This window comes from Rattus norvegicus, chromosome 12, assembly GCF_021556685.1.
Source record: "Rattus norvegicus strain SHRSP/BbbUtx chromosome 12, alternate assembly SHRSP_T2T, whole genome shotgun sequence".
NCBI classification, from domain to species: Eukaryota; Metazoa; Chordata; class Mammalia; order Rodentia; family Muridae; genus Rattus; species Rattus norvegicus.
In genome coordinates this window covers 23,417,842-23,489,930 of record NC_141545.1, presented here as the reverse complement: position 1 = coordinate 23,489,930, position 72,089 = coordinate 23,417,842, and the positions used below count along the sequence as shown (strand labels likewise).

The window sequence follows — 72,089 nt, the reverse complement described above, 5'->3', positions numbered from 1 at the left end:
AGTGGAGCAACTATCGAGACAATTGCTGATGCAGATTGCTGTCCTTAACAACACTAGATTGGAACCTATCACGTTTGGAGATTTCACTTCATGGATTACCAATGCTTTCTCCTTTTTTAAAGGATGGGCTGGCATGTTTGCCTGGGGGGGGGCATTGTCCTTTTGGGATGCGGAGTATGTCTATGGCTCTTCTGCTGTTTACAACGAGAACATACCAGACACAAAGCGATTGTTTACCAGGCTATGGTCGCCATTGAAAGTGGTGCTTCTCCCAACATATGGCTGGCCTCTTTGAAAAATTAAGAGTTTGCCCTAGATCATATTTTGTCACTGTCATGTGAAGTCATTGTATCTAGAGACGGGCAACTTTCCTCGGGCTTGGACCAACCTAAGTCATGGGGCCCGGTGGCGATAGGGTAACCCTATGACGGGTAAGGCTGAGTGCCAAGAGGAACGACCTAAGACAGGAGCAATGACAATATTGATGGGACACCCTGATCTAGACCAGTCATAGACAGAGGTGGCTACACCCCGTTTGAACATACGGGCTGGTCAAATGCTCCTTTGCCCAGTTTCTCCCCCAATAAAAACACATGTATATCCCAGAACGGTGTGTTAGAGCATAAGTTCATTTATTGCCATTGGGGTGCAGTCCTAACTGCAAGAGTGGCTCGCCATAGCCGAGCTGGGCACTCTGTGAGACATGTCTGATTTCTCTCAGACCACTACCTCCATCTAATGGCTTCTTTTTTTATAATACAAAAAAGGAGGAGTTGTAGGGAGCGGCACATATAGATAAAAGATGGCGCTGACATAGCGCATGTCCTTGGCATTTCTCTGGCAGCTTCAAGCTGGAGTGATATTCATGCTAATGAGGTATTTCATGCTCCACCAATCCCTAGAGGACAAGTATATAGCCATAGCCTGTTTTGTATATAAGGCTGGTGCCTTTGTTCCTCGGGGTCCCCCGTATCAACAATGAGGTGTTCCTGCAATAAAGGCTGTTGAGAAGAATCCAACGGTGTTGAGTCTTCCTTGCTGGACGAGGTGGGCATTACAGAAAAAGACAACAGTTTCAACAAATGGTGCTGGTTGAACTGGAGGTCAGCATTTAGAAGAATACAAATTGATCCATTTTTATTATCCTGTACAAAGCTCAAGTCCAAGTGGATCAAGGACTTCCACATAAACAGATACCCTCAAATTAAGAGAAGAAAAATGAGGAAGAGCCTTAAACACATGGTCACTGGGGAAAATTTCCTGAAGAAAACACCTAGTGGCTTGTGCTCTAAGATCAATTATTGACAAAAGGGATCTGGTAAAATTGCAAAGCTTCTGTAAGGCAAAGGGCACTGTCATTTGGTCAAAACAGCAACCAACAGATTGGGAAAAGATCTTTACCATTCCTACATCCAATAGAGGGCTAATATCCAATATACACAAAGAAGTCGAGAAGTTAGACTCTAGAGAATCAATAACCCCATTAAAAATGGGGTACAGATAGCTCCCTGCTCCCAAACTCTGTGGGAGAGAGGGCTAACCGCCCAGACAGGTGGGCACTACTAGCACTGCAGGGCAGGAGAGACCGCCAGTACTGCCCATCCTTGCCCACAACCCTAGCCTAAGAGGAAACTGTATAGGGCCTCTGGGAACAGAAAGATCCGGGCACTCAAGCTGCAGGTCCCCTGCGGTCCAGACATAGCCCCGATCTGAAGGGACCCAAATCCTGTAGGAGGGGCAGATGCGCCTGGGAAGCCAGAAGAGACTACACTCTGCCCACATTTCTGACTCTAGAGGAAAATGCCTAGTGCCACCTGGGACCCCTGTGTACAGGGACCCGAGAAAAGATGGGGCAGGCCCTTCTGGTTGCTGCCCTCATGGAGAGCTGAAACGCAGCCCCTAAGGAGCAACTTCAGGCCTGGGACCAGAGGTAAGACCAACTTTTCTGCTCCAAGTGACCTGCCTGGTGGACTCAGGACAAATGTCCACAGGAACACCTGAAGACCAGTAGACAGGAACGACTACATGCCTGAAAGCAGAACACTCTATTCCCATAACTGGCTGAAAGAGAACAGGAAAACAGGTCTAAGCACTCCTGACACACAGGCCTAGAGGATGGTCTAGCCATTGTCAGAAATAACAGAACATGGTAACATCAGAGACAAGATGATGGCAAGAGGCAAGCAGAGGAACCCAAGCAACAGAAACCAAGACTACATGGCATCATCAAGCCAAATTCCCCCACCAAAGCAAACTCTGAATATCCAAACACACCAGAAAAGCAATATCTAGATTTTAAATCACATTTGATCATGATGATGGAGGACTTCAAGAAAGACATAAAGAACTTCCTTAGAGAAATGCAAGAAAACACAAATAAACAAGCAGAAGCCTATAGAGAGGAAATGCAAAAAGCCCTGAAAGAATTACAGGAAAAAATAATCAAACAGGTGAAGGAGTTAAAAATGGAAATAGAAGCAATAAAGAAACACAAAGGGAGACAACCCTGGATATAGAAAACCAAAGGAAGAGATAAGGAGCTGTAGATACAAACATCACCAACAGAATGAAAGATATAGAAGAGAGAATCTCAGGAGTAGAAGATTACATAGAAATCATTGACACAACTGTCAAAGATAATGTAAAATGGAAAAAGCTACTGGCCCAAAACATACAGGAAATCCAGGACACAATGAGAAAATCAAACCTAAGGATAATAGGTATAGAAGAGAGTGAAGATTCCCAGCCCAAAGGACCAGTAAATATCTTCAACAAAATCATAGAAGAAAACTTCCCTAACCTAAAGAAAGAGATGCCCATAAGCATACAAGAAGCCTACAGAACTCCAAATAGATTGGACCAGAAAAGAAACTCCTCCAGTCACATAATAGTCATAACAGAAAATGCACAAAACAAAGAAAAAATATTAAAAGCAGTAAGGGAAAAAGGTCAAGTAACATATAAAGGCAGACCTATCAGAATCACACCAGACTTCTCACCAGAGACTATGAAAGCCAGAAGATCCTTTACAAATGTCATACAGACTCTAAGAGAACACAAATGCCAGCCCAGGTTACTGTATCCAGCAAAATTCTCAATTAACATAGATAGAGAAACCAAGATATTCCATGACAAAACCAAATTTGCACAATACCTTTCTACAAATCCAGCCCTAGAAAGGATAATAAATGGTAAAGCCCAACACAAGGAGGCAAGCTACATCCTAGAAAAAGCAAGAAACTAATTGTTTTGCAACAAAACAAAGAGAAGACAAAGCACACAAACATAATCTCATATCCAAACACGAATATAACAGGAAGCAACAATCACTATTCCTTAATATCTCTCAACATCAATGGACTCAATTCCCCAATAAAAAGACACAGATTAACAAACTGGATACGCAATGAGGATCCAACATTCTGTTTCCTACAGGAAACACACCTCAGAGACAAAGACAGACACTACCTCAGAGTAAAAGGCTGGAAAACAACTTTCCAAGCAAATGGTCTGAAGAAGCAAGCTGGAGTAGTCATTCTAATATCGAATAAAATCGATTTTCAACAAAAAGTCATCAAAAAAGATAAGGAAGGACACTTCATATTCATCAAAGGAAAAATATACCAAGATGAAGTCTCAACCCTAAATATCTATGCTCCAAATACAAGGGCATCTACATACATAAAAGAAACCTTACTAAAGCTCAAAGCACACATTGCACCTCACACAATAATAGGAGGAGATTTCAATACCCCACTCTCATCAATGGACAGATCATGGAAACAGAAATTAAACAGAGACATAGACAGACTAAGAGAAGTCATGAACCAAATGGATTTAACAGATATTTATAGAACATTCTATCCTAAAACAAAAGGATATACTTCTTCTCACTACAATTGACCATATAATCAGTCATAAAACAGGCCTCAACAGATACAGAAAGATAGAAATAATCCCATGCGTCCTATCAGACTACCATGGGCTAAAGCTGGTCTTCAATAAAAATAAGGAAAGAATGCCCACATATACATGGAAATTGCATAATGCTCTACTGAATGATAACCTGGTCAAAGAAGAAATAAAGGAAGAAATTAAAGACTTGTTAGAATTTAATGAAGAATTTAATGAAAATGAAGGTACAACATACCCAAACTTATGGGACACAATGAAAGCTGTGCTAAGAGGAAAACTCATAGCGCTGAGTGCCTGCAGAAAGAAACAGGAGAGAGCATATATCAGCAGCTTGACAGCACACCTAAAAGCTCTCGAACAAAAAGAAGCAAACACACCCAGGAGGAGTAGAAGGTGGGTAACAATCAAACTCAGAGCTGAAATCAACCAAGTAGAAACAAAAAGGACCATACAAAGAATCAACAGAACCAAAAGCTGGTTCCTTGAGAAAATGAACAAGACAGATAAACCCTTAGCCAGATTAACCAGAGGACACAGAGAGTGCGTCCAAATTAACAAAATCAGAAATGAAAAGGGAGACATAACAACAGAATCACAGGAAATTAAAAAAAATCATCAAATCCTACTACAAAAGCCTATATTCAACAAAACTTGAAAATCTTCAGGAAATGGACAATTTCCTAGACAGATACCAGGTACCAAAGTTAAATCAGGAACAAATAAACCATTTAAACAATCCCATAACTCCTAAGGAAATAGAAGGAGTCATTAAAAGTCTCCCATCCAAAAAGAGCCCAGGTCCAGATGGGTTCAGGGCAGAATTCTATCAGACCTTCATAGAAGACCTCAAAACAATACTATCCAAACTATTCCACAAAATTGAAACAGATGGAGCACTACCAAATTCCTTCTATGAAGCCACAATTACTCTTATACCTAAACCACACAAAGACCCAACAAAGAAAGAGAACTTCAAACCAATTTCCCTTACGAATATCGACACAAAGATACTCAATAAAATTCTTAGAAACCAAATCCAAGAACACATCAAACCAATCAACCATCATGATCAAGTAGGCTTCATCGCAGGCATGCAAGGATGATTTAATATACGGAAAACCATCAACGTGATCCATTATATAAACAGACTGAAAGAACAAAACCACATGATCATTTCATTAGATGCTGAGAAAGCATTTGACAAAATTCAACACCCCTTCATAATAAAAGTCCTGGAAAGAACAGGAATTCAAGGCCCATACCTAAACATAGTAAAAGCCATATACAGCAAACCAGTAGCTAATATTAAATTAAATGGAGAGAAACGTGAAGCAATCCCACTAAAATCAGGGACTAGACAAGGCTGCCCACTCTCTCCCTACTTATTCAATATAGTTCTCGAAGTCCTAGCCAGAGCAATCAGACAACAAAGGAGATCACAGGGATACAGATTGGAAAGGAAGAAGCCAAAATATCACTATTTGCAGATGATATGATAGTATACTTAAGTGATCCCAAAAGTTCCGCCAGAGAACTACTAAAGCTGATAAATGCCTTCAGCAAAGTGGCTGGGTATAAAATTAACTCAAATAAATCAGTAGCCTTCCTCTACACAAAAGAGAAACAAGCTGAGAAAGAAATTATCAAATGTCACCCTTCATAATAGTCCCAAATAATATAAAATACCTCGGTGTGATTTTAACCAAGCAAGTGAAAGATCTGTATGATAAGAACTTCAAGCCTCTGAAGAAAGAAATTGAAGAAGATCTCAGAAGATAGAAAGATCTCTCATGCTCATGGATTGATATTGGATTAATATAGTAAAAATGGCCATTTTACCAAAAGCGATCTACAGATTCAATGCAATCCCCATCAAAATACCAACCCAATTCCTCATAGAGTTAGACAGATAATTTGCAAATTCATCTGGAATAACAGAAAAAAAAAAACAAACCAACAGACTAAGAAAGGAATAACAGTGCTAGGAGGGGGGGATATGTCTAAAGTATCTTGGGGAAATAGGATTGCCTCTTCAAAATGGAGGTAAGAAGGATTATTTCTGGAGTGTAGGATACCCCCTAGTGAATCTCTATGTACTACCATGTTCTGTGATTAAAGTCAATGTGAGACTACAACAGCCTAATTTAAGGAGGATGACGAAGGACACAGACCCATCAATAATGGAGGTATGGGTCATTGCTTTAGGAAGTGCCAAGTCCTGTTGAGGTGTTTGCTCAGGTTGGAGGAAATACAGAATGGGTCGTAGAGGAAGTATATATACCAGCTAAGTCCACTGAACAAATTGCAGAAACAAGGATCATAAAGTAATATGAATAATTATATTTTATTAATATATGTACTTTTTTTCAATTTCTTTGACATCAATTGGTATTTAATGTGAGATAGTAAAAGAATGTTCCAAAGAGACGTTGGACTATTTAAATATATAAACGTGTGTGATTGGTTATAACATGTTAGGTGTATTCATGACCTGGTTATTGTTTCATGAGCACATGAGATTTATCTGGATCAAATTGACAAGGTGTGGGTTGTGGTGGCTTTTCCTGGTTGTCAACTTCACTATATCTGGAATGAACTACAAACCAGACCTGGAAGGCCCACCTGTGATCCTGATCTTGAGACTGGGAGATAAAAGTTTCTGACCTGGATCTTGGCATAGAAACCTTGAGGCATTGTGTCTATGAATACCAGGAGAGCAAGGCAAGGAGACTTAGGGGTTCAAGTTTATTGGGACAAAGTAGGTCCCAGATACAGGAATGGTGGCACACACCTTTAATCTGGGCCACACCTTCTGTTGGAGACCTACAGAAGGACATCGGAAGGAGAAAGGCATTTATTTGCCTGCCTGCCTTTTGGGACTGAGAAACTTCTCGAACCTCGGATTTACACTTTACTGGATTTACACTCACAGCTGCTGCTCACTATGATTGGTGAGTTGGATGACAGAGTTTAAGTCATCCACAAATTTCTTCACTATATAGAGACTGCCCATAAGTTCTGTGGACTCTAGAGAACCCTGACTTATAAAGTCATTCAGGAATCACATTGCAATAATAAAATACTAAAAGCCTTTATAATGTAGATATAAGTCAAGAAAGTTATTATTATTATTATTATTATTATTATTATTATTATTATTTTATAGTTCAGTCATTCTCCCTACTAGACTGCCCTCCAAACTTTCCCCATGCTATTACTCCTCCATTGTATCCAAGGTGTCCCCAACCCCCACTCACCCCACCAGACCTCCACGCTCCCTAGTGCCTCAATTCTCTAGAGTGTTATGTGTGGGATTTTTCTCACTGAGGCCAGACCAGGAAGTCCTTTGCTGCATATGTGATGGGAGTTTCATATTATCTGGTGTTTGCTGCCTTGTTCTGACTCAGTGTCTGAGAGATCCTGGGAGTCCAGGTAAGTTGATACGGTTGGTTTTCCTATGGTGTCACCTTCCTCCTCAGCTCCTTCCAGCTTTTCACCAACTCAACCACAAGTGTCCCTGGCTTCTGTACATTGGTTGCATGTAAATGTCTGAATATAACCCTTTCTGCTGATTGGTTGCCCTCTCAGCCTCCTTTTGACCTCTCAGAAAGCCTCCATGATAGACTCATGTCTGTAAGTACACAATGGCATCAGTGATAATGCCAGACCTAGGAGCCTCCCCTTGAACTGGATCTCCCATTGGGGCTTACAATTGGACCTCCTCTCCCTCAGTCTCTGCTCCATTTTCACCCCTGTAATGGACAATCTGGATCAGAGTTTTTGACTGTTGGATGGCATCACTTCACCCGATGCCCTGCCTTCTAATGGAGGTAGACAGTAAAATTCCCTCTCCCCACTGTCAGACATTTTATCTAATGTCCCTCCGAGTCCCAATCGTCTTTTACCTATCAGGTCTCTGATACATTCTGGAATATTCTACATGGTCACCTCGCCCTCTACTTCTCAAGGTCGCCTGTTTCCATTCTTTCTTTTGATCCTCAGGGCTTTACTTCTGGTTCACTTTTTTTTTTTTTTTTTTTTTTTTTTTTTTTTTTTTTTTTTTTTTTTTTTTACAATTCCTGATTATCTTCCACTTTTCCTCATTTGTCCTCGCCCTCACTGAGGTCCTTCCCTTCCTCTGCCCCCATGATTGTTTTCATTTTCCTCCCAAGTGGGATTGAGGAATCCTCACTTGGGTCCTTCTGCTTGTTAACATTCTTCAATTCTGTGGATTGTATCCTGGGTATTCTGTATTTTTTGGATAATATCCATTTATTTTTTAAAGGTTTATTTATTTATTATGTATACAGCATTCTGCCTGCATATGTGACTGAAGGCTAGAAGGCATCAGATCTCATTACAGATGGTTATGAGCCACTGTGTAGTGGCTGGGAATTGAAATTAGGACCTCAGGAAGAGTAGCCAGTGTTCTTAATCACTGAGCCATCTCTCCAGCCCAAGTATCCATTTATTAGTGAGAACATACTATGCATGTATTTTTGGTTCTGAGTTACCTCACTCAGGATGATATTTTCAAGTTCCATCCGTTTGTATGCAAAACTCATGCCTTCATTCGTAACAGCTGTATAGTACTCCGTTGTTTAAATAAACCACGTTTTTATATATTTATTCTGACTTTGTGGGACATGGGGTTGTTTCTAGCTTCTGTCTATCACAAATGAGGCCTCATGAACATAGTGGAAAATGTGCCCCTGTGGCATTGTGAGCCATCTTGGGTATATGCCCAAGACTGGTATAGCTTCATCTTTTGGTAGATCTATTTCCAATTTTCTGAGGAACCTTGAGATTGATTTCCAGAGTGGTTCTTCTGGTTTGTAATCCCTGTAGTAATGGAGGAGAGTTCCTCTTTGCCCACATTCTTGCCAAAATGTGCGATCACCTGGGTTTTGATGTTGGCAATTCTGATTGGTGTAAGGTGGAATATCAGGGACATTTTCATTTGCATTTCCATGATCACTAAGGACTTTGTCTCCCCTGTGATATGGTAGCCAATATTTTCTTGAAGGTCATGTAAGGCACACTTCTTACTGTGCTTCCCTACCATTCGAGATCAATGTTGTGAATTCTACATTTAGTTCTGTACCCCACTTTTTTTTCTTTTTCTTCTTTTTTTTCTTTTTATTTTCCAGAGCTGGGGACCAAACCCAGGGCCTTGCGCTCGCTAGGTAAGCGCTCTACCGCTAAGCTAAATCCCCACCCCTGTACCCCAATTTTGATTGGCTTGTTTGGTTGTTTGAATGTTCAATTCTTGAATTATTTATGTATTTTGGATATTATCCCTCTCTCCATTGTGAGGTTAGTGAAGTTTTTCCCCATATGTAGGTTGCCTTTTTCTTTTTTCTTTTTCTTTTCTTTTCTTTCTTTTTTTTTTCTTTCTGTAAACTATATCCTTTGCCTTACTGAAGATTTTCAATTTCGGGAGGTGCCATATATCAATTCTTGATCATCAATCCTGAGACATTGGGGTTCTGTTAGGAACCACCACAACCATTCCCCCATCCCTACCACTGCTTTCAAGCCAATGAGTTCGAGGCTCCTCCCCACTTTCTCTTTTATTAGACTCAGATTTTATGATGAGGTCCTTGATCCACATGAGCTTGAGCTTTATGAAAGGTGAAAATTTAGACCAATTCACATTTTTATACATATCCACTGCCAGGTAGACATAATAAATAGATAATCTATCTATCTATCTATCTATCTATCTATCTATCTATCTATCTATCTATCTATCTATCATCTATCTATCTATAATATAGATGCTTTCTACTTTGCCTTGTGTATTTTTGTCTAATCTGTCAAAGATTAAGTGTCTGTAAGAAAGTGGCTTTATTTCTTAACTTCCAAATTTTCAATTGATTGAAAAGATCAGGTTTTTTGATTTTATTCCACTGATCATCTTTGTACCAATCCCATATTATAATTATCTGAACTTGAGGTCAGGGATGCTGATTTCCTGAGAAGCTGTTTCATTGTTATGAATTGTTTTCACTCTCCTCGGTTCTTTGGTTTTTCAAATGAAATTGAGAATTGATCGTCCCATGTCTTCAAGGAATTACGTTAGAATTTTGATGGAAAATGCATTGAATCTGTAGATTGCTTCTGGTAGGATTTACTATAATATTTCTATAGAAATATCAATATTACTATAATAATACTATAATATTTCTATCAATCCATATGCACGATATCTTCATTTTCTGAAGTTTTCTTTGATTTCTTTCTTGAGACATTTTAAGTTCTTGTCATCTAGACCTTTCACTTGTTTAAGGTTACCCCAAGATATTTTATAGTTTTTGTGACCATTGCGAATGGTATTGATTTCCTAATTTTTCTCAGCCTATGTATCATTTGTATAAAGGGAGGATACTAATTTATTTGAGTTAAATTTATATTCACCCATCTTGTTGAAGTCATTTATCATTTGTATAAGTTCTATAGTAGAATTTATTGAGTTGCTCATGTAGTTATGTATAATATCATATCATCTGCAAGTAGTTATATCTTGCCTTGTTCTTTCCCAATTTGTATTCCCTTGATCTACTTTTGTTCTTATTGCTCTATCTAGAAATTTGAATATTATATTGAACTGGGCATAGTGGGTATCCTTGTTTTGTTCCTTCTTTTATTGGGACATGCCTGTCTTAATTTAATTTGATAATTGCTACTGTTTTGCTGTGGTTGGCTTTGTTTATGTAGACACCTTGAATCCTCATCTCTCCAATACTTTTTAAATGAAGGGGTGATGTATTTTGTCACATGCCTTTTCATCATCTAATGAGACAATAATGTGATTTTTTTCCCCGTGAGTTTGTTTTAATAGTGGATCGTATTAATTTATTTTCCTTTATTGATCTAACCTTGGATTCCTGGTATGATGCCTACTTGATTGCACTGAATGATAGTTTTGATGTGTTCTTGGATTCAGTTTGCTAACATTTTATTAAGTTTGCATTGATATTCAAAAGCAAATTTGGTCGGAAGATCTCATTTTGTGTTGAGTCCTTGTGTGGTTTAGAGTAAATGTGGTTTCATAGAATCAATTAGGTAGTCTTCCTTTTGTTTCTATTTTATGGAATATTATGAGGCATGTTGGTATTAGCTCTTTCTTGAAGGTCTGGTAGAATTCTTCACTAAAGTCTTAAGTCCCTGGACTTTTTTTTTTGGTTGGGAGGTTTTCACAGTTAATTTTCAAAATCACTCTTTAAACTTCTAAAACATTTTATGAACTCAACTATTTATTCCAAATGAGATTCTTATATTAGCCAAGTACATGGAAGTAAATAATTAAAAAAAAATCAAAACACAAGTCATCAAATGTAAATATTTTAAATGTTGATAACATGAAAGTTAACCAGAAAGCATTTTAAAACGAATCACGAGGAGTAATTATCAAGACTCTACTCACTGCACAAAGACTTCCATTTAGGACATAGACCTATGACATGCAAATAATAAAAATAAAAGGTCAATTCACATTTCCAGTGTTTTACAGAATCCTATTTGCTATTTTTCTGAAATGCAAATGGGAAATGAGATTCTTGTTGACTGCTTTTTTTTTCCTCCAATTTTCCATTGGCAACAACATTGAATTTATCTACTAAATATATATTTTTGATGTTTTCATTTGGAATCTTTCGCCTCTCTATCAGGATGATATATTCTTCCCTCACTTCTTCAGTAAGATGTGGGTTTTTTTTTTTTTTTTTGCTACATTTCAAGGAGGATAAGAAACATGAGCTACCAATGAGAACCTGCTTACACTGAAGATTCTTCAAACCTCTTTGTATATGGGTAAGTTTCCATGTTTTTGCAAGCTTCAGCACTCTCTATTGATACTAGTCACACAACTCTTGTGTCATGGTATAGGGAACACTTCCAGAATTTATCGTTATATTCCTCATAGAGTGCTAAGGATATTGTAGTCAATTAGGCCAATTTTAACAACATATCATTTAAAATACCATAAATCACAGCATATCATTATGTTGCTAAAACTTTTCCAAGGTGACAATAACATACCCAGTTGTGTTATTGGTTTCTCTGATGAAGATTCTCTTTTTTTCTTGTTTCAAATTCAGAACATAATTAATGTGAACTCATCATGTAGCCCAAAATTCCCACTGATTTGCTTGTCTTGTATCTAAAAATAATTTTCATGCTCAGTATATAAGACATAGACACACAATTTCAAGAAAATTGAGGCAATTAGATTAAATGATAGAGATGATCACTGGGTAAAATATTGATGTCTTATATTGTCTTATATATTTCTATGCAAATGAGTGCTGCTTAAGTACAGTATATATACATATATATATATACACACACACACATATATGCTGTGAGAATTTATATTACACTTAATGACATAATTCTTACCTCTGTAAAGATAAAATCTCTAAGATAACCTCAGTAATATACTGTTGCAAAAAATGAGTAGGTGAACCTTTTTTTTTTTTTTTTTTTTGTAAAGATACTTAAAGGTACCATAAAAGAGTTACATGTTTATTGGAAGGAGAAAATGAAATACTTATCATGTGATGATTGCAATTAAAATATATAAGTATATTGTGCCAATAAATTTCTTGACATTAAAATACACAAAGAATCTTGTAAATTAAGAAAAAAATCTAGAAAAAAACCATTAATTTCTTCAATGCAAAATCAGATGTATTTGCACAATGCTACATACAGTCTTATGACCCTTCATTGCTCATGAGTATAATCTAGTAGAAATAACATGGCTGTATTTGATATGTAAGTAATTCTAAGCCTATATGAAGACAAAAGTGTAAACCAAAAATAATAGCACATTACTTCACAGTGTTAATTCTTTTGGATTGAAACTGTTAGATCTTAAATCATTCTCAACTGAGTCACTGATAATTATTCCACAACTGCTTGCCTTTTATTCCTAAATATCAAATCATATAAAAATCATCATATCTTCAATTAGGCAATACAATCCATATGTCATTCAAGTTTATTCAACTACTACACATAGAAGCTATGCAGATAAAGATGGTAATTTACTTTGTAGGAATATTAATTAATATGTATGTAGTTGTAGTATCTCAAGAGATATTATTGGTTAGCAAAGCATTATATTTGAACATAGAAGTTTATTCAATTTTCTAGCCCATGAACACACACTAGGTTCAAACATTCAAATTACTATTATTTCAGATTATTATAATCAAGCTTATGAATGGTGGAGACAAATAATTTTCCATGCTCTGTTACGAAAATTTATGACATAAGTGGGTCAAGGACCTCCAATAAAACCAGATACACTCAAACTAATAAAAGAAAAAGTGAGAAAGAGCCTCAAACACATGGGCACTGGAGAAAAGTTCTTGATAAAAAAAAATCTAATGGCTTATGGTCTAAGATCAAGAATCAACAAATGGGACATAAAATTGAAAAGCTTCTGTAAGGCAGAGAAAACTGTTATTAGGACAAAACAACAATTAACGGATTGGGAAAAGGTCTTTCCCAATCCTACATCTGATAGAGGGCTAATATCCACTATACACAAAGAACTCAAGGAGTTAGACTCCAGAGAATCAACTAACCCTATTAAAAATGGGGTACAGAGCTAAACAAAAAATTCTCAGCTGAGGATTATCGAATGGCCGAGAAGCACCTAAAGAAATGTTCAATATCCTTAGTCTTCAGGAAAAGGCAAATCAAAACAACCCTGAGACTCCACCTCAGACCAGTCAGAATGGCTAAGATAAAAAACTCAGGTGACAGCAGATGCTGTTGAGGACGTTCAGAAAGAGTAACACTCCTCCATTGTTGGTGGGGCTGCAAACTGGTACAACCACTCTGGAAATCAGTCTGGAGGTTCCTCAGAAAATTAGACACAGTTATACCTCTCCTGGGCATATAACCAAATGATGCTCCAACATATAACAAGGACACATGCTCCATAGCATAGTAGCCTTATTTATAATAGCCAGAAACTGGAAAGGACCCAGATGCCCTTCAACAGAGGAATGGATACAGAAAATGTGGTACATCTACACAATGGGGTACTACATAGCTATCAAAAACAATGACATCAAGAAATTTATAGGAAAACGGATGGAACTAGAAAATATCATCTTGAGTGAGGTAACCCAATATCTCTCTCTCTCTCTCTCTCTCTCTCTCTCTCTCTCTCTCTCTCACACACACACACACACACACACACTGTATGGATTCACTGATAAGTGGGTATTAGCCCAAAAGCTCAAATTATCCAAGATACAATCTGCAGACCAGATGAAACTCAAGGAGAAGGATGACCAAAGTGCAACCCCTTCTTAAAAGGGGGTACAAAAATATTCAAAGGAGGAGATATGGACACAAAGTTTGGAGCAGACACTGAAGAAATAATCATTCAGAAACTGCCCCACCTGGGGTTGTATATATACAGCCACCAAACCTAGACAATATTGATGAATTCAAGAAGTGCATGCTGAGAGGAGCCTGGTATAGCTGTCTCCTGAGAGGCTCAGCTACAGCCTGACAAATACAGAGGCAAATGCTAGCAGCAAACCACTGAACTGAGAACAGGATTCCCATTGGAGGAATTAGAGAAAGGATTGAAGGAGCTGAAGGTGCTTGCAACACCATAAGAACAACAATACCAACCAACCAGAGCTCCCAGGGACTTAATCACTACCTAGAGACTATACATGGACTGACCCATGGCTCTAGCTGCATATGTAGCAGAGGATGGTTTTGTTGGGCACCAGTGGGAGGAGAAGCCTTTGGTCCTGCCAAGGCTGAATCCCGCCAGTGTAGTGGAATGTCAGGGTGAGGAGGTGGGAAGGGCAGTGGTTTGGGAGGGGGAACACCCTGATAGAAGAAGGGGGAAGAGGATGAGATAGAGGTCTTATGGATGGAAAACTGAGAAAGGGAGTAACATTTGAAATGTAAATAAAAAATACCCAATAAAAAAAATGAAAAATAACACCTGCGGATCCCGGCCTGCAGCAGCTCTCTGCTCCCAAACCCCGTGGGAGAGAGACCTCACCGCCTGATCAGGTGGGCACTCCTGAGGCTGCAGAGCGAAGGAGACCACCAACACTGCCCACCCCTGCCCACATCCCTGTCCCAAGAGGCAACTGTGTAAGGCCTCTGGGTTCCCGTAGGGGAGGGCCCAGGAGCGGCAGGACCTCTGCGCCTGAGACACCGCCGGAACCTGAAGGAAACAGACCGGATAAACAGTTCTCTGCACCCAAATCCCGTGGGAGGGAGAGCTAAACCTTCAGAGAGGCAGACACGCCTGGGAAACCAGAAGAGACTGCACTCTGTGCACATCCAGACGCCAGAGGAAAACACCAAACGCCATCTGGAACCCTGGTGCACGGAGGCTCCCAGAAGGAGCGGCGCAGATCTTCCCGGTTGCTGCCGCCGCGGAGAGGACTTAGGCAGTACCTCACAAGCAAACTTGAGCCTTGGAACCACAGGTAGGACCAACTTTTCCCCTGCAAGAAACCTACCTGGTGAACTCAAGACACAGGCCCACAGGAACAGCTGAAGACCTGTAGAGAGGAAAAACTACACGCCCGAAAGCAGAACACTCTGTCCCCATAACTGGCTGAAAGAAAACAGGAAAACAGGTCTACAGCACTCCTGACACACAGGCTTATAGGACAGTCTAGCCACGGTCAGAAATAGCAGAAGAAAGTAACACTAGAGATAATCTGATGGCGAGAGGCAAGCGCAGGAACCCAAGCAACAGAGACCAAGACTACATGGCATCATCGGAGCCCAATTCTCCCACCAAAGCAAACACGGAATATCCAAACACACCAGAAAAGCAAGATCTTGTTTCAAAATCATATTTGATCATGATGCTGGAGGACTTCAAGAAAGACATAAAGAACTCCCTTAGAGAACAAGTAGAAGCCTACAGAGAGGAATCGCAAAATCCCTGAAAGAATTCCAGGAAAACACAACCAAACAGTTGAAGGAATTAAAAATGGAAATAGAAGCAATCAAGAAAGAACACATGGAAACAACCCTGGACATAGAAAATCAAAAGAAAAGACAAGGAGCTGTAGATACAAGCTTCACCAACAGAATACAAGAGATGGAAGAGAGAATCTCAAGAGCAGAAGATTCCATAGAAATCATTGACTCAACTGTCAAAGATAATGTAAAGCAGAAAAAGCTACTGGTCCAAAACATACAGGAAATCCAGGACTCAATGAGAAGATCAAACCTAAGGATAATAGGTATAGAAGAGAGTGAAGACTCCCAGCTCAAAGGACCAGTAAATATCTTCAACAAAATCATAGAAGAAAACTTCCCTTACCTAAAAAAAGAGATACCCATAGGCATACAAGAAGCCTACAGAACTCCAAATAGATTGGACCAGAAAAGAAACACCTCCCGTCACATAATAGTCAAAACACCAAACACACAAAATAAAGAAAGAATATTAAAAGCAGTAAGGGAAAAAGGTCAAGTAACATATAAAGGCAGACCTATCAGAATCACACCAGACTTTTCGCCAGAAACTATGAAGGCCAGAAGATCCTGGACAGATGTCACACAGACCCTAAGAGAACACAAATGCCAGCCCAGGTTACTGTATCCTGCAAAACTCTCAATTAACATAGATGGAGAAACCAAGATATTCCATGACAAAACCAAATTTACACAATATCTTTCTACAAATCCAGCACTACAAAGGATAATAAAGGGTAAAGCCCAACATAAGGAGGCAAGCTATACCCTAGAAGAAGCAAGAAACTAATCATCTTGGCAACAAAACAAAGAGAAGAAAAGCACACAAACATAACCTCACATCCAAATATGAATATAACAGGAAGCAATAATCACTATTCCTTAATATCTCTCAACATCAATGGCCTCAACTCCCCAATAAAAAGACATAGATTAACAAACTGGATACGCAATGAGGACCCTGCATTCTGCTGCCTACAGGAAACACACCTCAGAGACAAAGACAGACACTACCTCAGAGTGAAAGGCTGGAAAACAACTTTCCAAGCAAATGGTCAGAAGAAGCAAGCTGGAGTAGCCATTCTAATATCAAATAAAATCAATTTTCAACTAAAAGTCATCAAAAAAGATAAGGAAGGACACTTCATATTCATCAAAGGAAAAATCCACCAAGATGAACTCTCAATCCTCATCTTCGGTTGGTTTATACACACGTGTGCAATTTCTAGGCTTGAAAGTAAAATGATGCTATCTGGTGCTGGATAGAGGAGCCTTATTTTTTATTATGGCAGCTTGCTATTTTTGTAACATAGTGATTTGGTGGAACACAATAAAGTACAGTAGTAACTGAAAAAAAAAACAAAAAATGAAAAATAAAATGTTCCCCTTGTGGCTTTATGGAAGTTAGGGAGTTCCTTTGTGCATGTAGCAACTTTGTACCCTGCATATAATATGAATCCACTAAAAATAAACAAATGATTATATGCAAAAAGAACAATATGACCCATTAATTTGTAACATAATTGCTATCAAATTAGCCCTTGTACTTTCTATAACCAATTTAAAGAAGGGTAAATTGTAGAGGAATATCTGACACACTCCACCTATGTCTAGAATAGTGTAGTTTTTATTTAAAACTTTGATCATGATGGTCTTACATTGAAGTGTATTAATTATGATTTCATAAAATATCTTCCCATCAGTCTCTATAATTGTTATTGTATGGAAAAAGTATAACCCATTCAAACTTAATGCCTTCTTTCAGTTTCCTAATATTACATAGAATACATGAGATAAAATCGAAACAGGAATTCATTGATATCTAGATATGCAGTGCACGTCCCTTTTGAAAGTCGTTTAAATTCCAATTTGCGGAACCATTTTTTGAGTTTGAATTCTGAGGAATATTACATCAAAGATGCTACTGTGAGCCCAACATGGTCATATCATTTTGTATCCCATAATAGATAAGGAAATTTGCTAATTCACCGCATCTGTGATAATGCAAAGTAAATCTAGAGGACCAGAGCCACGAGCTGGTTCTAACATGTCCTATGATTTTGCAACCACTGTCTGTCTTTTGACTTTTAACTTAATCATTTTATGTGATATTATTCAATCTTAAAACCTAAAATAGAATCCTTACAATTTTAATCATAAACGCGCTAAAGCCAAATGTGCCGATTTTAAATACCGGCCCAAATTTTCTTATTATATTTCACAATACATCATTAATGTCTTCTTCATAAGTTAACACTTACGAAGTAACTTTTTCCTGATTTGTTTCCATTTATCTGTTTTAATATTTCTCCAAAAATTTAAAGACCAATGAAAAATATGGCTTTTATGTAGGTCTAATAAAAGAAGTATCACAGAAGTTTAAATAACTTTCTATGTAGAATTTACGTCGCATGCCAAAATTTTCTCGATCCAGACATTCTTTCGCATTAGTCTGAGTCAATGTTTAAAATGTGACCTATTGTGAAGTGGATCATGACTCTAATGAATTATTCTATGTCCTTTTTTTTGACAATATAGGGAGTTTGTAAATAATTTGAAGCGACAACTCATGGGTAAATAACAATAGGTATTGAAGTTTATAATTGATCAGATATCCACCTTGATAGATGTAGCAAAATATGTTTGAGAAACGATATTTTGGGTTATCTGTAATCTATTCTTTAATGGCAGAGACTTGAGGATTCAGAACTTTGCAAATTTTGACCTGAAAATAATTTGACACGATGAGAAAGAAATTAATCTATTTTTACCCCCATCAGATGTTCTATCAGTTTTTGAAATGGTGATAATCTTAATCTTACCAAGAAAGTGAATGCTCCTTAGTACTGGTTTGAAACTAACTTTCACAGGTTCAGTACTTGCAGAAATTAATTTTGTTATACAGGAGACCAGGTTTATCTGCTCTTAAAGTGTCACGTTGACATTTACCATGATTTCTAACCAGAAGGAAAAAATTACACAACAACTGTCAATAATTATTTTACATAAAATTTTTACTACTATTATAGAAATATAATAATTGACTTAGAAATATCAGAACATTGAGCTCAACCTCTTTCTTCAAGTACAAATTATCTGTGGTTTGATGTGAAGTGAGGCATCATGATTTGAATGTACTTGGCCAAGAAGAAACTCGATGTAGTATTCTTAAATTTTATTAATGTCTTTAATTTGTGTATCATTTACATGGATACTTGTGCCTTTGAAAGCATTCCTACTCATAAATAGAACAAGAAACTCTTAAGTAATTAAACCCTAAAGCATGCACAAAAATCTTATTCAGTTTTTATAAGAAAGAGAAATAAATTTTAAGCCTTTATTTGAAATCATTATTTGGGAATGTCTATTTTTTTCTTTTGAGAGTGAATGTATTTCCTAATAGGAAATAATTATATAATTACAATGAACAGCGCTCATAAAAATGTCTAGAAAGAACAACAGCATTATACCCTATGACCAAAAGAGTTCCTGTGTGCATTCGATTACTAAACAAATCAAGCAGTTATTGTGAACGTGGAAGGTTCCTGTTTATAGGACACAGATATTCAAGGCACATGACTAGGCTAACAGTGGGCTGAGTTCAAGATACTAATTTATTGTTTCACTGGGAAGAGAGTAAAATGAGACATCACTTCTGTTCAGTTTCACCTTTTCATAAATAAATTCAATAATAGGCAGGAAAAAAATTTTCTTCTTCTCAGATAATCACCGACTACTGAATGATGCCAAAGGAGAGGGAGCAACATCACACTCCGATTTTCTTATGACAATAAATATATGTTAAGATATTATATATTGTTTCTATATTATTATACTATGTATTAAAACTCTTTCATGTTTTAATTCAAAAGTAATTTGAATTCAAATTTAATTATTCAAAAGTAGGCAGATTGAAGGATTAGGTAAATCACAAAGAAAGATCAAACCATTATTCAAAAAAGTCAAATCTGAATCGAGGAGTTGACTTCTGACCGTGTTCAGTTTGGGCTTTTCCCAGAATGGGAAAAAAAAAAAAATCCCACATTATTGTATGTTGTGAGGTTAAATGCATGCACTTCTAGTATGGCTCCATTCTTTGTCTTTGGTGACACAGAGGCATTGGCCTCCCCTCTCTTCCATTACGAATTTTATTACCACGTTTGCCCCAAATATGTATGGAAGGAAAATATGTAAAACCCACAATCCTTTACTTTTTTTCTTTTTTTTTTTTTTTTTTGGTTCTTTTATTTCGGAGCTGGGGACCGAACCCAGGGCCTTGCGCTTCCTAGGCAAGCGCTCTACCACTGAGCTAAATCCCCAACCCCAATCCTTTACTTAATCTCAGTTCGAATTGGTAATGGATAAACAGAAAGTGTTAAACTATGTGCAGAGTGAATAAATAATGTCCGGGACTTCATTTCAGAAAGCCAAAGCTGGGAGAAGGAAGGGTCATCCTTGTGCTTCTAATGGTCTGTCAATCAAAATGCTCGCTTGTGTGGGGCCTGGAACCCACGGCTCTTCAACAGGTCTGGGCTGCCGTCAGGCTGCTCTACCCATTGGACCATAGGATCCAGCTAACCCATGGTCCTTGAGGTATTGAAGGCATTTCCCACCTCACTGAGATAAAATTCAACGTTAACCGTTACCCGGATGGGCTCCTGGACATAAGCAGCACCGACCATTTATTGTAATTTATTATAATTCCCAAATTTCTCCATTATTGTGAAGCACTCAAAATTCTCCCACAACGAAAGAGACTAAAGTGAGATGTCAGCGGTGCAACCCGTTTCCCAGTGCTTTGTGTCAACACACAACGTCACAGACAGGTTTAGCAGACAGGTCGTGAGTTCACAGACAGGTCGTGAGCGCAGCCGTTTCCACTTTGGCAAAAGCTTTGCATGTTAGAAGCAAAGATGTCTTTCTAGAAGCTTCTACTTAACAAATCGGAGGAACAAACGATGTCCTTTCTCCTGTGCACAACGACTCGATGTGAAATTCGTTAACACAAACCGTGTGATGGGCAAAGAGAAAAAGGAAAGAGGATGAAAGAAATGGCGTTTGCTGAGAGAAGTGAAAGCCAGGGCCACACGCATTGGCTTTTCCTCCTTCCATGCTCACATCCTTGGTGAACAGTGATTTTTTTCCTTTATTTCTTCACACAGCTTGGCCACGTGAAGCCACCGCACAGTGGAGACACGATGATGTAGATGAACACCTAGACGGAGAGAGGAAGGGATTTCACTCCCACGACCCCATCATGAGAAATCACAATTATGAAGATGGGTTTTATTATTGTCTTTTAAAAAATGTCAGTGTCTGAAATGCAGTGTCACAGTTCTATAGACTATCAAACACATGCATGTGCACACTATGTCGTGTATGTGCACACTATGACGTGTATGTGCACTCTATGACATGTATGTGCACTCTATGACATGTATGTACACACTACGGTTCTCCAATCACGCCTAGATCAATACACAACATCACACACCTCATAAATGTGAGCTGAGTGGATGAAATCACACATTGATTCCTATAGAATTCTGTCAATAGACTGAACTGGTTGGAAATTTGACACACTAAGCGTGTGTCTGTGTATATACAGGTGTGCACACCTATGAGTGTATACGCAGAAGTCTGGTGTGCACACCTATCTGTGCACACGCAGAAGTCAGAACCCTCCGTGCCCTCCCCTGCTGTTTTCCTATATATTTTTTGAGACCCTGTCTCTGACTGACCGTGAAGCTTGCCTTTTCAACAAGGTTGTGTCACTAAACAAGCACCTAGGACGTATGTGTGTAAATTGCGCATGCCGGATTGAAGGCATCCATAGCTAAGTCTATGCTTTTAGGTAGGGGTTGCAGATTTGGGTTTAGATCCTGTTGGACATGCATTTTATGATGAGAAGGCAAATGTAGGGCTGGAGAGGTTGCTCAATGGTTAGAGCACTGACTATTCTTTCAAAGGTCCTGAGTTCAATTCCCAGCAACACATGGTGCCTCACAACCATCTGTAATGGGTTCTGATGCCCTCTTCTGGTATGTCTGAAGATAGCTACAGTGTACTCATATATAATAAAATAAATAAATAAATAAATCTTTGCACTCATATATGATAAATTAATTAATCCATCATAAAGAATTCCAGTCCCCAATGTCTCAGAGTCAAAATTGAGCTCATGTACAAAAGAGAAAAAAACTCACAATCGATACAACGACGATGATGGCAGTGAGCTTGACGTTCTTCACGCACATGGCCCGGGCAAGGTTCCTGCTGGTCGTTTTGAAGGTGACGGACTAGAAAACAAGCATCAATTGCTTTATTCTTCACACTGACTGTGTGACTCTCTGTGTCTCTGTGTGACTCTGTCTCTCTGTATCTCTGTGTGACTCTGTCTCTCTGTGTGACTCTGTCTCTCTGTGTCTCCGTGTGTCTCTGTCTCTCTGTGTCTCTCTGTGTGACTCTGTGTGACTCTGTCTCTCTATGTCTCTGTGTCTCTGTGAGTTTTAATTTTAATCGATTCTCTCATTTTTTATGGGTATAAGGATGGAACCCAGGGCACCAGATTGGGAGAGAGACAGAGACAGAGTCCCACAGAGATAGATAGAGACTCAGAGAGACAGAGATACAGAGAGACAAACAGAGACAGAGTTGCACATGTGTAAATATTTGATTTTTCTGGGAACATATGTATTTACTTATTGTCAAAAGTCCACAGGGTTATAATTCCTTCATACATCCGTCTTCTCTTAAATCATCCATTTTCCAGTGAGTAAAGCATTTTCACCACGACACACAGAGTTTAAAACAAACAGGTAAACACACAAGGAGATGCACTAATTACCTACAATCTTACTCTTAGGTGTATTGTATCAAAGACATCATGTGAAAGCTCAAAAGAGCCGTATAAAAAGGTGTGGGGCCATTCTTTTCATATCTACAAGTGGAAACTACCAAAATATTCATAAATCATAACAAATTATTACATAAAAATCAAGGGGAATACCCTTATAGAAGAAGGGGGAGGGAGACGGGGACTTATGGCTGGGAAATCGGGAAAGGGGATAACATTAGAAATGTAAATAAAAAAAATCCAATAAAGAAGAAAAAAAGAAAGAGTAAATAAATAAAAGAAAAACCTAAAAATCTAAAAATTAAAAATCTTTATATCATTCTTCTAGTCACCACACGCTTTGATGAAAAACTTACAAAATGCCACAAAACCCAAGTTGCCACACAAACTCCTACAACCTGCCATTAGTCGATATCAATATTAAAGTCAGAATATAACGTGCATTATATATATAGTTTTACATATAGTTTAATATATATACATACATATACATACATATATATACATACATACATACACACACATATATATTTACATATAGTTTAATTCTCAGAACTCCATGGAAAAAAGCATATTGCCACTTTACAGGTTGTGACAATTGAGGCAGAAAGAGGTTAAGTCATGTGCTTCTATTTCACACAACTAGAAAATGATTTTTAGAATCCAGACAGTGTGATTCTAAAGTTTACTGCAGTCTTGTTGCTCGAAACAAACATGATCGTGATAGTTTACAGTTGCTGTGATATTTACAGTACAGTGCATGCCTGTGACAAATTATCTAAATTAATTGAAGTGGGAATTAACTATGGAAGATCCACATTAAATACGGGTAGCATTACTCCCTGACCAGGAGTTCTGCTCTGAATAAAGAAGAAAAAGCAGGCGCTCATCGCTCTCTGCCTCCCAAATACGGGGCACAATATGGTCAGCCCCCTCGTCGAGATTTTACTTCCATGATTTCCTCACCATGATGGACTGAACTCCACACTGTGAGCAAAAACAAACTGTTCTTTAAGTGTCTTTTATCGGGCATTTTGTCACAGCCAGGAAGAAAGTAATCAATGCCGTGATTAATCAATTACCAATTGCTTTTAATGTGTAAAGTTTAAATCTGTTAAAGATCTCTGTGTTTTTTCAAAACGCTTTTCTAATGAACTACATAGAAAATAAAGTAATTAATGGTGCATTCCAACCTACACCTTTGGCTTGATGTAAGCAAAAGATTAAGCTAACGCTATAAACACCAGTCAGAACCGGCTGGAACCTCAGCAGAGGTGAATTATCAATCAAAAAACGCTGCCTCAATGCAAACTTTTAGAAAATTATTTCTGTTATAATATATTTTCTAAAAAAAGGAAATTACTTCTGTAGAATGGATATATTTTCTAACAAAGCTTCACTAATGGCTGCTGAGAAACTGGTCATTTTGTGTGTCTCACTGCTTCCTTTTTTATCAGAATACAATGGCACCATAGACATGACACAGGAAAAAGAGAAGCAAACCGCCTTGGTATAAAATTTAAGACATTGCTGTATCATCTTAACCATCAGTGCAATTATTCTGATACCCAGAGAAAATGTCTTCCATACTTACCGAATCTACGAGGTTTTCTGTTTTATCTATCAGCAATTCTAGCCTTTCTCCACGCTGAGCAACTAGATCTGGAGATACATTTAGAAATGAAAATGATATTTTATATTAGAAATGAAGAAACCCAGCTACCAATGTCAAGGCCCCAAAACTGAGAATAAAATCCTAGGATGTTGCTGTTTGACTACAGAAGAAAAGCAGCTGATGCCAATTCAACAGAACAGGAAGTTGCAAAAGGAGACAACAGACAAGCCATTTCCCAGTCAGCTTATTTTTGGAGTTGGGTAATTTGCCCTTTCTGCTCCTAACACAAACATTTCCCTGTCATTATCCACCCCACCCCACCCCAGATTGGAGAATATAAACTGTGTTCTTTGCAACTCTGATCATTGATCATAGTGAGCTTAGAACCCAAGAGGGCAGCTCTTTGTCATTAAATGAAGCCTACTCTAGTTTTCTGAGATCGTCTAAATTCCCATTTTTTATTTGTTCCTGTAAACATAATCATTCTATCATCTTAAAATACATACACAATTTTGAGGCCAGCAAGACAACCCAGAAGGTGAGGGATTTTTTGTTTTGTTTTGTTTTGTTTTGTTTTTTTGTTACCAAGCAGGACAACTTGAACTCAATCCCCAGAATACACAGAAAGGTGGGAGAGAACAGGCTCCACAGAGTTTGACCTCTGACCTTCACATCCACACTGTGGCATGGTGGACTGGGTACCACACATAAATAATTGAAAAATTAAAATATGAATAATAATTGAAAAAATTAAATTAAAATATGAATATAACAACGAGATGGATTCAGACCTTTAAGGTCTCCATCTGTGCCCAGATCTAAGGCTGTCCCACAGCTCTCTGGACCCAGAGCCTGCCCTGAGAGAGTAGGTCTCCCAGGACTCCTCTAACCCTTAAGTTCACAGACTCATGGACTCACAGCAGGGACAAGGCCCAGACAGAGACAGCAAGACAAACTAACACCACACAACCAGATGGCGAGAGGCAAGCTCAAGAACCAGAACAACAGAAACCAAGACTACTTGGCATCATCAGAACTCAGTTCTCCTACCACAGCAAATATTGGATATTCCAAAGCATCTGAAAAGCAAGATTTAGATTTAAAATCACATCTCATGATGATGATGGAGAACTTTAAGGACATAAATAACTCCCTTAAGGAAATACAGGACAACACAGGTAAACAAGTGGAAGCCCTTAAAGAGGAAACACAAAAATCCCTTAAAGAATTACAGGAAAACACAACGAAACAGGAGAAGGAATTGAACAAAGCCATCAAGGATTTAAAAATGGAAATAGAAACAACAAAGAAAGCACAAACGGAGACAACCTTGGAGATAAAAGTCCTAGGAAGAGATCAGGGTCAGAGATGCGAGCATCACGAGAATACAAGAGATAGAAGAGAGAATCTCAGAGGCAGAAGATACCATAGAAAACATTGACACAACCATCAAAGAAAATGTAAAACACAGCAGACATCCTGAGGCCGCAGGACAGACTACCACCTCTGCACATCTTGGCCCACATCCCTGGTCCAAGGGGAAACTGCACAGTGCCTCTGGACACAGGGATCCTGGAACAGACAGCCACTGGTACCCGAGGTTCTGGTGTGCACCCAGGACCGAACTGAACCAGCCAAACAGCTCCCTACACCAAAATCCCATGGGGGAGAGAACTGGACCCTCAGAAGTGTGGATACATCTGAGAAGTAAGAGAATACCCTCTGCCAAGAGTCCAGACCCAAGAGGGAATCGCATAGTGCCAACTGTGCACATGAGGTGTAAGGACCTACACAAGCAATCAGAGGCAGGAACCGTTGGCTCCTGCCTGTGCCTAGAGCTGGAAGACAGTCTCCGGGAGAGCCGACACACCTGAAATCAGAGCACATGTTCTCAGGAAAGGCTGAACGAAAACAGGAAAACAGTTCTACAGGAGTGCTGACACAGAGGCCAAGGGTCAAGTCACTTTCAGAAGCAGCAAGACAAGCAATCACCAGAGACAACCCAATGGCTTGAGGCAAGTGCAGGAACCTAAGCAACAGAAACCAAGACTACTTGGTATCACCAGAGTCCAGTTCTCCCACTAAAGACAATACTGGATATCTAAACACAACAGAAAAGCAAGATTTAGATTTAAAATCACATTTTTTTGATAATGATGGAAGACTTTAAGAAAGACATAAAGAACTCCCTTAAAGAAATGCAGGAAAACACAAGAAAAACAAGCAGAAGCCCTTAGAGAGGAAACACAAAAATCCCTGAAAGAATTACAGGAAAACAACCAAACATGTGAAGGAATTGAAAATGGAAATAGAAACAGTAAAGAAAGCACAAAGGAAGACAACCCTGAATATAGAAAACCAAAGAAAGTGACAAGAAGCCGTAGATACAAGCATCACCAACAGAATACAAGAGATAGAAGAGAGAATCTCAGGGGCAGAAGATTCCATAGAAATCATCGACACAACTGTCAAAGATAATGTAAAAGGCAAAAAGCTCCTAGCATGAAACATACAGGAAATCCAGGACTCAATGAGAAGATCAAACCTAAGGATAAGAGGTATAGAAGAAAGTGAAGATTCCCAACTTAAAGGGCCAGTAATTATATTCAACAAAAGTATACAGGAAAACTTCCCTAACTTAATGAAAGAGACGCCCATAAACATACAAGAAGCCTACAGAACTCCAAATAGATTGAACCAGAAAAGAAACTCCTCCCGTCACATAATAGTTAAAACACCAAATGCACAAAACAAAGAAAGAATATTAAAAGCAGTAAGGGAAAAAGGCCAAGTGACATATAAAAGCAGACCTATAAGAATTACACCAGACTTCTCACCAGAGACTAAGAAAGCCAGAAGATCCTGGACGGACGTCATACAAACACTAAGAGAACACAAATGCGAGCCCAAGTTACTGTATCCAGCAAAACTTTCAATTAACATAGATGGAGAAACCAAGATATTCTATGATAAAACCAAATTTATGCAATATCTTTCTATAAATCAAACCCTACAAAAAATAATAGATGGAAAACTCCAACACAAGGAGAGAAACTACACCGTACAGAAAGCAAGAATATAATTTCCTTGCAATGAAACCAAAAGAGAGACAAAACAAACATAATTCCACCTCTAACAACGAAAATAACAGGAAGCGACAATCACTATTCCTTAATATCTCGCAACATCAACGGACTCAATTCCCTGATAAAAAGACATAGACTAACAGACTGGATATGTAAAGAGGACCCAGCATTTTGCTGCACACATACCTCAGAGACAAAGACAGAAACTACCTCAGAGTAAATTGCTGGAAAACAACTTTCCAAGCAAATGGTCCGAAGAAAAAAGCTGGAGTTCCCATTCTACTATCAAATAAAATTGACTTTCAATCAAAAGTCATTAAAAAAGATAAGGAAGAACACATCATATTCATCAAAGGAAAAATCCACCAAGATGAACACTCAATCCTAAATATCTATGTTCCAAATGCAAGGGCACCTATATTCATAAAAGAATCCTTACTAAAGCTCAAAGCACACATTGCACCTCACACTACCGTGTAGGAAATTACAACACCCTACTCTCATGACTGGACATGAGAAACAGAAATTAAACAGAGACATAGAGAAACTAACATAAGTTATGAACCAAATGGATTTAACAGATATTTGTAGAACATTCCATCCCAAACTCAAAAGGATATACCTTATTCTCAGCACTTCATGGAACCTTCTCCAAAATTGACCATATAATCGGTCACAAAACAGGCCTCAACAGATACAGAAAGATAGAAATAATCCCATGTATTCTATCAGATCACCACACACTAAGACTGGTCTTCAATAACAACAATAATGACAGAAAGCCCACATATACAGGGAAGTTGAACAATGCTCTACTCAATGACTTGGTAAAGGAAGAAATAAGGAAAGAAATTAAAGACGTCTTAGAACTTAATGAAAATGAAGGTACAACATACCCAAACTTATGGGACACAATGAAAGCTGTGCTAAGAGGAAAACTCATAGCTCTGAGTGCCTGCAGAAAGAAACAGGAGACAGCATTTGTAAGCAGCTTGACAGCACACCTAAAAGCTCTAGAACAAAAAGAAATAAATAAACCCAAGAGGAGTAGAAGGCAGGAAATAATCAAACTCAGAGTTGAAATCAACCAAGAACCAAGGAAAAGGACTACACAAAGAATCAACAAAGCCAAGAGCTGGTTCTTTGAGAAAATCAACAAGATAGATAATCCCTTAGCCAGACTAACCAGAGAGAACAGAGAGTGTGTCCAAATTAACAAAATCAGAAATGAAAAGGGAGACATAACAACAGAATCAGAGGAAATAAAAAAAATCATCATATCCTACTACAAAAGCCTATATTCAAAAAAACTTGAAAATCTGGAGGAAATGGACAGTTTTCTAGACAGATACCAGGTACCAAAGTCAAATCAGGAACAAATAAACCATCTAAACAATGCCATAACTCCTAAAGAAATAGAAGCAGTTATTAAAAGTCTCCCCATGATGACCACAACATTGCAAGTCTGAGGTCCACATCATAAAAAAAAAAAAAAAAAAAAAAAAAAAAAAAAAAAAGGTCTCCCAACCAAAAAGAGCCCAGGTCCAGATGGGTTCAGTGCAGAATTCTATCAGACCTTCACAGAAGACCTCATACCAATACTATCCAAACTATTCCACAAAATAGAAACAGACAGAGCACTACCAAATTCCCTCTATGAAGCCACAATTACTCTTATACCTTAACCACCAAAGACCCAACAAAGAAAGAGAACTTCAGACCAATTTCCCTTATGAATATTGATGCAAAAATACCCAATAAAATTCTTGCAAACCAAATCCAAGACCACATCAAAATGATCATACATCATGATCAAGTAGGCTTCATCCCAGGGATGTTTAATATACAAAAATCTATCAATGTAATCCACAATATAAACAAACTCAAAGATAAGAACCACATGTTCATTTCATTACATTCTGAGAAAGCATTTGACAAAATTCAACACCCCTCCATGATAAAAGTTCTGGAAAGATCAGGATTCAAGGGCCATATCTAAACATAGTAAAAGCAATTTACAGCAAACCAGTAGCTAACATTAAACAAAATGGAGAGAAACTTGAAGCAATCCCACTAATATCAAGAATTAGACAAGGCTGCCTACTCTCTCCCTACTTATTCAATATAGTACTCAAAGTCCTAGCCAGAGCAATCAGACAGTGAAAGGAAGTCAAAGAGATACAAGTTGGAAGGGAAGAATTTAAAATATCACTAATTACAGATGATACGATAGTGTACTTAAGCGACCCCAAAAGTTCCACCAGAGAACTACTTAACCTGATAAACAACTTCAGCAATGTGTCAGGGTATAAAATTAACTCAAACAAATCATTAGCCTTCCTCTACTCAAAGGATAAACAGGCTGAGAAAGAAATTAAGGAAATGACACCCTTCACAATAGTCCCAAATAATATAAAATATCTTGGTGTGACTTTAACCAAGCAAGTGACAGATTTGTATGACAAGAACTTCAAGTCTCTGAAGAAAGAAATTGAAGATGATCTCAGGAGATGGATAGATCTTCCATGCTCATGGATTGGCAGAATTAATATAGTAAAGAAGGCCATTTTGCCAAAAGCGATCTACAGATTTAAATCCCCATTAAAATTCCTACTCAATTCTTTATAGAGATAGAAAGAGCAATTTGCAAATTCATTTGGAATAACAAAATACCCAGGGTAGCAAAAACTATACTCAACAATAAAAGAACTTCTGGGGGAATCACCATCCCTGACTTCAAGCAGTATTACAGAGCAGTAGTCATAAAAACTGTATGGTACTGGGACAGAGACAGACAGATAGACCAGTGGAATAGAATTGAAGACCCAGAAATGAACCCACATACCTATAGTCACTTGATCTTTGACAAAGGAGCTAAAACCATCCAATGGATGAATGATAGCATTTTCAACAAATGTTGCTGGTTCAACTGGAGGTCAGCATGTAGAAGAATGCAAATTGATCCATTCTTATCACCATGTACAAAGCTTAAGTCCAAGTGGATCAAGGACCTCCACATCAAACCAGATACACTCAAACTAATAGAAGAAAAAGTGGGGAAGAGTCTTGATCACATAGGCACTGGGAAAAATTTCCTGAACAAAACACCAATGGCTCATGCTCTAAGATCAAGAATCGACAAATGGGACCTCAGAAAACTGTAAAGCTTCTGTAAGGCAAAAGACACTGTCATTAGGACAAAACGGCAACCAACAGATTGGGAAAAGATCTTTACCAATCCTACATTTGATAGAGGGCTAGTATCCAAAATATACAAAGAACTCAAGAAGTTAGACTCCAGAGAGCCAAATAACCATATTTAAAAATGGGGTACAGAGGTAAACAAAACATTCTCAACTGAGGATTATCGACTGGCCAAAGAGTACCTAAAGAAATGTTCAACATCCTTAGTCATCAGGGAAATGCAAATCAAAACAACCCTGAGATTCCACCTCACAACAGTCAGAATGACTACGATCAAAAACTCAGGTGACAGCAGATGCTGGCGAGGATGTGGAGAAAGAGAAACACTCCTCCATTGTTGGTGGGATTGCAAGCTGGTACAACCACTCTGGAAATCAGTCTGGAGGTTCCTCAGAAAATTGGACATTGAAGTACCTGAGTACCCAGCAATACCTGTGTTGGCCATATACCCAAAAGATGCTCCAACATACAACAAAGACACATGCTCCACTATGTTCATAGCAGCCTTATTTATAATAGCCAAAAGCTGGAAAGAACCCAGCTGCCCTTCATCAGAGGAATGGACTCAAAAAATGGAGTACATCTACACAATGGAGTACTACTCAGCTATCAAAAACGATGACTTCATGAAATTCATAGGCAAATGGAATGAACTAGAAAATATCATCCTGAGTGAGGTTACTCAATCACAGAAAAACACTCTTGGTATGCACTCATTGATAAGTGGATATTAGCCCAAAAGGTCTAATTACCCAAGATGCAATCCACAGACCACAGGAAGCTCAAGAAAAAAGATGACCAAAATGTGGATGTCCCCACTCCTTAAAAGGGGAACAAAAATATCCATAAGAGAGAATATGGAAGCAAAGTTTAGAGTAGCAACTTAAGGAATGGCCATTCAGAGCCTGCCCCACATGTGGCCCATATATATACAGCCACAAAAACTAGATAAGATTGATGAAGCTAAAAAAATGCAGGCTGAAAGGGAGCAGATATAGATCTCTCCAGAGAGACACATCCAGAGCATGTCAAATACAGAGGTCAATGCTAGTAGCAAACCACCGAACTGAGAACAGGACCTCCTTGGGAGGAATCAGAGGAAGTATTGAAAGAGTTGAAGGAGCTTGCAACCACATAAAAACAACAATGCCAACCAACCAGAGCTTTCAGGGACTAAACCACTACCAAACGACTATACATGGACTGACTGTGGGCTCCAACCGCCTATGTAGCAGAGAATAGCCTTGTTGGGGCACCAGGGGAAGGGGAAGACTTGGTCCTTCCAAGTTTGGACCCCCAGTGCAGGGGAATATGGGAGGGGGCAATAAGAGTGATGTATAGGGATAATACCCGTATGGGAGAGGGGGAGAGGAGGGAATAGGGGCTTATGGACAGGAATCCGGGAAGGGGAATAATGTTTGAAATGTAAGTAAAGAAATATATCTAATAAAAAAATTCCTGGACATATACACAAAAGATGCTCCAAGATATAACAAGGACACATGTTCCACTATGTTCATCGCAGCCTTATTTATAATATCGAGAACCTGGAAAGGACCCAGATGCCCTTCAACAGAGGAATGAATACAGAAAATGTGGTACATCTACACAATGGAGTACTACTCAGCCATCAAAAACAATGACTTCATGAAATTCATAGACAAATGTATAGAACTAGAAAATATCATCCTGAGTGAGGTAACCCTCTCTCTCTCTCTCTCTCTCTCTCTCTCTCTCTCTCTCTCTCTCACACACACACACACACACACACACACACACACACGGTATGCACTCACTGATCAGTGGATATTAGCCCAAAACCTCAAAATACCCAAGATCAATTCATAGACCACAAGAAGCTCAAGAAGGATGATCAAAGTGCAAATGCTTCACTCCTTCTTAAAAGGGGAACAAAAATATTCATAGGAGGGGATATGGAGACAAAGTTTGGAGCAGAGACTGAAGGAATGGCCATTCAGAGCCTGCCCCACTTCAGGATCCAACCACCAAACCCAGACACTGTTGCTGATGCCAAGAAGTGCATGCTGACAGGAGCCTGATATAGCTGTCTCCTGAGAGGCTCTGCCAAAGCCTGACCAATACAGATGAGGATGCTCACAGCCAACCATTGGGCTGAGAATGGAGTCCCCACTGGAGGAGTTAGAGAAAGAACTGAAGGAGCTGAAGGGGTTTTCAACCCCATAGGAAGAACAACAATACCAACCAACCAGACCCCCCAGAGCTCCCAGGGACTAAGCCAATATCCAAAGAGCACACATGGACAGACCCACAGCTACAGCTGCATATGTAGCAGAGGATGGGCCTTGTCGGGCACCAATGGAAGGAGAGGCCCTTGGTCCTAGGAATGAATGCTTGATGCCGCAATGTAGGGGAATGGCAGGGTGTTGAGGTGGGGGCGGATGGGAGTGAAAGCATCCTTATAGAAATAGGGGGAAGGGGGTGAGAAAGAGGGGAAAAGGGATAGCATTTGAAATGTAAATACATAAAATATCCAATAAAAATAAATAAAAAATTAAAAAAGAACTAGACATAAGAGAAGGACAAAGGTCATGAAGAAGCATATAGATTTTATTCTATATGTTTTGTGGTCATGGCCAAATAGGGAAAAAAAGAGATGGATTCAATAATTTCAAAACTGAGTAAGATCAATGCCTCGATAGCTTTAAAGATGAATTCTGTGTAAAATATCTTAAGAAAAATACATGCCAAATTTTCAGGAATTTCTCAAAAAAAAAGATTTTTCAGCTTTTCAAGATGAATTATATAAAAATATGAAAAATATATCCCAATTTATCTATTTATGTATTTTTTTATACACACACGCACACACACGCCCCTGCAACCCCAACACCATGGAGATCAAATCAGGGTACAGTGATTTTAATTGACAACTTAGAGTCACCCAAGAATATATTATGAATGAAATATTTGCTAGACCAGATTGCATTGTGGGTAAGATTGCATTGTGGGTATTTCTGTGGGGAATTGTCTTGATTGCCTTAATTGATGCATTTATTGTTTTATATTCTTCACCACAGGTGTAATGTCATTGAGTGTTTCACTCTTTTGTGATGTTGTGACTTTGATGCCGTGATAGACGATGATAAGGAATTAAAGGTAAAAGAATCTTTTTCCTCTCTAAGCTCTTTTTGTTGGAGGATTTATTAAAATAACAGAAATGAAACAAGAATTCAGGAGAACCAGAAGTGCAGGGCCTTCCTTGGCTAAGGAATGAGTTTGAGATCAGCCAGGGATACAGAAGCCTGTGTCACAAGGACTTTGGAAATGGGGAAAACAAGTGAGCTAACAACCAGTGACTTGTACGTACACACACACACACACACACACACACACACACACACAAACACTCTCTCTCTCTCTCTCTCTCTCTCTCTCGCTCTCTCTCTCTCACTCTCTCTTTCTCTCTCTCTCTCTCTCTCTCTCTCTCTCTCTCTCTCTCTCTCTTTCTCTCATAGTGGGAGGGGCCACCATGGTGATCCTGGATTCTGTAGGAAAGCAGGGTGAGCACACACTCACATACACACACTCACTCTCTCTCTCTCTCTCTCTCTCTCTCTCTCTCTCTCTCTCCCAGACAACACATAGTCACCCCACCCTCCTAAGAACCAGAGAAAGCAACAGAAACTAAGGAACGAAATCCACACCCAGCAAAGGCACAACAAGATATCAGTCCCTAGGTCAGCAGGTATCAACCTGTGGGGTCATAAATTGGAGACCCTGCATATCTGACATTGGAGACCTGGCATATCTGACCTTTGCATTACAATTCACAACAGTAGCAAAATGACAGGTAGGAAGAAGCAGCGAAAATAATTTTATGGTTATGGTAAACACACCATGAAAAACTGTATTAAATGGTCCCAGCATGCAGAAGGTTGATAACCACTGAGCTACATGATCTCTCTACAATAATCCGACTGATATCTACGCCACTGTTATTGTGTTTGTAGAGTGAAGGTTGTTTGTGTTCCTGTGAGTGAACCACACCATGGAAACATACCTATGTTTCTGACCATGATGCCTTTCAGTTCGTCCACTTGGGCTTGAGTCTCCGTCACTCTGTCCAGGCTCTGATTCTCGGAGTGATGCTTCTGTGAGATATTAAGTTTGAACATACAATATCAAGGTGTTATTTATGATAATAATGCATTTTAGTTTAAATATATGATTTTAAGTGAAATTCAGTGAATGTGTTACAATGTATAAAATATATGAGACTCTTAGGACAGAAGCAAGGAGACATATATAATCTGTGCTTATAAAAGAGGGAGAAATTTGAAAATGACTATAGTTGGGGTGGGGAGGGGCAGGCTAGGATAGATACCCTCGACTCTTCAATATGGTGACATAGACGCTTGCTCACATTTTAGAAAAATCTGTTCTTTTATAGGATGTGACCACAAGATCGCGAATCTCAAACACCAATGATCATATAGAGTTTGACATCGTCGTGCGATACTGACAATTAAAGTGCTTCATACACAACATCACAGATATTTCACTATGAAAGGCAACTCGGAGAAGTTATTATTCAATCCACTATAAGACTTTTTGATATCGATATTTTCCTTGTCTCCATTCTGTACAGGGCAGAAATTAGTGATTCCGAGGGTCACAGAGATTTGGAGCTAATAACAAACCAGTGAATGGCTTGGCTTTGCTCCTGCTTAGAATGCATTTACAAACAGCAAGAGAGAGACTAACTAAAATGTATAGTTTTCCATACTCACAGTGAAATTATAGTCAGAGGTCAGGTCTCTGCACTCAAATAATCTCACAGAGAAAAGGAAAGTGTTTTGAAAGACTCTGACCACAGTTTATATTATAAACACGTAGATTAAAAACACAGCGAGGTGCCAATGTACACCCATGAAAATGAATGCCGGACACAGTAAACGTTGACAGAGTTGAAAAACACGGGAATGGCCAATGAGAATTTAAAATGCTACAATAACTTTGGGAAAAACAGTGTGACAATTTTTTTTTTTTAAGGAAAACAACATTTAATTGGGGCTGACTTACAGTTCAGAGGTTTAGTCCATTATTTTTTTTTCATCTTTATTAACTTCGGTGTTTCTTATTTACATTTTGATTGTTATTCCCTTTCCTGGTTTCCGGGCCAACATCCCCCTAGACCCTCCCCCTCCCCTTCTCGATGGGTGTTCCCCTCCCAATCCTCCCCCCATTACCACCCTCGCCCCAACAATCATGTTCACTGGGGGTTCAGTCTTGGCAGGACAAAGGGCTTCCCCCTCCACTGATGCTCTTACTAGACTATTCATTGCTACCTATAAGGTTGGAGAGCAGGGTCTGTCCATGTATAGTCTTTAGGTAGTGGCTTAGTCCCTGGAAGATATGGTTGGTTGGCATTGTTGTTCATATGGGGTCTCGAGCCCCTTCACGCTCTTTCAGTCCTTTCTAAGATTCCTTCAACGGGGGTCCCATTCTAAGTTCAGTGGTTTAATGATGGTATTCGCCTATGTATTTGCTGTATTCTGGCTGTGTCTCTCAGGAGAGATCTACATCCAGTTCCTGTCGGCCTGCACTTCTTTGCTTCATCCATCTTGTCTAATTGGGTGGCTGTATATGTATGGGCCACATGTGGGGAATGGGCCGAATGGGTGTTCCTTCTGCCTCTGTTCTAAACTTTGCCTCCCTATCTCCTCCCAAGGGTATTCTTGTTCCCCTTTTAAAGAAGGAGTGAAGCATTCTCACTTTGGTTATCCTTCTTGAGTTTCATGTGTTCTGTGCATCTAGGGTAATTTGAGCATTTGGGCTAATATCCACTTATCAATGAGTGCATACCATGTGTGTTTTTCTGTGATTGGGTTACCTCACCCAGGATGATATTTTCCACTTCCATCCATTTGCCTATGAATTTCATGAAGTCATTGTTTTTGATAATTGTTTAAGTAGTATTCCATGTGTAGATGTACCACATTTTCTGTATCCATTCCTCTGTTGAAGGGCATCTGGGTTCTTTCCAGCTTCTGGCTATTATGAATAAGGGTGCTATGTGTGTCTTTGTTGTATGTTGGGGCATCTTTTGGGTACATGCCCAAGAGAGGTATAGCTGGGTCTTCAGTTAGTTCAAAGTCCAATTTTCTGAGGAACGTACAGGCTGATTTCCAGAATGGTTGTACCAGCCTGCAATCCCACCAACAATGGAGGAGTGTTCCTCTTTCTCCACATCCTCGCCAACCTCTGCTGTCACCTGAGTTTTTATCTTAGCCATTTCTGACTGGTGTGAGGTGGAATCTCAGGGTTGTTTTGATTTGCATTTCCCTGATGACTAAGGATGTTGAACATTTCTTTAGGTGCTTTTTGGCCATTTGATAATCCTCAGCTGTGAATTCTTTGTTTTGCTCTGAACCCCATTTTTAATAGGGTTATTTGTCTCCCTGCAGTCTCACTTCTTGAGTTCTTTGTATATTTTGGATATAAGCCTTCTATCAGTTGTAGGATTGGTAAAGATCTTTTCCCAATCTGTTAGTTGTTGTTTTGTCCTAATGACAGTGTCTTTTGCCTTACAGAAGAAGCTTTGCAGTTTTATGAGATCCCATTTGTCGATTCTTGATCTTAGAGCATAAGCCATTGGTGTTCTGTTCAGGAAATTTTCTCCAGTGCCCATGTGTTCCAGATTCTTCCCCACTTTTTCTTCTATTAGTTTGAGTGTATCTGGTTTGATGTGGAGGTCCTTGATCCACTTGGACTTAAGCTTTATACAGGGTGATAAGCATGGATCAACCTGCATTCTTCTACATGCTGACCTCCAGTTGAAGCAGCACCATTGCTGAAAATGCTATCTTTTTTTCCATTGGATGGTTTTGGCTCCTTTGTCAAAAATCAAGTAGCCATAGGTGTGTGGGTTCATTTCTGGGTCTTCAATTCTATTCCATTGGTCTATCTGTCTGTCTCTGTACCAATACCATGCAGTTTTTATCACTATTGTTCTGTAATACTGCTTGACTTCAGGAATAGTGATTCCCCCAGAAGTCCTTTTTTTTTTTTTTAATTTAGAGAATACTTTATTAGTTTTTGTAATCAAACCCACGTATATAAGACCTTACATATTTAATACAGTGTGTTACCCCTGTACAAATGGAAAAAACTTAAGTTCAACATTTCTAGACCAATATGGCTGTTAATTTCTGTACAGTGCCAACTCAACACAGTAAACGGGGATACTTTTTTCCGAAGTTGACAGCACAGCTAAAGTTTCAAAAAATTCAAATTATATATCTGTATATATATATTTATATATATATATATAAAGACCAATAATAGCAGTGTGTTATGCATCAACAGCAGCAACAGCTTTTCCAGGTTCTGCAGTCATCTGAACAAAACTGTAGAGACATCCAGCACACTCCATTAAAAAAAAAAAAGTAAAAAAACAAAACCCGAGAAAACAGCACAGTTCTGTTACTCTTGTGGTACATGGCACCATTTTTTTTTAAAATTAGCTTCTCAATCATCATCTGGAAAGAAAACATTCTGAGCAACATCATTAAAAACAGCTCTGATAAAGCACGGTCACTACTACGTATCATAAAGCAGGTACAAGCTATTTTACATCCACAGAGGTATGATACACTACTGTCCTACATCTATAATACTAGAGGCTACAATTTAAAAGGCATTATTTGAGACTTGATTCTACTTTTCCAGCAGAGGGCCCAAAGGATGGTGTGACACAGCTTTGTAAAGAAACATACTCTAGACAGGATTTCCTTTCACTAGTGGCACACTTCTAAGGATTCATTCTCTCCATGAATGTCAGCTAAAACCGTTATTAAAAAAACGAAATATCCCTAGAACAAAACCGTATAACCACCGGATTCACATGAAGATGACCTAGTGGAGACAAGCTGGACCTCACCTTACCAACAAGCTATCAAATCTGTTATGTTTAAACAGTGAGACCTCCAAGGAAGGAGATGCCAAGTAGTGCTTACTCTTGTGGTACCTGGCACCATTTTTTTTAAATTAGCTTCTCAATCATCATCTGGAAACCAATCGAAGATGAGGATTGAGAGTTCATCTTGGTGGATTTTTCCTTTGATGAATATGAAGTGTCCTTCCTTATCTTTTTTGATGACTTTTAATTGAAAATTGATTTTATTTGATATTAGAATGGCTACTCCAGCTTGCTTCTTCTGACCATTTGCTTGGAAAGTTGTTTTCCAGCCTTTCACTCTGAGGTAGTGTCTGTCTTTATCTCTGAGGTGTGTTTCCTGTAGGCAGCAGAATGCAGGGTCCTCATTGCGTATCCAGTTTGTTAATCTATGTCTTTTTATTGGGGAGTTGAGGCCATTGATGTTGAGAGATATTAAGGAATAGTGATTATTGCTTCCCGTTATATTCATATTTGGATGTGAGGTTATGTTTGTGTGCTTTCATTCTCTTTGTTTTGGTGCCAAGACGATTAGTTTCTTGCTTCTTCTAGGGTATAGCTTGCCTCCTTATGTTGGGCTTTACCCTTTATTATCCTTTGTAGTGCTGGATTTGTAGAAAGATATTGTGTAAATTTGGTTTTGTCATGGAATATCTTGGTTTCTCCATCTATGTTAATTGAGTTTTGCAGGATACAGTAACCTGGGCTGGCATTTGTGTTCTCTTAGGGTCTGTATGACATCAGTCCAGGATCTTCTGGCCTTCATAGTTTCTGGCGAAAAGTCTGGTGTGATTCTGATAGGTCTGCCTTTATATGTTACTTGACCTTTTTCCCTTACTGCTTTTAATATTCTTTCTTTATTTTGTGCGTTTGGTGTTTTGACTATTATGTGACGGGAGGTGTTTCTTTTCTGGTCCAATCTATTTGGAGTTCTGTAGGCTTCTTGTATGCCTATGGGTATCTCTTTTTTTAGGTTAGGGAAGTTTTCTTCTATGATTTTGTTGAAGATATTTACTGGTCCTTTGAGCTGGGAGTCTTCACTCTCTTCTATACCTATTATCCTTAGGTTTGATCTTCTCATTGAGTCCTGGATTTCCTGTATGTTTTGGACCAGTAGCTTTTTCTGCTTTACATTATCTTTAGACAGTTGAGTCAATGATTTCTATGGAATCTTCTGCTCCCGAGATTCTCTCTTCCATCTCTTGTATTCTGTTGGTGAAGCTTGTATCTACAGCTCCTTGTCTTTTATTTTGATTTTCTATGTCCAGGGTTGTTTCCATGTGTTCTTTCTTGATTGCTTCTATTTCCATTTTTAATTCCTTCAACTGTTTGATTGTGTTTTCCTGGAATTCTTTCAGGGATTTTTGCGATTCCTCTCTGTAGGCTTCTACTTGTTCTCTAAGGGAGTTCTTTATGTCTTTCTTAAAGTCCTCCAGCATCATGATCAAATATGATTTTGAAACAAGATCTTGCTTTTCTGGTGTGTTTGGATATTTCGTGTTTGCTTTGGTGGGAGAATTGGGCTCCGATGATGCCATGTAGTCTTGGTTTCTGTTGCTTGGGTTCCTGCGCTTGCCTCTCGCCATCAGATTATCTCTAGTGTTACTTTCTTCTGCTATTTCTGACCGTGGCTAGACTGTCCTATAAGCCTGTGTGTCAGGAGTGCTGTAGACCTGTTTTCCTGTTTTCTTTCAGCCAGTTATGGGGACAGAGTGTTCTGCTTTCGGGCGTGTAGTTTTTCCTCTCTACAGGTCTTCAGCTGTTCCTGTGGGCCTGTGTCTTGAGTTCACCAGGCAGGCTTCTTGCAGGGGAAAAGTTGGTCCTACCTGTGGTTCCAAGGCTCAAGTTTGCTCGTGGGGTACTGCCCAAGTCCTCTCCGCGGCGGCAGCAACTGGGAAGATCTGCGCCGCTCTTTCCGGGAGCCTCCGTGCACCAGGGTTCCAGATGACGTTTGGTGTTTTCCTCTGGCGTCTGGATGTGCACAGAGTGCAGTCTCTTCTGGTTTTCCAGGCGTGTCTGCCTCTCTGAAGGTTTAGCTCTCCCTCCCACGGGATTTGGGTGCAGAGAACTGTTTATCCGGTCTGTTTCCTTCAGGTTCCGGCGGTGTCTCAGGCGCAGGGGTCCTGCCGCCCCTGGGCCCTCCCCTACGGGAACCCAGAGGCCTTACACAGTTGCCTCTTGGGCCAGGGATGTGGGCAGGGTGGGCAGTGTTGGTGGTCTCCTCCGCTCTGCAGCCTCAGGAGTGCCCACCTGATCAGGCGGTGAGGTCTCTCTCCCACGGGGTTTGGGAGCAGAGAGCTGCTGCGGGCCGGGATCCGCGGGTGTGGGACTTCCGGTAAACACAGGAAGTCGACAAATTTTTAAATTACTTATCACTCACCATATGGCCCAGAAATTTCATCCCTAGCGATTTCCCAGAGAAATAAAAACATTTGTCCACACAAAGACTTGAGATTCACAGAGGTTTACTTATTATTGTTAAAAACTAATGGCAACGCAAATACCTAGCAACAGACAAATGGGTAGAGCAGTAAAAGACCCATCAGGGTACCCACTTTTTGACTGTACTTAAAAAAAAATCTAGAAAGACAGAAGTAATCTACAGAGGTAAAATATAGATTAGTGATTTGCTGGGTAAAAATATTTGGTTTGGCGACTTCCTAGGAAGGGAGATGGGGGAAAGTTTACGGGAATCAAAGGGTTTTTTATCTTTACTATGGTAGCATTTCAGAGTTACACACACACACACACAGACACACACGCACACACACACACACCATCAATTCCGTTGACAACGAGGAAGTTACGCAGATGAATAGATTTTCCCATGATTCATTTGAGCCTCAAAAATCCAACTTGCTTCATGGATGTGAAAAAGTTTTCTATATAGGTTAAAAGGCCAGGTGACATGTCTGGTGCATTATATAAAGTATAAAAGTTTTCTTATATAAAATATAAAAGTTTTCTTATGTTACATTCTCCAGGTCAGAGCCCCTGGATTCACGATGTTTGAAGGTTGTAAAGAAGAAAAATAAAATATAAATAATATAATAATAAATAATATAAATATAACATAAATTAAATCACCACGACCTGAGAGAAACCTTACCAGTTGTGCAGCCAGAACGCTCGAAAACTCACTGTTCATGGCATAGGGAAGTGCGGTCTGCGCTCTCGAGCCATATGTGGTCTGGAACCTCTTCTTCACTTCATTCAAAAAACCGAAGGCCCGAGAACGCTCGAAATCCTACAGAATGAGCAAGATTGTACTCATATTTACAAATTAAACACATACATGTGGGAGGTTGATGACCCTGACCTCTGACCCCTGACCCTGATCCTGGCCCTGACCTAGTCCTAACCCTAGTCCTAACCCTAACCCTAACCATGTTTCGTAGATCAGAAAGCAAAGACTCCAAAAGACAACGAACTTGCCATCAATCAAAGCGCTAGTAAATTAAAAAGCTGAGAGCCGGTCATGGTTTGCATAAGCTCGGCCCTGGGCGTGGCGCCATTAGAAGGTGTGGCCTTGTTGGAGGAAGTGTGTCACTGTTGGGTGGGCATGGAGACCCTCCTCCTAGCTGCCTGCGGGTGCTCAGGCTGTCCCTGGCTTCCTTCAGGTGAAGAACGGAGAACTGACACCGCCTCCTGCACCATCCTGCCTGGAGGCTGCCGTGCTCCCGCCTTGATGATAATGGACTGACTTTTAATCCTTCCAGTCCCTTCAGATAACCGACCTTCCAGTCCCTTCAGATAATCGACCGTGAGAACCGACATCAGGAGACAGTCAATAAATCCAGAAAAGTAAGATAGATTGAGGGCTGGAGAGACGGCTCAGTGGTTACAGGTGCTAGTCGCTCCTTGAGAAGACCCGAGTTTGGTTCCAGCACCCAGGTCCGGCAGCTCACGACTGAAATCACAGCTTAAGAATTTTGCCGCTCAACACACACCATTTGAAGTTCTGTGACAATTTTCATCCACCCCAACGTTTTCGCATCAGTCCTTTCAGATAACGCGGGACTTTGTCGTGAAATCTGTCATTGAAAGTCGTTTCCGCTTCGTTTAAACCAAATCTAGCTAACCTTGCTAGGTCCTCTGCATATACGTTACACTGATTAGCGCTTGGTTTTGTGGACTCCTAAAAATGGGATGCGGGGTGGCTCTCTTCTTTTATTGAAACAAAAATATAAAAAATAAAAGGTCTGAAAACAAAAATAACCACCACGGAGGCCAATTTCAACACACTGTTTGTTGACAGAGGTTCAGAGTGATTGAGCAAAAAGTATCAAAACTGAGCTGAATTATATACATTTTAGTATCAGTGTTTGTCCTAAGATTCTCTTTATAACAAATGCAAAGCAAAGAAAAAAACTGTACTTTTTGTGTCGCTGTTACCCACCCTTCTGTAGAGATGATTGATAATCGGCTACATTCGTACACACAGTGAAACAGCAATAGATCTTCAGGTTACTTACGTCATCCGTGATGCAAAGATACACAATCCTGTCCTGGCAGATGTAGTGAAACAAATAACTGCGGAAGAAAAGACAGAAAACGTATTGTGGTTTTAAGTATCACCTGCTTTAGTTCTAAGTTCTGGCCACGTATAAGCCAGTTCAGTGTGTCAAACTTCACCATAGCGATTACAAATACAATCTGTTTCCATTTCCCCCCTCCTCATGCATTTCTGTCTTTAGTTAAACTCACAGGAATGAATAAAACATGAAAAAAAGTTCTCTTTCTTGAATATAATCATGTGTGCCGACCATTAAAATGTCAGCTAGAAAAGAACAAATGGATTCTTAAGGCCCAGAGGAGAGATGACGTCTTAGAAGGAACACACAATTAAAATTAATTCCCAGGGGGTTGTAGGTTTTTTTTCCCCCTTTCTGGTTTTGTTTAGCTTTTTCCCCCCTGCCAACACCTTTGATAGCGAATTCTCTGTGTTTTTGTCCTGCATTCAAGCATCTGCTTTGAGCAAGCGAATGTGCAGGATGATGAGGATACGGATTGTAAAACCATCAGTTCTTGCTTTTTTGGGATCATAGTATAAGGAGTTACAATGCAGTTCGGCAAATAAGTTGATACGTTGTGGTTTTAAGAATTGGAATTGAGGACTGATAAGGAAATTGAGGGTATTCTATAGTACCCTAGGGGCGTAGAGGAAGCAGGTAAGGACATTTACAAAGGGTAAAGGTGATGTATGATTTGAATCCTAAAGAATAAGTAACAGCCATGCAAGGGGTCGGCCGAGAATATACAAATGTGCAGAATGAGGCACTGTAAGGATGTGGATTTGAAAGAGCACATCATAAATATCAGAAAGCAAAATCGGTTCGCATGAAGAAAGTTCAGAACATACGGAAAAAAGTAATTGCCTGGACAGATGCCAGCGGGAAAGGAAGTAGAGACTGTATTATACAAAATTTGATAAACTGCCTTGAGAAAAATGAAAAGATTCAAAACGGTTTTGCCTGGGGCAGGGAGTGTTATTCTATTATAATATCCAAAATCAGTATGGAATCAATCCATACCCCACCACCTGAGCTCCAGTGCTACATATGCTTCTGTCTATCATACTTAATATTTTAAAAACTTGTTTTGTCTCCCTGAACAGAATTTTAAAAGCAGGTATGGTAACCATACTCCAATAAAAGGTAAGAACTGTTACAAATATTATGAAGAGACAAAAAAATTAACACTGAGTAATAAACTTTTTACGTATGGATGCAAAACAAATCAAGGACTGGAATAGTAGAAGACAAAGCCATCAAAGAGAAAAATGGAGATATAAGAGGAAGGACGGGCTGACAAACGTGTAGAAGACAGGTAAATATTTGGTGAGGAAGTGAAATATAATCCTTAAGTTTTAGGTTTAGCTGGCCGGGTGTCCAGTGAAAATATCCCATATATACGATGTGGATGTTTTTATTTTGCTATACAGAAGTAAAAGTCATCTTGAGATAACAAATGTAATTATGTGATTGAAATCAGGGTGGAAATCTAAAAAGAAAAAATGTCAGTGATTAAACCCCATCTGACAAACACAGGAGGGGCAGGTGAAGACTTAGAGATCACACTTATGTGAATCCAATTATATAATGTATATCCCTCGTATATTTTCTTCTACTAAAACATGTATTGTGCTTATATTTCCTAGCTTCCCTTGTAGCTAGATACAGGTGTGTTACTAAATTTTGGTTCTAATAACACCAGTGGAAGAAATATTCCCTTCTTCGCTCTGAAAGAATTCCATGTTTCCCCTAGCATTTTCCTAGGCACTGATTAGCAACGCATACATTATAAGCATGAAGTGTTTTGAATAAACTAGAAATCTGTACTCACAAGACAGATTATCTAAGCTCTATCACAATCTCTGGGCCCCTAAATCTAAACTGTTAAGGTGTAGATATAAAACCGTTTACATTCCCAAAGATGACAACATATCCTCTGACATTTATAGCAGTCTGGTAGGAATGATCAGGAGTTTCTCTGAGAAAGTAGAATTACCAACTACACCCCATTCCAAATGGCCGTGAAGTATCTGGTCACCAATAATAAGAAATGATTTCTACGTTTCTTGTTATTTTCTTTTTAAAATAAAAGTTTGTAACTCTCATCCTAGTGACCCTGTTCTCATTCTTGGTAGGAGGATGACAACAGGAAAAACAGATGACTTGTTCTGTTTCATTCTTTGTTGTTGTTTTTACGGTCACCAGGCCATAGGACTCCTGGACCAAAGGACTGTACATCACCCAGGAACTATCGACACACAGCAAAACATAGCAACCAGGTGAGTCTTCAGAGTTGGGTATGTTTAATATTTGAGAAGGAAAGTTCATCTGGGTTTTTTGACAGCCAGAGAAGTAAAATGGAGGACTTAAAGGAATCCTCTGCTATAATAAATTCTTCCAGAGTAAGAGCTTTACTTCAGCCTAAGACCACACAGCCAAAGATGGCAGATGGTTCCTAGCCTCCCTTCTAACTAGCTTGGCTACGTGACTATAAGATGAGGAGGGAAAAAAAAAAAAAAAAAAAACGAGAGCAGAAACTTGAAACAGTAAAAAGCAAGGAAACTTCAGATCTGTGCCTTTAGAAACACTGGAAAAATCACGGGGCCATGATAACAATAAGAGAAACTGTTTCTGGCAAAAGTTGGAAGGCGTCGATGGCAGAGCCAACGCAGTAGCTCTGGACCCCTCGTCCCTGGCTGTTTCACATACATTAATTTTATATTTCAGTGTCTTCTCACGGTAGCTTTAACTAAGGTGTGAAAGGGCTTAACTCTGAAAAGCAATAAGGATCCCCTGACATAAGAAGTAATGATGTGGAGATTAAGTATGGAAATATTTTAAGCATCAGCATGGAGAGTTAAGGTATTTTTAACACCATTACTAGGCTTTCCCACTATTAGCATCTGAAGCTCTGGAACCTTGGACTTACACTTTCCTGGATTTACACTCACAGCTGCTGCTCACGATTATTGGTGAGTTGGATGACGGAGTGCAAATCACCCACAAATTCCTTTACTGTGTGGAGACTGCCCATAAATCCTGTGACTCTAGAGAACCCTAACTTATATAGTCATTCAGGAATCACATTGCAATAATAAAATACCTTTATAATTTTATATAAGTCTAGAAAGTTAATATCATCATCATCACCACCACCATCATCACTATTATTATTATCTTCTCTTTACAGTCCAGTCATTCCCCCTACTAGTCTGCCTTCCAAAATGTCCCCATGCCATTACTCCTCCACTGTATCCAAGATGTCCCCAACCTCCACCCACCCCACCAGACTTTATAATTTTATATCACAAGTCAAGAAAGTCATTATTATTATTAATTTTTACAATCCGGTCATTATTGATTATCTGCATTTCTTCTTATGTCAGTTTCACCAGCTAGAGTGCCTATTGATAGCTAAATACTGTATTAATATTTACTAAATGAATGAAAGGAGTTATCATCTGTATTGTTTCACACATCTTAGAAAAGCAATTTTTATAGCTAGCATTTCCATATCTTTCTTGAATATATCATTTCAAGTGACAGAATAAAATAATAAATAAATAAATAAATAGAATAATAATCGTAAGTTAAATTGGTAACAAAACCAGACTTTTTATTGTTTTGAGATAGCGTTTCATTCTGTGGTTTAGGCTGGCCTTGAACTCATAGTGGGATCTAGCAGTAGGACTAGAGACATGAGCCACCATGCCTGGCCTAAAACTAGACATTTCTCAAGCTAGTCAAGTTACCATTTTTGTCAAATGAATCTACCTAGAATCTTGTTTTCTACTGTTTTGACCACAATAAAATTCATTCCTTCCCACAACCTCATGCAGGTCAGAACTCACTTGCCATGAGAGTAAGTTAGTTTATTATTTTCAGAAGGTATCTTAGCCAGAATCTGCTCTGTCACCTCCAGGAAGTTTCCTCCACACCAAGCATGTTTGGCAAGAATAGTGGTTCCCCTGGCAACAACGGCAAAAAGAATGGCCATGACTTCAATCTATTAAGAGTAAAAAAAAAGGACACAGATTTAGAATATTACTCAGGCACGAATTTTTTTTTAAATTTTTAATTGTTTTTTAATTGTGTATTTCTTATTTACATCTCAAATGTTATTCCCTTTCCCAGTTTCCTGTCCATAAGCTCCCTAATCCCTCTCCCTCCCCATTTATAAGGCTGTTCCCCTCCCTATCCCCCCTCCTGAACACCTCTCCCCACTCATGTATCTACATCCATCTAGAGAAAGCACTGAACAAAAATCATTATAGCACAGAAATTAATGCAAACTTAATAGGAAGTGGGGCACAGCTCGGTGGTATAAAGTATGCTTCCTGCACTTGTAGACCCGAGTTTCGACCTCTTAAATGAGGAGAAAAGTGAATGACCTTCTACAAGTTTGTGACTTAAACTGCTTCTAGTTACAAATTAATGTGCACATGGGCTGTATTTACAGATTATATAGCAGAAACCAATGCTCTTTCAAAAGCAATGATCATATATAGCAAAGCGGCTTAGAGATGCCACCACAGTTTGATGAAATAATTTCAACCTGAAAACTTATCCTAGGGAAATAATTCAGCAGAGACTAGACTCCGGATTCACAGAGATCACTGTTAACAATCACATTGACTCATATTTATTAAGCACTCACCTTGTAACAGATACTAGTTTAAGTATTTAAAAAAAAACCCAGAGGCACTGACTCCTTAACTATTTTACACAAGATTACAGAGCTAGAACGATACAGTCATTTAAACCCAGACAGTGTGATTCTAGAACCCACATGACGGTACAGAACTAATAATATGAATATTATATGATCTATGCCTATATGATAATTACTTTTAATATAAAAGCAACCAAATGAAATTCACCCAAACCTTCCAAAAGAGCGATTTATAATTCATGTTAGAATCTTCATAAACAGAAATATTATCAAACAAAAGGGCATGAGTTCAAAATTACTTTCCTGATATTTGGATAGGAATATGCTGATTTTTCTTCGTATAACAAGCCACATTTCCCTGCTTCACGGTGTAAGCTATGGAAATTAACAAATCAACTCTTCAGTGTAATATAACTTAACATGTTCATTTCACCAAGTAAATCAATGGTTCTCAAACTATAGCAAGACTGGTTTGTATTGGGTAGTGTAATCTCTTAAAATACAATTTTTAAACCAGAGGTCAGGTTCTGAAAATTATAGTTGAATAATCTGGCCTGGAGAAGCCTAGAAAAAAAACTTAATTCACTTAACCATTCTTCATTACACAAAGTAGAAGGTGGTGAAGTGCTTGGGGTTGGGTAGTCTGCTGCATCCCGACTGCAATCTCTGTGGAAGAGCAAAAGCTGGTCTTCTAGTAGGATCTCTCCTTCATTCCTACTGCCTCAATAAATCTGTTCTCTAGGGTTATGTCTTCAGTAGTCTTTGTTTTCCCCCTGACTCCTCTATACATAGAAAGTTGGTTTCCAAACCAACATTTCATAATTTTTATCTCCCTTGACCCAAAAGCCCCCCTTGATCATGTATTATTGTGCTGTCGTCATATGTCTATATGTTATCTTTGCTTCTCTACCTCCTTTTATATTACTACACTTTGGCTTCTGATCTTAACAATTCAGAATACAATGCTTCCTCAAATCACCGACAGCCAAAGAAGCCAAATTAGTCAAATTAATTAATTAAGCCAAAGAAGTTAAATTATACTACATTGAAGAGTTGATTTGTTAATTTCTATAGCTTAAACCATGAAGAAGGGAAATCTGGCTTGTTATGGGGAAAAATAAATAAGAAATGAATAAATAATAGTCATGTTTCTATTATCACCTTACTTTGTCTCTCAAGAATCATCAACGCGCTAATTCTTGTTCTTTAAATATTCCCATGTAGTTGGCTTCTTTGGCTTTCTCCTTGATGACTTTTTCTCTCCTACCTCATCAGTAAATATTGGATTCCCCAGGGGACTGATTCTATGCCCGTTTAGCACAGATGAGCATATGTGGACTTGACATTTAAAATATAATTCGTAAAAGATACACTGCATATAAAAGAATAGGATTAATGATAAAATCCAAGACACAACCAACAATTGAGGGGAAGATAAAAGAGTAAAGACACCAATAAAACTCCAGAGGACCAAGAGGTCAAAGGGGAACAGGTGTTAGCAGTTGGAAGTGCTAGCTCACAAAGAATGACTAGAAAATCGTGACTTCAATTTTATAAGGAATTGCCTACGGTGAAAGAGACATAGAGTAAAACAGGCAAGAGCAAAGAGAGATGCAAAGATAAGAATTCAATTGGTACCTAGATGAGAAAGTAATGGCTTTGGTCACTCTGAAACTTCAAGAAGAAAACCAAGCTTTGCAGCAATATAAAAAAGATTGCTTTCATCAGATGTAACTTTATTATGAGCCAAGGGCTTGAGGTAACTGTTTAAAATGCCTAAGTAATCCTAAATTGTGTTTAAAAGTAGGATAATTTGCTCTCTTTAAGTACTGTTACTATTCCATGCTGTGCTGGTCAGACTCGATGTTCTTTGTGTACAAAGAACAGTGGATTCAAACCAGAAGGAAGAGACTCCATGTGAGAAATCTTGAGATGATGTCACACAAAGGATGATTTGGGGAAAAACAGTTAAGAAAAAGAGAAGAAAGGGGAATGTGAAATAGTTTTTAAGTTTATAGAAAGTATATATGTACTGGAGCAGAGAACACTATTCAGAGTAAAACTGGGTACAGCGGATAAAAGTTACAGAAAAGTAGTGCTCGTTTCCCCCCCTCAATAAGTAGTTCCTAATTAAAATCTGTACTGCTAAATATTGCATCTATACTAACACAAGTCTGATTTTCTTTCCAGATATTACTAATAGGAATGTTTTTACTTCCAGTTCCTGCCAGAGCCGAGAGCTGAAAGCCAGTCTCCAGGAGCACCGACAGACCTGAGAGTAGAGATTAGACCAACTCTTCTGCTCCAAGTGACCTGCCTTAGGACACAGAAACCCGGGAGCAGTCTGGGACAGGGCCCTTCCAGTTTCTGGATGTGTCTGGGGCTGAACCACTCCCACAGCTCTCTGTACCCAAATCCCGTAGGGGACAGAGCTGGACTCTTGGAAGTGGGGACCATCCTGAGAGCTCAGAGGAGACAACCATGTTCCTGACCCAAGAGGAACCCGCCTAGTGTCCTCTGTGCTCACTGGGCACAGGAACCTAGGAGCAGTCGGGAGCAGTACCCTTCTGGTTCCTGCCAGAGCCAAGAGCTGAAAGCCAGTCTCCAGGAGCACTGAAACACCTGAGAGCAGAGGTAAGACCAACCCTTCTGTTCCAAGCAACCCAACTGGAGGCCTCAGGACCCACAAACCTGTAAGCAGCTCACTGTTTCCAGCTGAAAGCAAACAGGTCTACAGGAGTGCTGACACCCAGGCCTACATGAGGGTCAAACCTCTGTCAGAGAAAGCAAGACAAGCCAACACCAAGCGACAACCTGATGGCGAGAGGCAAACGCAGGAACCTAAGCAACAGAAACCAATGCCCTAATCAATAACTTGATCAAGGAAGAAATAAGGAAAGAAATTAAAGACTTCTTAGAATTTAATGAAAATGAAGGCACAACATACCCAAATGTATGGGACACAATGAAAGCTGTGCTAAGAGGAAAACTCATAGCTCTGAGTGCCTGCAGAAAGAAACAGGAGACAGCATATGTCAGCAGCTTGACAGCACACCTAAAAGTCCTAGAACAAAAAGAAGCAAATACACCCAGGAGGAGTAGAAGGCAGGAAATAATCAAACTCAGAGCTGAAGTCAACCAAGTAGAAACAAAAAGGACCATACAAAGAATCAACAAAACCATAACCACTCTACTCCAGTAGGGCCACATCTTAACAGGCATCAGAAGCCAGGACTTCAATATAACTTTATGGAGGACACAATTAACAGGACTCACTGTTCCTTTTAAATCATTCCTAATCTCCCCTTTTCACATAATTCACATCCCTTCTACATGTAAAACCAGCTACCTTGTCTTTTTTCTCACTGATATTAGAGACTCATCCTTATAGCTATGAGGCAATCGACTATGGTTTTTGGATTTAGAGAAAACTGTTGTAGTTGGATGTAGTTGTGTACACTTGTGATACTAACACTTGGGAAGCAGAGGCAGGAATATCAAGAGTTCAGGGTGAGTCTTGGCAGTAAAGTGATTTCAAGCTCAGCCTGGATAGGATGGCCAAAGCAGTGGACAATGGAGATATGAAACTCAGGAAGAGAGGACGCCTACTAAGGGAATCATAACACAAAGGGAGGCAGACTTTAAAACATGCAATGAAGTATAAAGAATGAATAATATATGAATAATCACAATTGATCAAATTAGATAAGACATATGATTCTAAAAGAAAGGAATGAGTAGGTACCAATCTGTCAGCATTTTCCTCAGTATATTGTTAACATTTCTCCTTAAAAGAGGTTAAACTTTGCTTTACTCTTAGCCTCCCAATTCTCAGCACGATACCTGACAAGGAATATTTATTGAACAGTTAAGTGAACACTGGGTGCACTGAAAATACTGTAACTGGGAGATAACTTTATATTATACAGAACCTGTTAAAAGGAGTATGTATGTATGTATGTATGTATGTATTTATTTATTTATTTTTATTAACTTGAGTATTTATTTACATTTCGATTGTTATTCCCTTTCCCGGTTTCCGAGCCAACATCCCCCTAACCCCTCCCCTTCCCTATGGGTGTTCCCCTCCCCATCCTCCCCCCATTACTGCCCTCCCCCCAACAATCATGTTCACTGGGGGTTCAGTCTTGGCAGGACCAAGGGCTTCCCCTTCCACTGGTGCTCTTATTAGGCTATTCATTGCTACCTATGAGGTTGGAGCCCAGGGTCAGTCCATGTATAGTCTTTGGGTAGTGGCTTAGTCCCTGGAAGCTCTGGTTGGTTGGCATTGTTGTTCATATGGGGTCTCAAGTTCCTTCAAGCTCTTCCAGTCCTTTCTCTGATTCCTTCAACGGGGGTCCCGTTCTCAGTTCAGTGGTTTGCTGCTGGCATTCGCCTATGTATTTGCTGTATTCTGGCTGTGTCTCTGAGTATTTATTTTTAATATCAAACTCTCTCTTTAATTCAGGTAACATAGTTCATTGATAGTTATTCAATCGCCAACTCTTTACTCTGAGACTGTGGTGGTTTGTATATACTTGGGCTGGGGAGTGGCACTATTAGAAGGTGTGGCCTTGTTGGAGGAAGTGTGTCACTGTGGGTGTGGGCTTTAATACCCTCATTCTAGCTGCCTGGAAGTCAGTCTTCTCCTGCTTGCCTTTGGAACAAGATGTAGACCTCTCAGCTTCTCCTGCACGGTGCCTGCCTGGATGCTGCCATGTTCCCGCCTTGATGATAATGAACTGAACCTCTGAACCTGTAAGCCAGCCCCAATTAAATGTTGTCTTCTAAGAGGTGCCTTGGTCATGGTGTCTGTTCACAGCAGTAAAAGCCAGAGACAGAGAGACTCAGCAGGAAATAAGTCAATGGCAAATAAACCACATATTGTGATGCAATAACCTTAGAACTGATAGCAAGCCAGACAATTTGAAAGGAGGGAGAATGTTTATGAAAAGTGTGGCTATCAACTAAGATTACTCTTGTTGCTATCACAAGTGTTGTTCCTGAAAAATGATCTGAAGTCCAACTATATCTCTCTCACTTGGTCAGGATAGGATTTTTTTTCTGTAAAACCTTCTAAGTTTTGCTTTTACCAACACACACCACCATATTGATGTATTATTCCTATTTATCCCAGTTCCCCAAACATGTAAGTTCCTATACTAGTCACCTCCTTGTTTGCTACCAATGTATTCCATGCACTTAAGGGAGCGCCCAGTATGGATTCATTCTTTAATAAATACATGTTAAGTCCATGGCTTCCAGACGTAGTTATTCAAAGGGAAAGAAATTTTCCAAAGGGAATGGTGATACAAATCAGAGTATAAAATCCAAAGGAAAAAACTTGATAATTCATTGGTTATGAGAGTCAGAGCCATATTAGCCAAAGAGCCAAGATCACGATCAACTTGGTAAATATTGGCCATCAAGGAAAAAAACCCAGTAACATGCTCAGACAATAGGTTTGAGTGGAGATCCCTCTAGGATAGATTTTTTTAAAAATAATCCTCAAAATACTAAAGACACAGAAAATATTTATAGAAAAATTGATGACTTTTGAAAAATAATCCTGAAAATATAAAGACACAGAAAATATTTATAGAAAAATTGATTTTTGGAAGATAATCCTGAATATATATTTGTTAAGGTTGTAAGGTGGGGGGCATAGGAACTCACAATGAAGCACCAACAAGCAAAGGGAAAACATGAAGCAGGAAGTGATATCGGTGAACATGGGTGACAAGAGGTTTTTTTTTTTGTTGTTGTTGTTGTTGTTTTTTTTTTTTTTTTTTTTTTTTGGCTATAGAAGTCTGCAGAACGCAAACGAGAGAAACAACATCTTTGCACCCTGTGATGACAACTTAAAGGACACGCTGTGACACCAACCCGAGACTCCACAGCAGTGTGAAAACACACTTTGCCCAAACTGGATCTGCTCGAAAATTAGACACCAGAGAAACCAAAGCCACCCGTATCCCACCTTAGCCTCCCTCCCTCTCATCCCATTCCAGTTACCTGGCCGGGTACCCCCTAGCGGGCACTCGCGCTCCGGACTGATGGGCGCGGGTCCCCCCAGGGTCGTCCACTGCCTGAAACAAGAGATGGACGGGACCCGAGGCTGCAAGCTTCCGGGTAAAGCGCCCCGCCTACGCGTGGCCTCCTGGGAACATGAGCTCTCCTCCAATGGGAGCAGAGTAGAGGTCGGGATCCGAGGCGTTCCCACCCCCCGCACTTCCCAGGACCCGCACTGAACGCTGGGAGTTGTAGTTCTGAGTGTAATGGCGCCGCGTCTGAATTAGGTCGTATCAACAACTCATATACAACATTGAACGCTGTACTGTGATCCCAGGAAACGAGAAGATGCAAGACAACACAAGCAGTGTGTGTGTGTGTGTGTGTGTGTGTGTGTGTGTGTGTGTGTGTGTTTGTGTGTGTGAATGTGTGTGTCTCTGTGTGTGTTTGAGTGTATGTGTTTGTGTGTGAGTGTATGTGAGTGTGTGTGTCTGTCTGTGTGTGAGTGTATGTGAATGTGTGTGTGTCTGTGCATGTGTGTCTGTGTGTGTGAATGTGTGTGTTTGTGAGTGAGTGTGTGTGTCTGTGTGTGTATGTGTTTGTGTCTGTGTGTCTCTGTGTGTCTGTCTGTATGTGAATGTGTGTGTTTGTGAGTGTGTGTCTGTGTGTATGTGTTTGTGTCTGTGTCTGTGTTTCTGTGTGTGTGTGAATGTGTGTGTTTGTGAGTGTGTGTGCTGTGTGTATGTTTGTGTCTGTGTATGTGTCTGTGTGTGTCTGTGTGTGTGTCTGTGTGTAACTCTGAAATGCTACCATAGTCAAGATAAAAAACCTTCCCGTTACTGTAAACTTCACTGTGTGCCTCACCAATCATTTCTCCCATGCTTTGGCAGCAAAAATAACAGCAGCGGCAGCAACAACACTCAGCGGCAGCTACTTTTGTGTGACCTGTGTCTGCTGGGCTCTCTGCCCCCAACCCCCAGCCCAGCAAACTCTGCCTCCTGACTCTGTGTTACCAACCCTGGAGTTTTCTCTTACTTAAAACATTCCAAAGTCTCCTTTCCAACTCCACACCTCCAACCTCCTCGCCACACACAAACTCGAGAGGCCGTTCTCCAGCTTCACCATTTCATACAGAATCCTCACAAGGTTGCTACAGAAAGTACTGTACAGCCATTGCTGCATCCGCAAGGTTTGCCTCCCGCATCGCCGCCGCCTCATTTCCTTCTGCAGTTTTCACATTGCACAGACCCTTGCCCTGCACTTTTTTCTTATTCTTCTCAAACTTCTTGGTTACATCAGCCATCCCCACGGTAAGGTTGTCACCCACAGGTTGATGATTCTCATGGATTTAGGAAGCCCAGACAATACTCTTGAGGCCTGGTGTTAACTGGATAGCTTCGGTATCTAAATCTTAATCTACAATTTGAATCACAATCTACCTAATGGATTTCTTTCTCCGTTCCATAGCCTGTTTGTATCACTAAGTAACACATCCGATCTGCTGACCGCTCCACAACGCTAGGTGTGCTTTCGGATACGCGTTTCCTCAAAGCTCATAGCCACACAATGAGTAATCTATTTTCTGACTACTGAATGCTTCATTTCACACAGCTTCAGCTTCCTCATCCCTTTCCAAGGGTTTTCAAACAGCTCTGTTGTTCGTCTTTTCTTTACCCTTTTTCTTCATGCACTGACATAATTTAACTTAAAGCTTAGATTCTCGAAGGCAATACCTGAGTTTTGTGCCTCATGTGCTAGAGAGGCTCGAGTGACATTTTGCAATTTAATGAATGGAAACATATACTTAATGCATCAGCTTTATTTTTCTTCCCTAAGATGGAGAAGAAGCAAAAGTAGGAGAACCACAAAGAAAGAAGAATCTTTATCTCCATTGGATAAAAAAAACCATGAACTTTTTATTTCATAGTTTCTATGGGGTTTCTGTTTGTTTTTCTTTTCTTTTATTGGATATTTTTCTTTACTTACATTTCAAATGTTATCCCCTTTCCAGGTTTCCTCTCCAGAAATCCCCGATCCCATCTCCCCACCCGCTGCCTCCCTGAGGGTACTCCACTCACCCACCTACCGGCTCCCTCCCACCTCCCCGTCCTGACATTCCCTTATACTGGGGCATGGAGCCTTCATAAGACCAAGGGCCTCTCCTCCCCTTGATGCCCCACAAGGCCCATCCTCTGCAACACATGCTGCGGGAGCCATGGGTCCCTCCACCTGTGCTCTTTGGGTAGTGGTTTAGTCCCTGGGAGCTCTGGGGGATCTGGTTGGTTGATATTGTTCTTCCTATGGAGTTGCAAACCCCCGAAGTTACCTCAGTCCTTTCTCTAACTCCTCCATTGGGGACTCCATTCTCAGCCCAACGGTTGGCTGTCAGAATCCGCCTTTGTATTGGTCAGGCTTTGGCAGAGCCTCTCAGGGGACAGCTATATCAGGCTCCTGTCAGCATGCACTTCTTGGCATCAGCAATAGTGTCTGGGTTTTGTGACTGCATATGGCCTGGATCGCCAGGTGGGGCAGGATCTGAATGGCCGCTCCTTCAGTCTCTGCTCCAAACTTTGTCTCCATATTTCCTCCTGTGAATATTTTTGTTCCCCTTTCAAGAAGGACTGAAGCACCCACACTTTGGTCATCCTTCTTCGTGGACTTCATGTGGTCCGTGCATTGCATCTTGGATGTTCCGAGCTTTTGGGCTGATGGGGTTTGCAACCCCATAGGAAGAACAATATCAACCAACCAGATCCCTCAGAGCACCCAGGGACTAAACCAGTATCCAAAGAGTACACATGGAGGGACCCACGGCTCCAGCTGTGTATGTAACAGAGGATGGGCCTTGTTGGGCATCAGTGGTAGGAGAGGCCCTTGGTCTTGTGAAGGCTCAATGCCCCAGTGTAAGGGATGTCAGGACAGGGAGGTGGGAGGGAGTGGGTGGGTGGGTGGGAGAGCACCCTCAAAGAACGGGGGTGGGATGGGGTGGGATAGGGGGAGTTTCTGGAGAGAAAACCTGGAAAGGGAATAACATTAGAAATGTAAATAAAGATGAAGGGATCCATGGCTCCAGTTACATATGTAGCAGAGGATGGCCTTATGTATCTGGAATCAATGGGAGGTCAGGCCCTTGGTCCTGTGAAGGTTTGATGCCCCAGTATAGGGGAAGGCTAGGGCAGCAAGCAGTGTGTAGATACATGGGGGCGGGGGGAGCACGATTAGAAGCAGAGGGAGGGGGGCTGGTATAGGGTGTTTTAAGAAGGGAAACTGGGGAGAGAGAAGCCGTGGCAGGACAATGGAGGCTGACGTAAAGATCCCGCTGTGTGTATTTACAGGTTGTTATCAATGTTCTTAAGGGATGGATGGTAGCGGGCTTTGTATGTTTAAGTGGGCAATTATATCTTATCAATTGGATCTAAGATTATTGTGTTGTGTGTTCTTTTATGTGACGGTTTGAATGTAGGAAAAGGTGTGCGCAGCTGTTCTGGGCCAACGTGGAGCTGGGATTTGTTTCTGCCAAAATATCTAGCAGATATCTTGGGACACTGAGGTGCCGGACCAAGTGAGGTAGAAGACATTTTTACAACAATGGATGGCGAACCAATGTCATCACAAGAATGACATTAGAATGACATTAGAATTCACTAGTAATCCTAAGAGTTGAGAGAAATTTTTTATTTTCTAAGTAAGAGGAGGCCGGCGCCATGTTAAGTCATGTGATATCTCAAGGGTGGGAATTCAAACAAAGAAACAGGAAAGCCACCTGGGCTGGCAGGCTGACGGTCCCCTGCTCTGTGATAAGTAATGGCAGCTCAGAGAGTTAGAGATTAAAAGCTGCTTTTTAAAGAAAGTTGTTTAGAAAGTCTTTCAGGATATTCATATTCTTTTTAACGTGGGCTCCACAGGAATTTTGGGTTGAAATCCTAGTTAGACAAGATACTTCTTAATTACAGGTATTATTAAAAGTTTGTTTTTAGAAAGAAGAGCGTAAAGAGATTACCTCAATCAGGTGGAGATTTTCATCCATGGTTCAGAACTTAGATAGGGAAAAATTGGTCACTAACTCCAAGTAGAGAGTTGTGATAAATGTCTGTAACACCAGGGAGAGTGAATGCAGACATATATTATAGAAGTTACTAAGGTTAAAGAAAAATCTGTGGCTCTGGGTAGAGAACTTAACAGATGGATATATTTTGGACTAAAGTCCTGGTTTGATATGTTGCTTATTGATATTGGAATTGATAAAAGGTGTTTAGTTTGTTTTATGAATTACCCCGCTAAAGGCCCTATGGCTCGTTGATGCCAGCTAGCGAGGGTTTGTGGTTACTTTTGACATTTACCACAACAGGAAGCTCGAATTCTCTTAACGTGGGCTCCACAGGAATTTTGGGTTCATTTCTTGATATCATAGGGTACAAAAGCCTATCAAGCTCATTGTTTAGCTTGCTTCCTTTTTAAAAAATTGTTTAATCTTCATAATGGGTGCGACTTTGAGTTTTATGGTTATATTATTACTCTGGGAGAGAGTGCAAGATACAAGCTTTTCTGGTTACAGACTAAGGAACACAGTATTTTGGGAGAAAGATTTTGTCTTTGTGTGTTTTAAAAGTGTGATTAGGCTCTGGAAACCTCACAGAGTCATATTGATCAGATGTGATAGAGGTAGACCGCCTGAAAAAATTTATTCAGGAGCATCAAACAAAAAGATATCTCGATTCTAAACTTTGGTCTTGAGAGTTGTATTTTACAGAGTGTGCCTACTTGGATTCCTGGTCTCAAGGACTTTCAGCTGGGTCCAGCCAGGACACATCGGCTATAGCATTTGCTTTGTTCTTCTTACCCCTTACCCCAAGGATATCTCTACGTCCATGTACAGCTTGAAGAAGTTATAGAGGAGTCGTCACCCCAATTCCCTGGACTTTGTGGGGCTGAAAGTTGGTTATTCTAAAGTTGTTTTTATGAGGAATTTAGAAATGGTTGTAATTTAACAGGGAGGAATTAGCTAGTTTGAGTTGTACAGTCAAATCTCATTTGATAACTAAGCTAAAATCATATCTTTGCTTTGATATAGAATTTACTCGTTAAAAGTTTAAAAGTACAAGGTTTAGAGCCAGTCCTTCTATTGATGTCATTACAAACTTCTGAGTTGATTACACATGTGAGTTAAGGGCCAAATAGCAGACATATTGCTGACTTTGTGAGAGTACTTTCAAGATATTATTAAGATATAAAGACAACAGTACAGATTGTCTTATATAGGTAGATGTTTTTCAAAAACATCAGGAATCCACAAAATTTGAGATTTAAAGTTATTTATCTTTTGTTGAGACATATCTGCTCCTAACAGTTACCCTTTGGTGGATTTAATGAAGAATTTGAACATCTCTACATCCAGGTGAGGCAATACTTTGTGGCTCAGCAGCCACTGGACAAAACTGCCTGTTTCATCTGCAGACTAATACTGTCCAGAAAAGGACACATTACGCAGACTAGTTGACTGATAAACTCAGCCAAGACAGGGTGATCAGCCCTTCAAAATCTGCATTTCAAGAGTCTGTCAGTTGATCTTGGGCCAGAAGGCTGAAGACTTGCGCTCACAGGTTGCTAACAGGGGACTGTGCTGGTGGAGATTTGTCTCTACAACTTCTCAGTTCTGGAAGCCGTGTTAGGCTTCCAATATGTATAGATATTTGGTCATTCCCAGATTTCTGATGTGGTTGAAGACTGGTAGCCTCGTAGACAACCTAAGCTGTTTAGCATTGAGAAATATTAAATTTGAAAGGGTGGTTTTTCAGGTGGCATACGATCTCTAACCAGGATGTAAGTCAGACATAGAATTATAGTCTTTTAGGATAAATGACAAGGTGCTTTAGTTAATGGACAAAATTGATGGACTGGGTGTTGAGTGTATTCTATGTTTTATAAATTGTAGAATGTTAATAATTGTATTCAATTTATATATAAGTGAAAAGGCCTTTTACCTGGAAAAAAAGAAATGTAAATAAAGAAAATATCCAGTAAAAGAAAAGAAAAAAATTAAAGAGAAAGAATTTATCTAAATCTTTGCATTTAATTGGTCTTGTTTTATTTAATTACAATAATTCTTTAAATACTCTACATATTAAATACTCGACATACTATGTTTTTATACTCTAAATACTTTCTCCTGAGCTTGTAATTTGCCTCAATTTTGTAAATGGTATCTATAAAGAAACAAACAAAAATTAAACTTCCTTTAGATTAACAGAAGTTTATTCTCTTACAATTCTAGCACCAAGAATTTTTTTTTCTTTTTCTTTTTTTCGGAGCTGGGGACCGAACCCAGGGCCTTGCGCTTGCTAGGCAAGCGCTCTACCACTGAGCTAAATCCCCAAGCCCCCCCCCTTTTTTTACAGTCCAGCCATTATCCCCCATCCTGGTCTGCCCTCTGACAGTTCCTCATCCCATTTCTTCTCCCCCCAGGCCCCTTTCTGTTTGCAAGAGGATGTCCCCACCCCACACTCCTGTGTTATCACCCCTCCACCCCGACAGGGCTCCCCACTCCTGGGGCCTCAAGTCTCTGGAGGGTTAGGGGAATCTTCTCTCACTGAGGCCAGAACAGGCTGTCCTCTGTTGTATATGTGTTGGGGGTCTTGGACCAGCTAATGTGTGCTGCCTGGTTGGTGGCTCAGTGTCTGAGATCTTCAGGGGTTCAGATTAGTTGAGACTGCTGGTCTTCCCACTGGGCCACCCTCCTCCTCAGCTTCTTCCAGCCTTCCCTAATTCAGCCTCAGGGGTCCCTGACTTCAGTCCATTGGTTGGGTGTAAGGATTTGCATCTGTCTCAGTCAGCTGCTTGTTGGGCCTCTCAGAGGGCAGCCATGCTAGGCTCCTGTCTGTAGGAACACCACAGCATCGGTGATAGTGTCAGGCCTTGGAGCCTCCTCTTGAGATGGATCCCAAGTTGGGGTGGTCATAGGACCTCCTTTCCCTCAGTCTCTTCTCCATTTTTCCCCTGCAGTCAGGGAAATGCAAATCAAAATGACCCCGAGATTTCACCTCACACCAACCAGAATGGCTAAGATCAAAAACTCAGGGGGTTGGGGATTTAGCTCAGTGGTAGAGCGCTTGCCTAGCAAGCGCAAGGCCCTGGGTTCGGTCCCCAGCTCCAAAAAAAAATTATTAAAAAAAAAAACTCAGGTGAAGAGCACCTGTTGGCAAGAATGTGGCTGGTGGGATTGCAAAGTGGTGCCACCACTCTGGAGATCAATCTGGAGGTTCTTCAGAAAATTGGAAATACCTAACACCCAGCTATACCACTCTTGGACATATACCCAAAAGATGCCCACCATGCCACAGGGACACATGTTTCACTATGTCCATCGTGGCCTCGTTTGTGACAGCCAGAAGCTGGAAACAACAAATGGAAGATGTTCCACAATGGAAGAATGGATACAGAAAATGTGTTCATTTACACAATGGAGTACTACTCAGCTATTAAGAATGGGGACATCCTGAGTTTTGCAAGCAAATGGATGGAACTAGAAAATGTCATCCTGAGAGAGGTAACTCAGACTCAAAAGGACATGCGCGGTATGTGCTCACTAATAAGTGGAAATTAGCTCAAAAATACAGAATACTCAGGATACAATGCACAGAACTCAAAAAGGTTAACAAGCTGCAGGGCCCAAGTGAGGATGCTTCAATCCCACTTGGGAGAGAGAAGAAATCAATCACGAGGTGTGGGATGGGGGGCAGACAGAGGGAAGGACCTGGGTGGGAGAGGGGACAGGAGGGTGTAGGTCTATATGCAGATGGGGGCTGGCACAAGTTAGCTCAAGGTCAGGATTGGACAATAAAAAGATGAGGTGGGGAAGCTTTTGTAAGGTGGGAGAAAAGGGGAAGGAGGAGGAGAATCAAGATGGAGACAGAGAAGGACCACCCAGATCCCAGTGGTCTTAAATGGCCCTACGTAGTTAAGTATATTCCTTTTTTTTAAAAAAAAACTTTTTATTAGATATATTTCTTTACTTACATTTCAAATGTTATTCCCCTTCTGGGTTTCTTGTCCATAAGCTTCCATTCCCTTCCCTCCCCTCCCCCATAAAGGTATCACCATATACATCCCCCATACTCTCCCCCCCCATGTTCCCCTGTACTGGGGGGTCCAAACTTGGCAGGACAAGGGCTTCCCCTTCCACTGCTTCCCCAACAAGGCTATTCTCTGCTACGTATGCAGTTGGAGCCCAGGGTCAGTCCATGTATAGTCTTTGGGTAGTGGCTTAGTCCCTGGAAGCTCTGGTTGGCTGGCATTGTTGTTTTTATGGGGTTGCAAACTCCTTCAGCTCTTTCAATACTTCCTCTAATTCTCCCCAATGGGGTCCTGTTCTCAGGTCGGTGGTTTACTGCTAGCATTGACCTCTGTAATGGACATACTCTGGATGTGTCTCTCTGGAGAGATCTATATCCCGTACCTTTCAGCATGCATTTGTTTTAGCTTCATCAATCTTATCTAGCTTTGGTGGCTGTATATATATGGGCCACATGTGGGGCAGGCTCTAAAAGGCCATTCCTTGAGTCTCTGTCCTAAACTTTGCTTCCCTATCCCCTCCTATGGATATTTATTTCCCCTTTTAAGAAGGAGTGGGAGCATCACTTTTTGATCAACCTTCTTCTTGAGCTTCCTGTGATCTGTGGATTGCATCTTGGGTAATTAGAGCTTTTGGGCTAATATCCACTTATCAATGAGTGCATACCAAGAGTGTTTTTCTGTGATTGAGTTACCTCACTCAGCATGATATTTTCTTTCTTTTTTTTTTTTTTATTAACTTGAGTATTTCTTATATACACTTCGAGTGTTATTCCCTTTCCCGGTTTCCGGGCAAACATCCCCCTCCCCTTCTCTATGGGTGTTCCCTCTCCATCCTCCCCCCCTTGCCGCCCTCCCCCCAACAATCTAGTTCACTGGGGGTTCAGTCTTGGCAGGACCCAGGGCTTCCCCTTCCACTGGTGCTCTTACTAGGATATTCATTGCTACCTATGAGGTCAGAGTCCTGGGTCAGTCCATGGATAGTCTTTAGGTAGTGGCTTAGTCCCTGGAAGCTCTGGTTGCTTGGCATTGTTGTACATATGGGGTCTCGAGCCCCTTCAAGCTCTTCCAGTTCTTTCTCTGATTCCTTCAACGGTGGTCCTATTCTCAGTTCAGTGGTTTGCTGCTGGCATTCGCCTCTGTATTTGCTGTATTCTGGCTGTGTCTCTCAGGAGCGATCTACATCCGGCTCCTGTCGGCCTGCACTTCTTTGCTTCATCCATCTTGTCTAATTGGATGGCTGTATATGCATGGGCCACATGTGGGGCAGGCTCTGAAAGGGTGTTCCTTCTGTGTCTGTTTTAAACTTTGCCTCTCTATTCCCTGCCAAGGGTATTCTTGTTCCCCTTTTAAAGAAGGAGTGAAGCATTCACATTTTGATCATCCGTCTTGAGATTCATTTGTTCTAGGCATCTAGGGTAATTCAAGCATTTGGGCTAATAGCCACTTATCAATGAGTGCATACCATGTGTCTTTTTCTGTGATTGGGTTACCTCACTCAGGATGATATTTTCCAGTTCTGACCATTTGCCTACGAATTTCATAAAGTCATTGTTTTTGATAGCTGAGTAATATTCCATTGTGTAGATGTACCACATTTTTTAATCCATTCCTCTGTTGAAGGGCATCTTGGGTCTTTCCAGCTCCTGTCTATTATAAATAAGGCTGTTATCAACATAGTGGGGCACATGTCTTTGTTGTATGTTGGAGCATCATTTGGGCATATGCCTCAGAGAGGTATAGCTGGGTCCTCAGGTAGTGGAATGTCCAATATTCTGAGGAACATCCATACTGATTTCCAGAGTGGTTGTACCAGTTTGCAGTCCCACCAACAATGAAGGAGTGGTCCTCTTTCTCCACATCCTCGCCAGTATCTTCTGTCACCTGAGTTTTTTATCTTATTCATTCTGACTGTTGTGAGGTGGAATCTCAGGGTTGTTTTGATTTGCATTTCCCTAATGACCAAGGATGTTGAATATTTTTTTAGGTGCTTTTTAGCTATTCGATAATCCTCTGCTGAGAATGATTTGTTTACCTCTGTACCCCATTTTTAATAGGGTTATTTGGCTCTCTGGAGTGTAACTTCTTAAATTCTTTGTATATTTTGGATATTAGCCCTCTATCAGATTGGTAAAGATCTTTTCCCAATCAGTTGGTTGCTGTTTTGTCCTAATGACAGTGTCTTTTGCCTTACAGAAGCTTTGCAGTTTTCTGAGGTCCCAATTGTCGATTCTTGATCTTAGAGCATGAGCCATTGGTGTTTTGCTCAGGAAATTTTCCCCAGAGACCATGTGATCAAGAATCTTCTCCACATTTTCTTCTATTAGTTTGAGTGTATCTGGTTTGATATGGAGGTCCTTGATTCACGTGGATTTAAACTTTGTACATGGTGATAAGAATGGATCGATTTTCATTCTTCTACATGCTGACCTCCAGTTGAACCAGCACCATTTGTTGAAAATGCTTTCATTCATCCATTGGATGGTTTTAGCTCCTTTGTCAAATATCAAGTGACTATAGGTGTGTGGGTTCATTTCTGGGTCTTCAATTCTATTCCACTGATCTATCTGCCTGTCTCTGTACCAATACCATAAAGTTTTTATGACTACTGCTCTGTAATACTGCTTGAAGTCAGGGATGGTGATTCCCCCAGACATTCTTTTATGGTTGAGTATAGTTTTCGCTATCCTGGGTATTTTGTTACTCCAAATGAATTTGCAAATTGCTCTTTCTATCTCTATAAAGAATTGAATAGGAATTTTGATGGGGATTGCATTGAATCTGTAGATTGCTTTTGGCAAAATGGCCATCTTTACTGTATTAATCCTGCCAGTCCATGAGCATGGAAGATCTATCCATCTTCTGAGATCTTCCTCAATTTCTTTCTTCAGAGACTTGAAGTTCTTGTCATACAGATCTTTCACTTGCTTGGTCAAAGTCACACCAAGATATTTTATAGTATTTGGGACTATTGTGAAAGGTGTCATTTCCTTAATTTCTTTCTCAGGCTGTTTATCCTTTGAGTAGAGGAAGGTACTGATTTGTTTGAGTTAATTTTATACCCTGACACATTGCTGAAATTGTTTATCAGGTTAAGTAGTTCTCTGGTGGAACCTCTGGGGTCACTTAAGTACACTATCATCTCATCTGCAAATAGAGATATTTTGATTTCTTCCCTTCCAATTTGGAATCCTTTCACCTCCTTTTGCTGTCTGATTGCTCTGACTAGGACTTTGAGTACTGTATTGAATAAGTACAGAGAGAGTGGGCAGCCTTGTCTAGTTCCTGATTTTAGTGGGATTGCTTCAAGTTTCTCTCCATTTTGTTTGATGTTAGCTACTGGTTTGCTGTATATTGCTTTTACTATGTTTAGATATAGGCCTTGAATTCCTGATCTTTCCAGGACTTTTATCATGAAGGGGTGTAGAATTTTGTCAAATGCTTTCTCAGAATCTAATGAAATGACCATGTGGTTCTTGTCATTGAGTTTGTTTATATAGTGGATTACATTGATGGATTTTCGTATATAAAACCATCCCTCCATCCCTGGGATGAAGCCTACTTGATCATGATGGATGATCATTTTGATGTGTTCTTGGATTTGATTTGCAAGAATTTTATTGAGTATTTCTGTGTCAATATTCATAAGGGAAGTTGGTCTGAAGTCCTCTTTCTTTTTGGGTCATTCTGTGGTTTCAGTATAAGAGCAACTGTGGTTCATAGAAGGAATTAGGTAGTGCTTTGTCTGTTTCAATTTTGTGGAAATGTTTGGACAGTATTGGTATGATGTCTTTTATGAAGATCTGATAGAATTCTGCACTGAACCCATCTGGACCTGGGCTCTTTTTGGTTGGGAGACTTTTAATGACTGCTTCTATTTCTTTAGGAGTTATGGGGTTGTTTAGATGGTTTATTTGTTCCTGATTTAACTTTGGTTCCTAGTATCTGTCTAGAAAACTGTCCATTTCCACCAGTTTTCCAGTTTTGTTGTATATAGGCTTTTGTAGTAGGATCTGATGATTTTTTAAATTTCTTCAGATTCTGTAGTTATGTCTCCCTTTTCATTTCTGATTTTGTTAATTTGGATACACTCTCTGTGACCTCTGGTTATTCTGGCTAAAGGTTTTTCTATCATGTTGATTTTCTCAAAGAACCAGCTCCTGGTTTTGTTGATTCTTTGTATAGTCCTTTTCGTTTCTACTTGATTGATTTCATCCCTGAGTTTGACTATATTCTGTCTTCTACAGCTCTTGGGTTTATTTATTTCTTTTTGTTCTAGAGCTTTCAGGTGTGCTGTCAAGCTGCTGACAAATTCTCTCTCCTGTTTCTTTTTGCAGGCACTCAGAGCTGAGTTTTCCTCTTAGTACCATTTTCATTGTGTCCCATAAGTTTGGGAATGTTGTACCTCCATTTTCATTAAATTCTAAGAAGCCTTTAATTTCTTTCTTTATTTGTTCCTTGACCAAGTTGTCATTAAGTAGAGCATTGGTCAACTTCCATGTATATGTGGGCTTTCTGTCATTGTTTTTGTTAATGAAGACCAGTCTTAGTGTGTGGTGATCTGATAGGATACATGGGATTATTTCTATCTTTCTGTGTCTGTTGAGGCCTGTTTTGTGACCGATTATATGGTCAATTTTGGAGACGGTTCCATGAGGTGCTGAGAAGAAGGTATATCCTTTTGATTTAGGATGGAATGTTCTACAAATATCTGTTAAGTCCATTTGGTTCATAACTTATGTTAGTTTCTCTACATCTCTGTTTAATTTCTGTTTTAATGATCTGTCCCTTGATGAGAGTGGGGTGTTGAAATCTCCCACTATTATCGTGTGAGGTACAATGTGCGCTTTGAGCTTTAGTAAGGATTCTTTTATGAATGTAGGTGACCTTGCATTTGGAGCATAGATATTTAGGATTGAGAGTTCATCTTGGTGGATGTTTTCTTTGACGCATATGAAGTGTCCTTCCTTATATTTTTTTCAATGACTTTTGGTTGAAAGTCAATTTTATTTGATATTAGAATGGCAACTCCAGCTTGTTTCTTCAGACCATTTGCTTGGAAAGTTGTTTTCCAGTCATTAACTCTGAGGTAGTTTCTGTCTTTGTCTCTGAGGTGTATTTCCTGCATGCAGCAAAATGTTGCGTCCTCCTTACGTATCCAATCTGTTAATCTATGTCTTTTTATTGGGGAATTGAGTCTGTTGATGTTGAGAGATATTAAGGAATATTGATTGTTGCATCCTGTTATTTTCATTCTTAGAGGTGGAATTATATTTTTTTGTCTCTCTTTTGGTTTCATTGCAAGTAAGTTCTATTCTTGCTTTCTGTACAGTGTAGTTTCTTTCCTTGTGTTGGAGTTTTCCATCTAATATCTTTGTAAGGCTGGATTTGTGGAAAGATATTGTGTAAATTTGGGTTTTCCCTGGAATATCTTGGTTTCTCCATCTATGTTAATTGAGAGTTTCGCTGCATACAGTAACTTGGCCTGGCATTTGTGTTCTCTTAGGGTTTGTATGACATCTGTCCAGGATCTTCTGGCTTCCATAGTCTCTGGTGAGAAGTCTGGTGTAATTCTTATAAGTCTGCCTTCATATGTCACTTGACATTTTCCCCTTACTGCTTTTAATGTTCTTTCTTTGTTTTGTGCATTTGGTGTTTTAACTATTATGTGACCGGAGAATTTTCTCTTCTGGTCCAATCTATTTGTAGTTCTGTAGGCTTCTTGTGTTTATGGGCATCTCTTTCTTTAGGTTATGGGAGTTTTTTTGTATAATTTTGTTGAATATATTTACTCACCCTTTACGTTGGGAGTCTTCACTTTCTTCTATACCTCTTATCCTTAGGTTTGATCTTCTCATTGTGTCCTGGATTTCCTCTATGTTTTGGGCTAGGAGCTTTTTGCATTTTTCATTATCTTTGACAGTTGTATCAATGTTTTCTAAGGTATCTTCTGCCCCTGAGATTCTCTCTTCTGTCTTTTGTATTCTGCTGGTGGTGCTTCTGTCTATGGCTCCTTGTCTCTTCCTTTGGTTTTCTACATCCTGGGTTGTCTCCCTTTGTGCTCTCTTATAGTTTCTATTTCCATTTTCAATTCCTTCACCTGTTTGGTTGTGTTTCCTTATAATTCTTCCATGGATTTTTGTGTTTCCTCTCTAACAGTTTCTGCTTGTTTACTTGTGTTTTCCTGAATTTCTTTAAGGGAGTTTTTTATGTCTTTCATAAAGTCCTCCATTATTATCAAGAAATGTGATTTTAAATCTAAATCTTGCTTTTCTGGTGTGTTTGGATATCCAGTCTTTTCTTTAGTGGGAGAATTGGGCTCTGATGATGCCAAGTAGTCTTGGTTTCTGTTGCTTAGGTTCCTGCACTTGCCTCTAGCCGTTGGGTTGTCTCTGGTGTTTGCACGCCTTTCTGCTACTAGAATGACTTGACTCTGCTGTAGGCCTCTGTGTCAGCACTCCTGTAGAACTGTTTTCCTGTTTTATTTCAGCCTTTCCTGAGACCATGTGTTCTGATTTCAGGTGTGTTGGCATTCCTGGAGACTGTCTTCCAGCTCTAGGTGGGGGCAGGAATCAAAGGCTTCTGTCCCTGATTGCTTGCTCATGTAGATCCTTGCACCCAGTGGGCTCATTTGGCACTATGCAATTCTCTCTTGGTGTTGGGCCCTACCTTGGTGTTCCCTTTCCCCCTCGATGAGCCTTTTAGCCTGCTATAGCAAGAAGTTGTTTACACTGCTGCTCTTAGCCCCTGATTTGGGGCCAGGATTTTCCATGGCACCCTTCCTCCCCTCCTAGCCTTCCAGCTTGTTGTTGTTAAGAAGTTGTTTATGCCCCTGATTGGGCCCGCAACTTTCCACCACACAGACTTTTCCTGTTTTCCTGGTTGGGGATTTTCATCTGCCTTGTTGTTTTCCACGGCTTTTGCCTCAGATATATAAGAAGATCTCAGTAAAGCCTTGGTGGCACTCGTTGGAAATGGGTGACCCGTGTATGTGTTTTCTTTTTAATCTGCAGGCCCTCGCCGACTCAGGGCAACAGGTTAGCTATGCAGGCATAGCTGATATCTTGGGTCTTGGCTGTGGGCAGAGGGTATTCCTCCTCTGACTTCTCAGGAGTATCCATACTTCTGAAGGTCCAGCTCTCTCCCCCATGGGATTTGGGTGCAGGGAGCTGTTTGGCCAGTTAAGTTTGGTCCTGGCTGCAGACCAGAACCTCGGGTACCAGCAGCTGTCTGTTCCTATATCCCTGTGTCTAGAGGTACTGTGCAGTTTCCCCTTGGACCAGGGATGTTGGCCGAGGTGTGCAGAGGTGGCAGTCTGTCCTGAGGCCTCAGGATGTCTGCACTCCTGGGTGGTCAACTCTCTTCTCCATGGGATTTGGGTGCAGGGAACTATGGGATGGTGTCAGTTCACTTCGGGGCAGAGCTATGTGTATTTCTTTTTTTTTTCTTTTTTTTTTCTCGGGGCTGGGGACCGAACCCAGGACCTTGCGCTTCCTAGGTAAGCGCCCTACCACTGAGCCAAATCCCCAACCCCGCTATGTATATTTCTTAAGGGAAGGATTTCTATAGGTAAATTTATCTTATCTAGGTGGGTGGTTTATATCCTTATCATTTGGTTGTGAGTTTAGTGTGTGGACATATTGTGGATTGAGAATTTAACATATAAATCTGATTGTTGGTATGCAGTTTGTTGAGTCTTTATTTTACCGGATAGCAGAATACAGAGAGTTTGTGGCTAGCAGAGACCTACTGGGAGAAATATTAACCAAAGATAAATTATCGTCACTTCCGCATGGCCCATGGGTGCCTGAATTGACTCTAGGTGCCATCATGGCAAGGTGACACGCTGGAACAGTTCTCAGATCACCTGGGTCTGAGTACTTGGGGCAGCTTGGAGCCGCTGATATAAAAATACACCACAGAGCCACATGGCCCTATGGGTGTTGGAGCTAACAGGATAAAAGGGTAACGCCTTTTTAAATATTTACTGCAACAGGAGGGAATTGGTGGGTGAAGGAATGAAGTCCTTAGATCCAGCAGGATGAATGGAAATATTCAACCTTGGGGGTTTGTTATGGGGGGGGACCCTCTAGAATGTACCAGAGATCTGAGAGGTGGGAGACTCTCAGGACTCAAATGGAGTGACCTTAGATGAAATACCTAACAGTGGGGAGAGGGAACTTGTAGAGTCCACGTCCAATAGAAAGTGGACATCCCATCAAGTGGAGAGATGGGATTGCCCTTCCTAAAACTCTAGCTTCTGAAGATCCTAGGAAAGTATCTGTTTTGCAAGTTTTTCTTCTGTACTTCTTGGCCAGTATATGACCACCTTCTTCCTGTGACACTCTATACTGTCTTCCTCTTTTAAAAGGGGCATTCAGAGTATATAGCATGACTCTACCCTAATACCTTTATTCACCTCAATTATCTCTGTTAAAGTCTGTACTCTAAATAAGGCAATCATCTGAGGTACTAGGACTTAGGACTCCAACATAATTTTGGAGGACACAAATTGAGTATCTAACAATAAAATACCTTGAAAGGTGAGAATAAAATTAGTACTTGAAATTGTAGAGCTACTCATCAACAAATATAATGAGTGGCCTCACCAGATCATTTAGAGTTCACTTTTGTTTCATAAACTTCTTACTGTAATTTAATGTATAACTGTGTTTGGAATAAGTGGTCATGAGGTTCATGGTTGACTGTGACATTTTCACTCAACTCCTCCACTTTTACATTTATTTTCATATGTAAAGTACACATAACATAAAATTTACTATTCTTGGGGGCTGGAGAGATGGTTCAGCAGTTAAGAGCACTGGCTGCTCTTCCTGAGGTCCTGATGTGGTTCCCAGCAACTACATGGTGGCTCACAACCATCTGTAATGGGATCTGAGGCCCTCTTCTGGTGTGTGTGAAGACAGCTACAGTGTACTCATAAATAAAATATAAAATTAAAAATGTATCATCCTACCCATGGTTAATTATGCAATTTAGTATTATTAATTCAGTATACTTACATTGCTGTAAAATAATTTTCATTTTAATAATAATTAATTTTTTATAATTCATGCTTCTATATTCTAAGATCATATTGCCGCCCCACACCCGCGGATCCTGGCCCGCAGCAGCTCTCTGCTCCCAAACCCCGTGGGAGAGAGACCTCACCGCCTGATCAGGTGGGCACTCCTGAGGCTGCAGAGCGGAGGAGACCACCAACACTGCCCACCCCTGCCCACATCCCTGGCCCAAGAGGCAACTGTATAAGGCCTCTGGGTTCCCGTAGGGGAGGGCCCAGGAGCGGCAGGATCCCTGCACCTGAGACACCGCCAGAACCTGAAGGAAACAGACCGGATAAACAGTTCTCTGCACCCAAATCCCATGGGAGGGAGAGCTAAACCTTCAGAGAGGCGGACACGCCTGGGAAACCAGAAGAGACTGCACTCTGTGCACATCCAGACGCCAGAGGAAAACACCAAACGCCATCTGGAACCCTGGTGCACGGAGGCTCCCGGAAAGAGCGGCGCAGATCTTCCCGGTTGCTGCCGCCGCGGAGAGGACTTAGGCAGTACCCCACGAGCAAACTTGAGCCTTGGAACCACAGGTAGGACCAACTTTTCCCCTGCAAGAAACCTGCCTGGTGAACTCAAGACACAGGCCCACAGGAACAGCTGAAGACCTGTAGAGAGGAAAAACTACACGCCCGAAAGCAGAACACTCTGTCCCCATAACTGGCTGAAAGAAAACAGGAAAACAGGTCTACAGCACTCCTGACACACAGGCTTATAGGACAGTCTAGCCACGGTCAGAAATAGCAGAACAAAGTAACACTAGAGATAATCTGATGGCGAGAGGCAAGCGCAGGAACCCAAGCAACAGAAACCAAGACTACATGGCATCATCGGAGCCCAATTCTCCCACCAAAGCAAACACTGAATATCCAAACACACCAGAAAAGCAAGATCTAGTTTCAAAATCATATTTGATCATGATGCTGGAGGACTTCAAGAAAGACATAAAGAACTCCCTTAGAGAACAAGTAGAAGCCTACAGAGAGGAATCGCAAAAATCCCTGAAAGAATTCCAGGAAAACACAATCAAACAGTTGAAGGAATTAAAAATGGAAATAGAAGCAATCAAGAAAGAACACATGGAAATAACCCTGGACATAGAAAATCAAAAGAAAAGACAAGGAGATGTAGATACAAGCTTCAC

General features: G+C 40.1%; 1 protein-coding gene across 1 annotated transcript; it reads right to left on the bottom strand.

Moving 5' to 3' along the window:
* Positions 1-18,902: 18,902 nt before the first annotated feature.
* Positions 18,903-53,956, bottom strand: Vamp7 (vesicle-associated membrane protein 7). Its single transcript, NM_053531.3, is given in 8 exon segments — positions 18,903-21,121; positions 22,113-22,205; positions 24,357-24,424; positions 34,710-34,800; positions 41,716-41,853; positions 43,082-43,139; positions 46,972-47,126; positions 53,808-53,956. Coding segments are annotated over 7 exon segments (663 nt in total). The 5' UTR covers positions 47,118-47,126; positions 53,808-53,956; the 3' UTR covers positions 18,903-21,052.
* Between the last annotated feature and the right edge of the window lie 18,133 nt (positions 53,957-72,089).